Here is a 72,089-nt window from a genome sequence, read left to right on the forward strand (position 1 = left end):
AGTTTTTCAACATTAAGTTGTTACACCCCACCTCAAGAGCAAGAGCAGAAGAAAGGATAGAATTGGAATGGATTCTTGCCTTGGCATAGCCAAGTGGTTGTAACATAAGAAATAGGAAGAGTCGTGAGGAGAAGTAAAGTTGGCCCTCCCTTTCAAAAGGTGCTATGTATAAAAGCTAGAAAGTTGACTTTTGGTCTTCAGTTGTAAATGTGCAAGTTTGAGGAATAGAAGACTTCCTTCTTTTCAAGTGGTGTTGTCTATGTTTTTGATGCTCTTGCCTTTGTGAATGCCTCTCACCCCCTTCCCCCTTCTCTCTCCATACATTCCTAAATCAGAGATGCCTGACAGCTTTTATTCACGAGGCCATCCGACATAGAGATCGTATCATTAGATCAAGTAGATAGGAGAAGGGGACTGGGACCATGCCCGACCCCCATCCCACAGTACGATCACATATTTCTTCCAGGAAGAGCAGGTTGCTATCCCAGCCATGGTCAGTAGGAGAGAAAGAGACCCTGAGACCGAGACAAGGCACACCTGGCAGAGGACAAACACAGATATCACTCACTGACATCTCCTCCATTTTCAGACCTGGGGTACAGCCGACTAGGGTCACAGTGGCGCTCGTCAGACGTCGATAGCAGCCACAAGGGCATGGCAAGTTACTCATCCAATTAGCAGACAGTGATCCATTACACTACCTAGTCCACCGTTGGGTATATCTTGATGTTCTATATGCCTATTGTATTGTATTGGATCAAACTGTGTCTCCACATGAGGAGGGTGATTCCAGAATGGCTGTATATGATTTTGGTGGACATGTACTATGATGTCGCTGACTATGTCTACATAGTTTTTTAACATGGGTTAGGATGCTCGCTTAGTAGCTCCACCCTTTTGCTCATTGTATCAGGTTTTTCTTCAGTCTCATAGACCCATCGGTCTTTAGCAGACTTTAATAAACTTCTGTCTTTCTCCCTCACGTCTTCCCTTTCTTCCTTTCTCACTCTCTCTCCCTTCCCTCTCGAGGATCCACATTGTTGCAACTCCGGAAGCTATTGATGTGACACTATGGACCGCATGGATTGCATTGCTCCCACAAGGAGTAGTAGGAAGTGGAGAGTTCCCTCAGCATTCCTCCATCCCCACGACACGTGAGTCAGCTAGATGAATAATGAGGGCCAAAGACTGCCCTTTATAGGCTATTAGGTCATCTTAGATGATCTGGTCAATGCCAACCATTGACCCAGGTCAATTGACCCTGGTCAGCAGGTCAATGCCAACCGTTGACAAGGTCAGTCAAAAAGTCCACATGTTCTGTGTTTTTTTATCCTGCGATGACATGGTGTTGACCACTTGTTGACTGTGCAACGCTGCCTCAGTGGCTATACGGATGCCGGTGTGGCAGTTGACCTGGTTGCCTACGTGGCAACCTGTGTTGACTAAAGAATGTCCATGGCATAAGAATGCCCGTGACACATACTATGGTAAGAATCCAACCATCTCAAGTTTTAGGCATTTTAGATTTCGTACATGTGCACAAGGACAATAGAACAAAGCTGGATTCTAGGACCAGGAAGTGTATTTTCGTCGGGTAGGGTAAAGAGTCCAAGGAATACCGTCTCTTCGATCTAGCACAACAAAGAATTTCCTCATTAGCATGGGCATGGTCTTTGAGGAGCAGAGTCTCAATCATAGGAGGAGATTCAGGAAATTCCTGTGGCACCCTCATTAGCATCTAGATTTAACATCATAGAGGTGGAGAAAGCTAAAGAGTCTGAGAAGAGGCAGAGAAGGATGCACAACAAGCACCTCCGAAGACACCATCTATAGAGAAGAAGCTATCCCAATGGTACCTATGGACCTTGCAAGATTCTCGGGTGACAGACATACCTGAGACCTCCAAGCCACGAAGATCCCAACACATCCCAAGGACTCCTACCGTGAACTCCGCATTGGTAGCTCAAATCGACGAGCCTATATCCTTCGATGAGGCAAAGGATATTCTAGAGTGGCAGGCTACCATGAAGGCAAAGGTGGATGCTATTCTGAAGAATGACATCTGGGACTTGGTGGACAAACCTTTCAAGCGGAAGGTTATTGGTATGAAGTCAAGTTCAAGTCTGATGGTAGCTTGGACAAGTACAAAGCCAGGCTGGTGGTAAAAGGGTACGCTCAGTTGGAGGGTATCCACTTCGATCAGACATTTTCCCTGATAGCTCATATGGTGACTATTTGGACTGTTATAGCCTTGGCTGCCCATCATGGATGGCCGATATTCCAGATAGATGTAAAATCAACATTCTTGTACGGGACCCTGGAGGAGGAGGTATACGTGAGCAGCCACCACCTGGCTTTCAAGGTCCACTTCCAAGGTATGCAAATTGAAGAAGGCATTGTATAGATTGAAGAGCAAAGCCTCAAAGCTTGCAAAGGTGAAGGAGGCTAGAAAGGAAGGAAAATGGGCTATCTACTGAGATGGCAAGGCATTGATTAAAGACTTCAAAGCAAAACCAATAGACCCTTAGTCTATAACTGATGTATGATCTTCATTTGCTCTCCCTTTTTCTATTTTGGTTTCTCAGATGTACTGGTGGAACTAGTTGTAATTGGAACTTTATGTGATTATCAGTCATAATATAAAAAACAACTACTTTTTTTGCCCAAAAAAAGAAACACGCCCCCAGAGCATGGTACCGGCTGATCGACATATTCTTCTTGAAGATTGGGTTGGCTTGAAGTCCTTCAGATGCCAATCATTATCTCTTTTCAGAGGGGGAAAGAGGCTGGTATTGATCCTGTACGTGGCTGATAGGAGACCACACGAAGAAGATCTCTATTGTCAAGAAGCTTCTGATGGAGGAGTTTGACATAGTAGATTTGGAATCCCTCCATTATTTTCTTGGGATTGAGGTCAAGCAAAGTAAGGGCAGCATATTCATCTCGCAAGAGAAATACTACCGGGAGTTACTCAAGTGGTTCTAGATGGAGGACTGCACGGTGGCCCTGACCCCCATGGATTTTGACCTGAAACTGAGTATATATGATTCATCTCAACTGGTGAATGCTAGAAGGTATCGGAGGATGGTGGGTAGCTTGCTCTACCAAATATTTCCTACGCTATAGGGCTTCTCTATCAATTCTTTGCCAACCTAGGGAGAATCATTGGAGTGCAGGTCTATGGGTGCTGCAATACTTGAAGGGCACATGCAACTATGGCACCACATATACCATAGGGATAAGTTGGGCGGTTTTTGTGATTCTGATTGGGCACGTGACACGGATAACAGGCAATCAACCATGGCCTATTGTTTTGTCCTTGCATCGAAGTCCATCTCATGGCTTAGCAAAAAACAACCCTCAATCGCCCTTTTCATCTACAGAGGCGAGATACAAAGCTACATGCACACGAGTGTGTGAGACATCTACCTTGTGGTTTCCAACACTATGTTCTTGTGGATAGTGGTAGCACCCATAGCTTTGTAAATTCCAAGTGTGTAGCTAATGGGACCTTCACCACCAGCCAAAGGATTTATCTGATCTTGTGATTAAAGATTAATCCTGCATGGTTGATTTATTTGCGTTGGATTTGGGCCCCATTGGCATCATACTTGGTTGTGACTAGCTCCAAACTTTGGATGATTCCACCATGAATTTACAGAATGTAACTATGACCGCCCATGATAAAGGTAAGGAAGTTAGTTTACTTGGTATTCATTCTCATAAATTGCAGGTGGTAACACCCAAACAATTCAGAAGGCTCCTCAAGAAAGATGTTAGTGTGCTTGCTTTAAGGCTTGAGGCTGGAGACGAAAATCAAGAAAAGGCTTCAAGGTGGAGGACGTTGATATGCTAGGCTTGCCCCACCTGGCCTTGCCTCATAAAAAGGATCATTCCATTTATTTGGAGGAAGGATCAAAGCCCATCAAGAAGGCTACAAGTTATCAAAGGCAGAGAAAGATGAGGTCACCAAGCAAATTCGGGAGTTTTTGGACAAAGGCTTCATCACTCATCTTTACTTCACCTGTTTTGTTGGTGGAAAAGAAGGATGGCACCTACATATTATGCATTGACTATAGAGAGTTGAATAAGATAACTATTAAAAACAAATTTTCAATCCCTAGGGTGAATGCTTTTGTAGAGATATCTACAATGATATGGTGTTGTAGGCCATAATTCAACTATATGGTTCACCAGTACTTGGGTACTATATACACCAAGTACTTGTATTGTTTCATTTGAACATTTCAGTTGGAGTTCACTTGTGTTCACTTCTTCTTCTTTTTTTCAAAAAGATTACTTCATTAAGTATGAATGAAAGCCGCAAGAGCAAACTCAAATGCGGTAGTACATCATGTCAAGCATGAGAGAAAAAACAGCTCAAAATGAGCTACAAAACTCCAAGGTTGGAGCCTGGCCCTCCAAATATGCCAAGCTGTAATGCTAGCCAAAATCTCCGAAGATGTGTCTACCGAGGCATGAGCAGCTCTGAAAGGAGTGAAAGGAATAATGAAGGATGAGTCTAAGTCATGTCCCTCAAAAAACACCTGAGGGTCAGTAAGAGATAACCATGCCACTGATCCCCAGGTCATGAAGAAGGGTGTTCTATGAGATATGCAAAGAATCATGGCAACACCCTTCCAAATTGTCCTCGCCTGTCTGCACTCCCAAAGGCAATGCTAAATTGACTCAACTGCTTGCGTGGCATCAAGGATAAGTAGGGTCAGCCCGCCGAACCTGGATCTCCACAAGTTCACTGCAATCCCTCCATGACTAGAAAGCCAAAAGAAGAGAGTGATCTTTCTATTTCTGAGGGATTTCCAGAGCCTCCTCCAAAATTCTTTCTGCACCTCTGCAGAAATATGGAGTGCCTCCAACCTCTATTGCTAAGCTGAAGTCTCCTAGCATTTCTAACTGTGTAACGAAAGAAGGGGATCCTCTTCTCTCGGTGCCCTTCATCAATCCATTCCCACTCTCCTGGGTCTCCCTACAAGAACCTGATGGGAGAACCACCATATAACCAAAGTTTCCAAGACCCAAGTGCGAGAAGAACATGATCAGGATCAAGATACCACTGTGAGTCCATGCCCCACTCCATGTAACCTGCAATCCTAACAGGCTGGAAGGCAACCTCTAAAAGAATATCATCTAAAGATCTGAGAAGTCTGCCTCCCGATTGAACATCAAAGACAAGGGTCTCCTCATGTGCATCTCGCAAGACAATGGCATGTAAGAGTACACCCGTCCCTGTGAAAGATCCCAACGACTCTGTGATCGGCATGTCATCTGTATCTATCCACTCTACTGGTATGGTTGCCTCTATCTGCCGCATGCTGACTACACTCCTTCTGAGGTGGCCAACTGATAAGGGTCTCACATCCTTTTGAAGCTATCTAAAAGCCTTCCAGGCACCTATAATGGAAGTAGGTCCCCTCTCCCATTTAGACCACTGCATATAATGTGACACTCCTAGTGATCTGCCATGCTCATCCAATATAGATTCATTCCACATGACTGGTTGCCTGTCTATTTCTTCGCGAGAGGAGGGCATAACTCTCCGAAGAGTGTCTCTGAAGCTGCCCCAAGCTTTTAGAATGGAACCCATGAGAGGGGAAGAGGGAGATCTAAGATGGGCTGAAGTAAAAATCCATCTCGAGCTGTCCATCCAATCTCCCCCATGAGAAGGTGTACAAGACTGAATGCTGCGTAGGAAAAAATCTTTCCAAGGCTCCTGTCCAGGCATCAATACTCTCACTACAAACTTGCAGAGCAAGGCCATACACTGTAAGTTCGGATCAATAATATTGAGACCTCCTTCTCCTATGGGGAGAATGAGGGTCTCCCAAGCCACCCTGGCTACAACATCTAAGGTGCCATCTAACCCACTCCAAAGAAAGTTCCTGATAGGTCTCATGAGCTGAGATATACAACCTCTAAATATGCACCAACAAGAGCAAACCAACCAGGCAATAGCTAATAATACCTGGTTCACAACCACTACATATCTGGCATGCCATGACTCCGCATTCTGCATTGTAGTAGTGAGAGTGCGCATTGAAAGTACAAGATCAGATCTTTTTTCATAAATGTCAAGCTGAAAAAGACCCGATACAAAGTGCCAGATAATATCAAAGCATAGTCATTCTCTTTGTCTCAGACTACACACTTAGCATCATCAAAAATGACCTGAAATCCTCCTTCTATAAGTGTTGGAAGTTCTCAAAATGCATCAACTTTTTGCGAAGCCTTCTAAGCGTTCCTTTATGGTGCAAAAAGGTGGAGTACCTAGGCCACATTATTGCTCCTAAGGGTATTTCAGTGGATCCTTCTAAGGTACAAGTGATTAAGCAGTCGCCAATCCCATCAACACTCACTCAATTAAGAGGATTTAAGAGGCTTTTATGTGGGGCTCTTCTACTCAATCAGCTTTTGAATACCTCAAGAGGCCCTCATAGCTCCAACTTTGGTCTTCCCTGGGGCATTTCTAATAGAAGTGGAAGCAAGTGGTAAAGGTATAGGAGTTGTTCTCAAATAGGGTCATGGAGTAATTGCTTATGAGAGCAGGATATTGAATGATAAGGAAAATATCTTTCCAACCCATGACAAGGAGATGCTTCTATCATACATGGTATAAAGAAATGGCATCATTACTTGTATGGAAGCCACTTTAAGGTGAGGACACCCTAAAGTATTCTCACTCCTAGGCAGAGATGGTGGTTGGAATTTGTACAAGGATATGATTTTGAGATCGAATATAAACTAGGGAGGGAAAATGTAGTAGCTGACGTTTTGTCTAGACTGTGGTCTTGTTCGGCAACTTTCCATATTTAGCAAGATTGGATTCATGACATCCAAGAGGAGTATTTAGAACATCCTGATACTGCTGCTATCTGAGGAGTTCATTGAGCAACAGAAGCTTGCTCTCGAGAAATATCTGTGTAGATTGTCCAGCCATCCCATTGTTAGAATGAGTGATGAATTGTGGTTGTTTTATGGCCCTTCAGGACCCACATTTCATGGACTACCCACAGTATGCCTTGAGGAATGGTCGTCTATGGTACTTAAACATAGTTTATTTGGTACGTCATTCCTCCTTTAAGAATCTGATCTTGACATAGATGCATGGTTCTCCCATAGCAGGTCACATTGGTTTGGGGAAGACTTATGATAGAGTAAAACAGAGTTTCTATTAGGAGGGGTTGTGGAAATATGTGCTGAATTATGTAAAGAGTTGTGTGTTGTGTTAGCAAAACAGAACTGATAATGCTCACCCAGCAGGTCTGTTACATCCCTACCCATTCCAGAGGGCAAGTGGACTCATATTGGCATGGATTTTATCACTGGTTTGCCTACTACAGCAACAGGGAGGAACAGTATCATGGTTCTTGTGGTTAGGCTGACCAAAACAGCCCATTTTGGGCCAACTAAAGCCACTTATACCTCCTCTCAGATAGCTAGTGAATTCATAGAACATATATTTAGGCTACATGGGCTCCCTCAAGAGATAGTGAGTGATAGAGATACTAAATTCATGATTTTGTTTTGGAAAGAGTTGTTCTCTTAAACGGGTACCAAATCGGCCCTGAGTACAGCTTGCCATCCCCAAAATGATGGTCAAAGTGAGAATGTCCACGAGTGGTTGGAAGAATATTTGAGACATTTCTGTTTTGACACACAGAAGTCCTGGGATAAGTGGTTATGTTTGGCAGAATTCTGTCATAACTCTACTAAGCACACTTCCATTGCAATTTCCCCATTTGAAGCTTTATATGGATGCCAGGTCAAGCTACCTTCTACACTCAGAAGTCCTGGGATAAGTGGTTATGTTTGGCAGAATTCTGTCCCCAAAGATCAGAATTTTCTCAATCAACATGGTCAGGAGGATTTGGAGAGAATGCACACAATCCTATAGTTGGCCAAGGATAATTTACGCAGGGCACAGTCTAGGATGAAAGAATATGCACATCTGAAGAGAAGAGATGTGGAGTTTCAGGAAGGGGATTGGGTGTATCTTCTTAAGAGAGTGGGTGACCTAGCCATATCAATTGGACCTGCCTCCCTCCACTAAGATCCATAATGTATTCCATGTGTCCTCTTACTTTAAAAACATGCGGAAGCAGATATTCCAGTTATTGCAGAATTGCTTCCCATGGATGAATCAGGACAAATAGAGTCCATACCAGAAAAGATATTGGGTAACATGCTCAGAAATAAGGTTTTGACAAAATACTACATTAAATGAAAGGGGTTACCAGAGAATGATTCATCATGGCAGCCTGAGAGCATTGTGCAGGATGCAGGAGTTCCTATCTGCTGAGCCCAATTGGAGCCCTTTCAGCCCACATCTGGAGGCAATACCTATGCTACTTTCTTTCATTCAGTTGTATCATTTGTGTCAATTTTGAGGACAAAATTTTATAAGTAGAAGGGGATTGTGACATTAGTGAGTTTTAATTTAGCCAGTTAGGTAATGGGCCCTGTTAGTCAAGGGTCTCATTCATTGTAAACACTAATCTTCTCTTGTACATTTAGTAGTGTTATTAGGCTGATTGAAAGCTTTCCACGTGGCACCCCTGCTGTATTATCCCATACAGACTTGTGTGCTGGCCCACTTTCCATGGCCTATAAAAAGGGACCCAGCTGTACTTGCAATTCATTCATGATCAATATAATTCAGATTTCACATCTATGACTGTTTACGGTCAAGCATCAGCCTACTGGCTGTACATGCAAGAAGGGAAAAATCTAGCACCAAGCTAGCCAGCCTTGTGGAAGCTGTCCTATCCCATGCCCTCTTTTGGTAAAAATGACTTTTTCCTTTCCTTTTCTGCAATTCCTGCTGTCTTGGTCTTTCCCTAAACTAGTTACTGCTAGCCGAGTTTAGTAGAAGCCCTGTTTCATCCTTTGGTCTTTTGTAGGCATTCACAAGGCAGGGAATCCCATGAGCCCGAAAAACTCTAGGACCATTATGATTGGGCATCTCATGTCCAAGGTTTATGCATCATTAACAAACAGGTTAGCCAGTTTGCAACGCACCAAGCACTTAAGGACAAGGGACAGGCAGGATTTTGTGCCATCATGCGACTCTAGATCACATACTCACACTCAAAGGTGTCATTGAGAGGGCCAAAGCATGAAGACAAGGGGGTTTATTGCTGCTTTGGGATTTCCGCAAAGCCTTAGACACAGTGCCGAGAGCTCGCCTCATCAAACATTTGTAGGATCTAGGGTATGGTCAGGAGATCATTTGGCTAGTCATGGCACACTATGAGAGGGTCTTAGGTACAGTTCAGATGGGTACAAGGTGGATATAGGAGATCATGAGCATATCTGGGTCCAACAGAGTTGTCCGTTATCACCAAACCCATTTGGCCTATACATTGACAAGCTTGAGACTTTCATCAAGACACTAGGGGGGGCAGGCTGCTCTCTCGCCAACTCCCTGATCCAAATCCTCCTCTATGAAAAAGATGTGGTCTTACTCTCATCTTCACTGGAGGGCCTCCAGTGACACTTGGATGCACTCCCTACCTCCTGCAACACACACTATTTGAAGGTCAACCTTGGTAAACCAAGGTCATAATTGTCAACACATCCCGAGCAGCCATGCACAGAGAACAATTCATGCTAGATGGATTACTGATGAAGGTTGCCGCATCTTATACATATTTGGGGTTTCTTGTCTCGAGCTCAATTTTCACAATGAGACCAGTGATGCATGCCCCACTGAGTAGGGGATACGCCGCACTTGCTAGCTCGAGCGGTAGTGCTTCCACTCTCATTTTCAAAGATCCCCGGACCAAGTCTCTCCTTTTCGACTCCTTAGTCCACCGTGCAGGCATGTATGGCATTCCTAGCCGTGGGTCTAATGTATCAGAGGTATATTGGGCCCGAGTGGAGAGCCTCCAGGTTCTCTTTATCATGACGATCTGCAATAAGCTAGCAATCCCACATCAGATTGTTCTGAATGACTTTATGGTACCTCCACTACAACTTGATGCGCCATTCCAAGTGATCACATACCTCTATCAAGTCAAGGACTATATTTCCTCACCTCTATCAAGTCAAGGATTATATTTCCTCAACCTCAAGCCAACGCAGGCTACCATGGCTGGCCTTATCATCATCATGATTTTACCATCAAAAGGTGGTAGTACTCATGTACACGTTGTGGTTTGAGACTCTAGGGCTCCATATGGATAGATTACCTCCCTTTTAGTATAGCCTTGATACCATTTCTATTTTGCTCACTTACCACGAGGCTAACCCTTTCTCTTACAACTAGACACATTTGGGACATGGTAAGCCTCAAGCAAGCTTTCTATAAAGCTCATCTTCTACCTAGACCACTAATGAATATCAGAGACCGGTATAAATAGATCCCACCCCTCCCCCAAAAAAAGAAAATATTTACCATTGTCTATTGAGGGATGGATTTAGACCTCTTTTTAGCCTCCTGTCGTACCTAGATCATATATATTTGGTGACTTTTATTCATTGAGGACGTACAACATAGAGACCATCTACTCAAAACACATAGACGAGATCAAGGTAAATTCAACTCCAAGTTTGATCAGTGGCTAGATAACATGGAGCACCTATCCTCAAGGAGATGGTGTAGAGCCGAGGCCTGGGATGAGAGACACGTCAGCTGGTCGATACACAAATCAAGCTCAACGATCTTCCCTCCATGTGCCGACGGGTATGACAATGGCACTTGTCGGACCCAAGGCCACAGCTAGGAGACCACAACGGACTACACACCAACGCTCTATCATAGGTTTCATGCTGCCACAACCTTGTACATCACCGGGGCCTCTTGTGGGCTTGATCACCCCACCAACATTTAAAGGACCACCACAATGATGCCACAGATCAGCTCCTACACAAAGACGCACAGGCAACGAGATTTGGGATAGGCTGGTTTTAGGAGACAACATTCAACTCTGGATCATATCTTCACTTTGTGGGCAGTCATTGAGGAGGTGAGATCAAGATCCTAGAGAGTCTACACTTGCTTTGTAGATTTTTTGAAGGCCTTTGACACACTTCCACCAGCTCGCATGATCAAATGACTATGGGAGATGCGAATTCAACGACGAGGAGGGACGCAGCCAGAGACACAAGAGCCACACATGATATAGCGATGGACCAAAGCACGCACGATGGAGGTCTAGCCCATCACACCTCTACCCTGTGGAGACTATCCAACCAAAGGCATCACTATCAATGTGGCCTACAAAATATAGAGATCTCCGAGACCATGCCCCCACCACAGCGTGAGACGACCAGACCGACATAGATACGAGACATTTTCATAGCACATAGGAGAGCTACCGTGGCACCTGACTATGTCTTCTAACTCTGATTTTGAGTCTAAGCCTAGCTATTTGTCCCGAGTTTTGGACTTTGAGTTTGTGTTTTGTATTTTTTAGTTTAGTTTAGTATACTACTCAGCAAAGGATCTTACTGAGCCCTTTTCCTTAGCCCATAACGGCTTGTATGAGCATGTGTCACTCTAATATTCTACTTTGTCTCATAGGCCCCCAAGGCCTCCTGACGACGTTAATACATCTCTCTCTCTCTCTCTCTCTCATAGGTCCCCACCAAGACCCAACTCTACTATGACCATTTCTTGAGAGTATCAGAGGATGGCCTCATCATCAGACCCCAGTATCTTGAGGACATAGGAGTCTCACATGCACTGAGGATTGCCATTGGACAGATGCAAGTCTCCTCCCATCAATTGAGGATTGAGGCAGGGAGAGCTGCAGGCATACCCAGAGAGCAACAGACTTGTATGCTATGCACGATGGGTCAGGTCGAGACCAAGGAGCATTTTCTTTGTATATGTCCCACCTACTATGAGATCCGAGGACGCTACCATTGCCTTTTTCAGGAGGTACACGGGTTTGGCCGACTCTCACGACTAATCGACTTCCATGATCAGGTCTGTATTGGGCTCTACCTAATGGAGATGCAGAGACACAGAGAGACACTATTGCGATGGATCAAAGAGCAGTAGGATGCGACCACCACGTCACAGGACATTGAGGCGGACCGAGCACAAAGGCAGGTCACCGACTTCTATGCATTTGAGTCAGCTCTAGGGCACTCAGGAGTAGATGAGGAGGAGCTAGCTGACATGAGAGATAGATGGGTCAGTAGACGGAGTCGACACGACACCACTACTGGACGAGGGTCATGGGGGTCTCACATACGACAGGAGACCAGAGCACACACGATTGAGGTTCAACCTATCTCAACTCTTCTCAGAGGCGACCGACACAGACGTGCATTACACTTGACATAGCCCATTGGATCCAAAGATCGAGAAGACCACGCCCCCCACCACACCACCAGACAGCTCAACAGATGCAGATACATGAGCTCTTTGTGACGGAGCCTGGATACATGGAGCCAGATCATGTTCTTGGAGCATTAGCCTTGAGCACCTGACATGCCCCACTCATGTTACACACTATTTGGCTTTTCTGGCCTGACTTGGTATGATGTACTACATTAGTATTTCAGTTTATGTGTTTTCTAGTAGTCAGCGAGGGCCTTAGTGAGCCCTTCACTCCAGCCCACTATGGCTTGTATGAGTTTACTTTGTTTCCGCACTTTTGTCCCATAGGCCCGCGAGGCCTCCCGCAGACGTTAATACATCTTTCTTTCTTTCTCTCTCTCTCTCTCTCTCTCTCTCTCTCTCATGTTTACTTAATTATATTTACTCATGACTGAGTAGGTGAGAGGTGATTTGCCATTACTACTATCCCAATCATGTTCAGTCTACCCTCGTGGTGGCAAGTTCTTAAGGAGAATCCCTCTACACCCATGATATGAATCGAGTTATGTGAAGCGTTCACAGAAGAGTTCCTCCTCTAGCACCCCCTCTATCAATGTAAGGTGCCTTAAAAGTCCTAAAAATATGAAAAAACGTCTTTCATTTCGTGGGAAATACCCATGTAAAACTGTAATAAAGTAAAGTTCTCCACAATGGGTGGGAGTCTTCATATGCCTACAACATCCATATGCACAAGCTGTAGCTGCCGAACATCTTGAAAAGGCATATGATGAAAGTTTCCTAGCTTTATAAGAGCCTAACCTCACAATGGAAGCACACTTGCAAGACTAAATCTACACTGAACACTATCTACACTCAGCACTCACTCATGAAGATTCGTGCACAAGAACAATTCAACCATAAAAACTCAGATCTAGAGAGATATGAACAGCATGTAGAACAGTTAAAAGTACCAACTATACTGCACCAACATTGAGGTCAATCTCATACAAAAGCAACACCAACTAATGAGCAAAGGCAATGTGATGCAGTGTTTGGCTCAAGATGTGATCTATTGTGCTGCTCAAAAACTGCTTCTCCATCCTCAGATTGCTTATGCTCTTTGGAAAGATTCAGTAGCTTTTTGTGACTGAGAAGGCTAGGCCTTTTGGTCCCTACTTATAAGTGAGGGGCTGGATGCCCCCCCACCCTTCATGCATATAAGTGGAGAAAGTGACCGACGCTTCGCAAAATGCATTGAGAACCTTTTTTTTAAGACAATGAAAGTTCTTATACGCCAAGTGCTATCTGCCACATGGGTTTCGACTTCGAAAGAGTCAGCTCAGAGGCAGAACTTTACAGGCAAAAGATGCAATCCTTGACACAAACATAGAGAAATTGCTCCACTCCAATATTGGCTACTGTGATTTTACATGCCTGCGCACATCTACCGATTATAAGCAACGCTTGCAGAAAAATTTGTTTGCGATGCTACGTCAACTTGGCCCACCCACATTCTTTGTCACTTTGTCGGCCGCAGAACGATTATGGATGCCACTCCTAGAATGCCTTGCTGAATTGCAACTGCTCGAGCTTCAGAATCTAAACAAGAATGGGATACTCCGGATGATACGAAACGACCCCATTACTAGAGCTAGCTACTATGTCCACAAATTCAAGGCCTTCAAGAATTGCCTTAAGAAAGACCCATCAATTGTAGGTGCAGTTGTTGACTTTTTTTTCGTAACAGAATTCCAAAACAGAGGTAGTTAGCACAACCACGGTCTTCTATGGTGTGACGGTGCCCCTACATACGGCATTGCACCAAATGAGGAGGTCATAGGTACATTGACAAATAAATTACAATAGATCTCTCGCTGTTTGATCTGCCGGGGAGAAAGAAATCCAAATACACATGCACAAAAAGACATGCAAACGTCGAGGCAAGGCATGCAGGTTCGGCTTCTCTAGGGCACCAACGATTGAAACTATGATTCTTCTTCCTTTGTCGGAGGATAGCGACATGAGGACACCCACAAAAAACATGAAGAAAATCAGCAACCTAATGCTGAAAGAATCAATTTCGAGATGTTCCTGCATAAAATGGGATTATCTTACAATGAATACATCTCCGCACTAAGGAGCAAAGTATGCCAGCCAACTGTACTTCTCAAGCGGCAACCAAAGGATATGTACACAAACAATTTTAACCCCACGATATCCAAGCTGTGGTATGCAAATACTGATATTCAATTTGTCCTAAACCCCCATTCTGCGGCATCATATTGCACATCATACATGACGAAAATAGACAAGGAGACCATGGAGGCAGTAAAAAGTGCAATCACAACAAGCACGTCAACCGAGACACCTGCAAACGAACGCATAAGAAAAGTGGGGAATGCAATACTAAACACACAGCACATAAGCTCGCAGCAAGCGGCGTACCTCTGCTTGTCTCTACCTTTGACAAGTGCAAGCAGAGAATTCTACTACATTAACACGAGCCCAACCGAGGAAAGAACACTACTTCTTAAGAGGCGCGCCCAGTTACAAGCAATGGACCCTTCAGCACGGATATTTTCTTCGATGATGTTATCAAAAAGTACACAAGGCGCGCCCCGAGATACATGGACATTTGCCTCACTACTTTTGCAAGCAAGCACACAATACCAATGACACAAAAAAAACCAAGATAGAGAGGGAAGATAATAAGGTTCAACAGATACAGCAAGACAAAAGATCCAAATAATCATTACAGAGAGTATGCTTGCTATACCTTCCATTCCTTCACATTGAGCACACATTGACAGATGACATTCCAACATGGCACAACATGTACCAAGCAAATGTTGATCTGATTGACATCAATCGCTCGGAGTTTGATCAAAGCAAAAAAAACGAGGGATTCAACGACAGGGCTGAACCATCAATCTCTACGACAAGCAGCATCACTACAAGCGATCAAACAACTAGCACATAAAAATTTGACCTCAGTTTGGAAATGAATATGCATAACATGAAGGCAACGCGACAAGACCAACGTCACGTAAGACAAGCAACCATGCTGAACAGTCAGTACTACACGCTTCTAAGAAGGCTTAACATCAAGCCGCAATCAATCATCAACCACATCATGCTCAAGAAAATTAGCAATCCTGAAAAGCAGTTCCACCTTCTGCTCTTCGGAGAGGTAGGTACAGGGAAAACTTTCATGCTGATGCTACTGGTGCAAAGACTGCTCCGCTTCTACACACACAAGGAAACATTTGATATTGACTTGCCCAGAGCAATCTTGCTTGCCTATACTGGAAGAGCTGCTCACGCAATTGGTGGTATGACTATACATGAAGCTATACACCTCCCACTACGACCTACACATCGCTTTCAGCAGAAAATTTGCAAGAGCTATCCGAAGCCTTCAAAGAGGTGCAGCTACTGGTTATTGATGAGATATCCCTAGTAGGACTCAACACCTTCGCGGCAGCAGACTCCCGCATGAGAGAAATCAAACAAAACCACGACGAGTCTTTCGAAGGAGTAGATGTTCTGCTTTGTGGTGACATGTACCAAGCGAGTCCAATAAAGGATTCATGGATTTTCCATGATAGAACAACGTTGTCTACAATGTTGGATCCTTTTGGAAAAGCATGCTTTTTTACTACGAGCTTCAAGAGCCCATGAGGCAAAAAGACGAGGAATTCCTCGCACAACTTAACAGAATAAGGATAGGATGGGATTTAGTATATGGCAGTTGTCAATGGTCACCAATGCTTGGATCCAATTGGTGGCATTGCTTTGTGTATCACCCGCTAAGGCATGCTGTCGCAGGGGGGCTGATTTGGTTGAGATCGTTGTTGAAGAGGTTTCATCCAACAATCTAGGCACAATTGGTTTGATTGCTCCTGTCCCCACATTGACTCTTACTGCGGTGTTGCGATTTTGGATTGTCAATCTATCAGTTCCCCAATCATGGAGGACTGATGCCTCATGCAACCAAGGACGTCCAAGAAAGATTTTATAAGATTTCTTGAGGAGATCCGAATTGTGAATTGAAGAGTAAAGCAGACTCCAACGACTTTTGTGGACACTCCATTCACTATTCCCAAGGGCTTTGCACTTGAATCATCTGCAAGCCTTTGTCATTGGTGGGAGACCCCATTCATCATAGAGATCCTTGGATAGGACGTTCACACCTACTCCACCATCCACTATGGCTTGGACTTCATCATATGCTTTATGGATCAAAGGAAAGATGATGTTGCATATGTCATCTCTCTCACCCATCCGCACAGGGATATCTTCTATGTCTTCCATAGGTGGAGGGGGATTTGCTAGTTAAATCCATCCTTTGAAACTCTCCTAGAGATTGGGACAATTTTGTAAGAGGATTCCGATGGAAATGGACACCGGGCAACTTAGAATGCTAGAGAGTGCGGCACCTTGAAGTTGGCATAGTGGAACATTGTTGTAGATCTTGTTGCCAGAACAGAGATCCCATTCATCATAGAGATCCTTGGATAGGACATTCACACCTGCTCCACCATCCACTATGGCTTGGACTTCATCATATGCTTTATGGATCAAAGACATGGTGATGTTGCATATGTCATCTCTCTCACCCATCCACACGGAGATATCTTCTATGTCTTTCATAGGTGGAAAGGGATTTGCTAGTTAAATCCATCCTTTGAAACTCTCCCAGAAATTGGGACAATTTTGTAAGAGGATTCCGATGGGAATGGACACCGGGCAACTTAGAATGCTAGAGAGTGTGGCACCTTTAAGTTGGCATAGTGAAACATTGGTGTAGATCTTGTTGCCAGAACAGAGGCTCGAGGACAGTGTCAATACTTGGTAGGGCCAAGTCAGGGATGGGATCTTGTGCTTGCTACTTAGCCTCGAATTGAGCTTGTTCGTTTTGCACCAATTGTTGAAGTGACTGAAATAGAGCCTTTTCCACTTCTGCATTAGTTATGAGCTTGGCTGCTCATTGCTTGGTGTAGGTATAGGCACTTGTGCTTTCTTTTGAAGAGGTCTTCTTGATTAAATTGGAATATTAGGGCCCTTGGGGGCCTCTTTTTGTTGGCGTGTAATTACATTCACAGGTTGTGATAACATGCTTGTTGGCCCTAGACTTTGATGGTCCATCCTAATATTGCCGACTGGGACGTCAGGCTTAGCCTCATTTTATTGTGGAACCTTATTTTTCATTGGACAATCCATATAGGCATGGCCAATGCCACAATCAGTGTAGAGTGGTTGGAAAGTAGCGGGGCTACCACGATGAGGGCTCTCTATGATCCAGTGATTCTCTCCACAACCGTAGCACTTGATTGGCGCTCAATATGTGTCAGGTCAAACTTGATTCACATACATAGGGATACATAGGTATTAAATCTTCTGCTCCTTCCATATAGTACACTGGGTACTCAGCTTCATACTCAAATTGTAAATCCACTTCCTTGGCTTGAAGTTGTTATATTGGAATTACCAGAGGAGCTGGACTTGGCACTCTTGGATATGGTTGTGGATTTGGATTCTTGAGTAATTGCGGGACTTGGGTCCGGACTAGAACAAGATTCAGCCTCAAAGCTGGGGGTACTTGTGAAAGTGCCAGTTGCCTATACATTGGAATAGGTGCTGGTTGGTATTATTGAGGGCGGGGTGGGTTGTTACACATATTGAAGATGCAACTATTTTTGTCATGCCCACCGACGATGCAGATGTGTGGCACAACAAACTTGGCAGTGGATTGGTTTGTACAGTGATCCTGGCTATAAGGATGGGACATTCATTTGCTGTGTGATTGGCCATGCAATGTGGACACCCTACATTTTCTCACCGTGGATAACATGTGAAGATTTTGTTCCATGGATTGCATCATTTCTTCTCTGAGCTTCATGGTCATGGCCTCTAGGCGATCTTCATGAGACGTTTCTACAATGAACTTGGATTTTTCCATTGTAGAGCTCTTATCTCGTGCGCTGGCTCTTCCATCATCACTGCTGGTGTCAGAGCAGGTCATGCCATCCTCGATGTCAATGGCTGCCGCATGAGCAGCACTAAATGTTTCATAACTGCTAATTTTTTTCATGTCTTTAGTCAAAATGCTGGAAGAATCTTGCAGGATCGCCCCAACCATTGTATTTGGAAAGTTCGAGTTTGCGTAGGGGACGCTTGCCTTGATTGTTATTGTTGCGGCCCAAATTGTTGTGAGGGTTGAAGAAATTGTTTCCATCCGCTTCGAGTTCAAGGTCACCATCATTGCGGCGGCGATCTGCCATGTCGTGTCATGGAGGAGTCAAAGGGATTGGCTGAATGTCAAAGGGGGAATTTAGAGAAGAGGGTTGTCGGAGGTGCTGGCCGGAGCATAGTTGCATGCAGATTTGTCCAGAGGTGGAATAGGTGCCTCTTCCGCAAGTGCTGGTGTTGATGTACGTGTGTTAGGGGGGCTAGAGATGCGTTAGTGTAGTAGGGACCATCGTGTTAATAATGTGCCTAGTATTGTTCCACGTGTAGTAGGGACTGTTAAGCAACTAGCAATCCCCAATTTCTGGGGCAAACATACCAGTCTGCAAGCCAGCCAAAAGGTCAGCCTGGCCGACCAGAACTGGCCGACCAGCAGCCAGCAGGGCTCTGGCCGACCAGCTGGCCGACCAGCTAGGTCAGGCCTATAAAGGCACTAGCCCCCACACTCTCAGTGATAGGACAGGACCTGCAGCTGCTCCTCATCTCCTCCATCCTTTGCTGCAGCCCCGCCTGCTCCAGTTCTGCTTTCTGCCATCTTCTCCAACCACAGGACAAGACCTGTAGCTGCTCCTCATCTCCTCCATCCTTTGCTGCAGCCCCGCCTGCTCCAGTTCTGCTTTCTGCCATCTTCTCCTACCATAGGATAGGACCTGCAGCTGCTCCTCATCTCCTCCATCCTTTGCTGCAGTCCCTTCTGCTCCCTGCCCCCCTTGCTCCAAATCTGTCTCTTCTGCTCCTCTGCTCCAGATCTGTCCCCTCCTGCTCCAGATCTGTCTCTTCAGTCCCTTCTGCTCCAGATCTTCCCCCTTTGCTCCAGATTTGTCTCTACTGCTCCTCTGCTCCAGATCTGTCCCCTCCTGCTCTAGATCTGTCTCTTTTGTCCCTTCTGCTCCAGATCTGCCCCCCTTGCTCCAGATCTGTCTCTTCTGCTCCTCTGCTTCAGATCTGCCCCTTCTGCCCCAGATCTGCTCCTTATCTTCATCATCATCGAGCTACACGGAGGACTGCGTTACGCTCCCTCTGCTGCTATCTTTTCTACAGTTTCTCTACATGGAATCATCTTTCTGATTCACCTCAGCCACGGTCCTTGAGACACGACGGCTTGAGGTTCTTGTATTCAGTTTTTCATATTACCGACAGGCACTATGTTTTCTGATTTCCGTTCTTCAGTTGTGTCTGAGTATTGTCTATTTTTTTATCGCTCCACTGCAAACCCTATCGTTTCTCTATATGGTATCAGAGCCATGGTGATCTAAAGACCCCAGATCTCCGGTGATCGAAAGATCCTGCTTCTTCAAGGAGGCCATAGGTACGGGGAGCATCACTCCTATGAACATATCAGTTTCCTCTTCATTCCGCTGCGCACTAAGGGAGAGAACTCCATCCCTCCCTCCCTTTCAGAACTCCATCTTCTACTCCCATCCCTCCCTCCCTTTCTTACCTCCATCTTCTACACCCATCCCTCCCTCCCTTTTCGGTTTCAGGCTTGACACTCCCCATTCCTTCGAACATGGAGGTCACGATCCTTCATCTTTACCAAATCTCCATCGACATCGACTTCCAGGATCTACAAGTTCTCCCTAAGCGGGACCCTTTCTGTTCATATGTGTCTTGATGTTTCTGTTCAAATCTTCTACATGCATGGAGGCGGGGATATAGACTCCTCTCTCCCAAGGTCCAAGATCGGGCACACATTGGATCACTGTTCAGCTCCGACCTCTTCCTTTGGTGCAATCCTACCATCTCTGGATTATCAGTGTTGCTACAACATATTTGTTCTTTACCTTTGCTTTTCCCTCCACCTTTCGACGGTGAGAGGGGGTGGCTTATTCTCTCGAGCTTCACAGTGTTCTTATTTCTTCTGATCATACGTGTAACTCAGGCACTTGAGGAAGTGAACAATTCCCTTGCAAGGGCACTCCTCTTGTGATCATCTCTTGAGCATTTCACAGGGATAGCCACCACCACCGTCGACATCCCTACACGAAGCTCCAAGCACACAATGTCTGCCCCTCCAAATTGGCAATTGAGAGGGGGTGTTAAGCAACTAGCAATCCCCAATTTCTGGGGCAAACATACCAGTCTGCAGGCCAGCCAAAAGGTAAGCCAGCAGGGGTCTGGCCGACCAGCTAGGTCAGGCCTATAAAGGCACTAGCCCCCACACTCTCAGTGACAAGACAGGACCTGCAGCTGCTCCTCATCTCCTCCATCCTTTGCTGCAGCCCCGCCTGCTCCAGTTCTGCTTTCTGCCATCTTCTCCAACCACAGGACAGGACCTGCAGCTGCTTCTCATCTCCTCCATCCTTCATTGCAGCCCCGCCTGCTCCAGTTCTGCTTTCTGCCATTTTCTCCTACCACAGGACAGGACCTGCAGCTGCTCCTCATCTCCTCCATCCTTTGCTGCAGTCCCTTCTGCTCCAGATCTGCCCCCCTTGCTCCAGATCTGTCTCTTCTGCTCCTCTGCTCCAGATCTGTCCCCTCCTGCTCCAGATCTGTCTCTTCAGACCCTTCTGCTCCAGATCTGCCCCCTTTGCTCCAGATCTGTCTCTTCTGCTCCTCTGCTCCAGATCTGTCCCCTCCTGCTCCAGATCTGTCTCTTCTGTCCCTTCTGCTCCAGATCTGCCCCCCTTGCTCCAGATCTGTCTCTTCTGCTCCTCTGCTTCAGATCTGCCCCTTCTACCCCAGATCTGCTCCTTATCTTCATCATCATCGAGCTACACGGAGGACTGCGTTACGCTCCCTCTGCTGCTATCTTTTCTACAGTTTCTCTACATGGAATCATCTTTCTGATTCACCTCAGCCACGGTCCTTGAGACACGACGGCTTGAGGTTCTTGTATTCAGTTTTTCATATTACCGATAGGCACTATGTTTTCTAAGTTCCGTTCTTCAGTTGTGTCTGAGTATTGTCTATTTTTTGATCGCTCCACTGCAAACCCTATCGTTTCTCTATAGGGACAACATCACTGCCACCACTTGTAGGTGTCCTCAGGAACAACGGCATCGGCGTAGCAACTTTCTACAAACATGATCTGCACCTCATCCATGAAAATCACACCGGGGATGACAACAACCAAATCCAACTCACAGTGTTCGAGAACAATAAAAAAGAAACAATTGGAATAATTAACACATACGGATCGCCCAAAACAAAAATAGAATATCTACTCCAAATGATCCACAACCTCATACAACTCATTACACCATCTGCAACAACATACGCACTCGGTGATTTCAACATTAACATGACGCAAACTTCAACAAAAATGGAATGACTTCAAGATTTCATGGCTCACCATAGGATGCAACTATTAAAGGCCAACAACAATCTACGGGTCAGCGATTGACCACATCTGGTGCGATAATCCTATATTTGAAAGTGTAACAGGACAAATGTTCGCATATTGGTCTAACCGCATGATACTCCATACATGTACAACAATTTAAACAACCGATTCCTTGCATACGTTCAAAAGGGCAGGCCCATTGATGAAATTCACCTTGTTTGAAAATTGAACATGGCTATTTTCTATTTGTTGTGAATTGTCTTCACTTAGTCCTTCCTTTTGGCAGGCCAAAAAGCTAGTTTTGCAGCAGGCAACATGGAGCATGTAACTACTAAGTCGAAATTGCATCTGGCACTTGGAATGGAAACTTTAGCATCGAAGTTGTATGGGTTTCCTGGAAGTAGAAAGCGAGCTTGATGTAGCTTCTAGGCAACACGCTTATTCTGACACTTGATATGCCTAGCATCATATTGGAATTTGAAATTCAGCAAGCTCTATCGGATGATGATGATGATGATATATAAGAGCAGACTCTTGAGCATCTTTGGATGGACCGGAACTTGGATCATTCGATAATGGCCAGAGTGACTAGGCAAAGCTCAAATATGTCTATATCTCGCCGCAATACATTCAAAATTGCATGTATCTTGTATCATTACCATTTTGTAGATTTTATCCCTACATCAATCAACTTTCAATCCATCCAGGTTGTGGCCTCCTCTTGCATAGCCTATACACAATCATATCATGGAAAATCAATCACTATGGAGATTGACTAACTAAGGCCAATAGCTTTCGAATACGGTTCTCCCTTCAAAAAAATTGTCATCCTTAACGTGCCATCTACGTCGTAAAGCCTTACCCACTTATACACAAAACGTTGCCTCTGCCTATTTCTATTGTCACTACTGCGCCCAATTCCAAAGAGGACTTACCCAGTCACCATTGGTGAGTCCCCTCAAAATTGCTGACTTGAAGGTGCGGGACTTTTCTACGGATCTAATAATGTTGTGTAGTTGGCATAGCAAATCTTCCATGGAGTAGCTAGGCCGCGTTTTGTAAACACAAATGCAGATGGCAACAAAAGTATTGCACGACAAGGGAACTGTTCAACTATTGTGGTGGAGGCAGGGCAAGGGAAGGAAAAGGAGATGATCAAGGTATAGGGAGAAAGGGTGAAAGTGTAGAGGGAGACAGAAGCCTTATCATCATCATGACTTTACCAACCGAGGACGATCAAAAGGTGGTAGTACTCATGTACACGTGGTAATTTGAGACTCTAGGGCGCCATATGGATAGATTACCTCCCTTTTAGTATAGCCTTGATGCAATATCTATTTTGCTCACTTACCACGAGGCTAACCCTTTCTCTTACAACTAGACACATTTGGGACGTGGTTAGCCTCAAGCAAGCTTTCTATAAAGCTCATCTTCTACATGGACCACTAACAGATATCAGAGACAGGTATACACAGATCCACCCCTTTATTCAGCATAGAACTCAGCAAGGGTCTTAGCGTGCCCTTTGCTCTAGCCCATTGAGGCTTGAATGAGGTTTTCCTTTTGGTGTACTTTGCACTTTGTCCCATAGGGACGTGAGGCCTCCCGCGGATGTTAATACATCTCTCTCTCTCTCCCTCTCTCTCTATAGATGCACCACAGGTGAAAGAGTATGGACGACATCTACTTGAGCTAGGGGCTGTCCATGATTTGATCATTTACAATGATCTACAGAGATGGCCATCATCTGGTGGTCTCACTTGTTTCCCACATGGCGGAGGGACAAGCACAGTGGACTACCTATTGGGTCCCTTGGCCTTTACCTCGCGGATATATGACTTTATTGTGCCCCCTCCCCCACTTGGTGCTGATCACTCGTACTTAGCCTTTTGTATCTCTACCTCTATGCCAGTCACAAGGAGGGTCCCCCCCACGCCCACTTGTGTACAAGTTCACTTTGATCGTGCCATGGACCCCATCTATGTGAGCAACCTGGCGCAGGGGCTTCCAACCCTACTAGTTGGAGATAATGTAGACCTCGCCCACGCCTCAAAACACCCTTGCCATAGTGGTCATGGACGCAGCCATCAGGTCTTTCCCCACGACTCGATCTGCACGTGCCTCACTAGGGAAGATACCATGAATCCTTGGTATGATGATGAGTGCAGAGAGATGAGAGCTCACCTCACACGTGAGCAAGCCCTTGGCCACTTGACATCACCTGAGGCACAACGGATCTCATGGCGACTGACACGCCGTAAGCGGCCGACCTTCCTCACCCAGAAGAATGGAAGAGGTGATCAGCTCATATCGAGGGGGGGATCCTACCATTGGCTAGGGGCTTCTATCGAAGGGGAAGCCACCTATCCCGTCACAGACCCAAGTATTTGGCACCCTTATGCATGCTCTCTTTATGATGTTCCGATGCAGGCACCAACTGATATGTCCACTATGCCTAGGCCCACCACTTGCCACTTGTTCACTGCACAAAATGTGCAGGCTGCACTCAATTGGCTTCATAACAGGAGAGCACACGACAATAAGGGGCTACGAACGGAGCATTTCGATCATGGGCACAAGATTTTGGCTCCGGTCCTAGCGCAGATGTTCAACCACGCCATGTCACAGCTTCCCACCCTCATGGAGTACCACCACCATTGTACCGATACACAAGGCAAGTGACCCCATGGATACTGGGAACTATCGAACTCTCATGATTGGCCACACGCTGGCCAAGATCTATGGATCGATATTGGAGAGGGAGATCAGCATCCATATAGAGTCAGATCCCCTTCAGGTGCCAAAGGTAGACTTGGTAGTGTACAATGGTCTTCAGTGATGGCCATTGTCTGGGGGCTTACATGTTTCCCACATGGAGGGAGCACTAGTACTGTAGACTACTTGATGGGTTCACCGACTTTTGTGACACCCGGTACAAGATTTTTCAGTTCCTCCCACCTTCATACTTGTCATGAAGTGTCATGATTACACTATCAGATATAGTACGTGATCCACCTGCCCCCATTCAGGTCTGAGTACATTTTGATCATGCCCTTGATGCAATATACATGAGCCACTTATCCCGTGGTCTAGCAACCCCCATGAGATATGATGCAAACCTCGCTCTTGCCTTAGACACACTAGTGTTAGTGATTCATGATGCCCCCACCAATCATTCCCTACAATCAGATCTATAACTCATACCTCCACTGGAAAGATGCCACAAACCCATCGAGAGATGTGATCCTACCTCATATGGGAGGAGGCTTGACGAGATCTGAGGCACAACGGATTTTCACGACCTATGACGCCGCGTCACATAGGATGGATGAGGTGATGGGATCTTTGCATCGAGGTGATCCACCTTTGTATGGGGGCTCTTACCTGAAGTGAAATAGCTATCACATGTCCATATGTTTGGCACACGTATGCGACATGCTTCTATGGCGTCCCGTCTCAAGTACCACTCGATGTGTCTACTCTCTCGAGGCCCACCACTCGCATTCTATTTACTCCACTAAATGTGAGAGCTGCATTACGCAACTCCACAAATGGAGAGCGCAATACCGTGGGGGGGTATGGGTTGGGTAATTCGCACATGGATAGGAGGTCTTGGCCCCGATCCTAGCACATATATTCAATCATGTTGTATGTCATGGCTTCCCTCCTGCTTGGAGTACCACCACCATTGTGCCGATACACAAAGCAACAGATCCCATGGATATTGGGAACTACCACACTCTCATGATTGGTTATACATTGGCCAAGGTCTATGGGTTGGCACTAGAGAGAGAGAGATCAACTCCTACACAAAGACACATAGGTAGCGAGCTTTGTGACAAGCTGGTTTTAGGAGTTTGGATCATATCTTTTCGAAGGCCTTTGACACAGTTCCACTAGCTTGCATGATCAAATGACTACAGGAGATGCAGATTCCAGATGTCATGATTTGGAGGTGGTGATGGAGTCATCTATACGACTAGCTAAGAGTGGGGTTTGCATGGCCTAGTGTGCACACATTTCAATTTGGTTTGACAGACAAGGGCATTCAAATGGATCGTCTCCTCCCCTTTCAGTACAGCTTGGATTCTGCTAATCCCTAGTCCCATGGGATAAGATCAACCGTATTATACGGTTGGACCTACTCCATCTTTATACATCACGGACTTGGGGAGGGAACCAGGAGTTTCCCACTAAGACCCGATTCTACCGCAATCATCTCTTAAGTGTGTCGGAGGATGGAGTGATCATCATACCTCAGTGTCTAGAGGCCATACAATTTCCACATGCCCTCATAATTGCCATTGGACAAATGCGGGTCTCATCCCATCTGCAGAGCATTGAGACACAGAGAGCCATGAGTACACCCACGGAGCAACAGATTTGCAAATTGTGCACTTTAGGGGAGTTAGAGACACAGAGGAGCATTTCCTATATACCTTCCAGTCTACTATGAGATCTTAGGATGCTACCACTGCCTCTTCCAAGAAGGACATGGCTTGGCCTCTCTCCCGACTAATCGACTTTCAAGACTAGGTCAATATTGGGCTTTATCTAATGGATTCAAGACGACATAGAGAGATCCTTCTACGTCAAATCACAAAATAGAAGAGGGTAGTGCCACAGGAGATAGGGGTAGAGATCAAGCCCGATGACACGTCACGTATTTCTACATATTTGCATTTCGCTCCTAGGCATGTTGGGGTAGAGGAGGAGGAGATTAATGACATGAGGGTAGCATGAGATGAGCCATGATGAGGAGGGACACAGCTAGAGACGCAAGAGCCACACATGATGTTGCGATGGACCAAAGCACGCACGATGGAGGTCTAGCCCGTCACACCTCTACTCTGTGGAGACTGTCCAACCAAAGGCATCACTATCAATGTGGCCTACAGAATATAGAGATCTCGGAGACCACGCCCCCGCCACAGCGTGAGACCACCAGATAGACATAGATACGAGATATTTTCACAAAACACAGGAGAGCTACCGTGGCACCTGACTATGTCTTCTAACTCTGATTTGGATTCTAGGCCTAGCTATTTGTCCCTAGTTTTAGACTTTGAGTTTGTGTTTTGTATTTGTTAGTTTAGTTTAGTATAGTACTCAGCAAAGGGTCTTATTGAGCCCTTTGCCTTAGCCCATAGCATTGTGTGGATAAAAATGTAAATAGTTTTTTCACTTGTTGCATGCTTGCGGGTAGGCACTTAGCCTTGCACATAGTGATCTGTGAGCACCCTTTTGTCAGAAGGATCTACTCTGATGTAAAAAACTCTTTGAGCTTATAAATGGTTTTTGCAGGGTTTCAGTGAAAAATGATGAGCCCAAGTTGTTTCTGAGTCACATGTTTATGTTGTCATGAGTGTTTCCTGTTTTTTGTGAGCCATGTGAGCCTTCCATGCGTTGGGATTGGGTTCATTATATGCATGAGGTACATGGGCTGGCTGTAGGTCCTTCTGACGAGATGGCAGAAGAAGGATGGTAATTGTGGCTAGCTCAGATCCTACTCGAAGGACGGGCTGTTTCTCTTGCTGGAAGCTTCGGGATTTGGATGGATCTCTAGTGTGCAGGGCCGGGAGGACCTTGGAGGAGAGCAGGCAATTTCGATGTTGATCTGCTCGGGTAGATGGTTTACTTGATCACTTTGTAGAAGGCCGACTATTCTGTTCATGGTTGTAAGGCATTGTAGGCATATGTATTGAAGGCTGGTTTTAGTATAGATATAGTAGAAGTAGTGGGTGACTAGAGAGGAATTTGACGTTGGATCGTGAAAGAAGCCGATTCATTGCAGAAGGAGATCAGAGCTGTGTGAGTATTGTGTGCATCTCCTAAGGCACTTGTGATCACCATTAGACATGGCCTTGGCGTGAAGACAGATGGCTTGTAGCCAGCTCATGGCGGGTAAGGGAACACATTAAGATGGTCGCAGGATAATCCCAGGAGGCGGGTGCTTTCGTGAGCAGGACAGAAGCCACAAGGCAGTATCATCACATGAAGGAGACGGGCGACGAAGGAGAGTGGGAAGAGAGCAGTTGTGGAGCGGAGTGGAGGGTGGATGAATTACGAGAAGCTCGAGATCTACATTGATTGCAATGGAGACAGCTCGATGATAGCTCAAGTGGATGCAGATGGTATCATAAAAGGAGTTTGAGAGCGGAAATCTATAGTGAATATTTGCCAACAATTATTTTGGGAGTGGAAGGTCTGGTGGACGACGACTCCACTCACCGGTTGCTTGCTAGTCATAGCTAGCACCTTGTGACTTATATGGTGTATAGTCTAAGGCATAGTTCTAAAATGAATTGTGGCAAAGATAGACGGCTCCTTTGAAGGAAGTCCCGTTGATGAGCATGTGTTGGTGTTGTCTAGATTCCATATACTCACGGTGTTCTAGTGTGGGCTTCTCTCATGAAGTATCGTTTGTTGATCACGCTAAGAAGGCAGATGGTGTCTCGCTCTTGCATTGAGCTTGTGGTAATTCTCGAAGGCAATGGTTTGCTTACAGAAGATATATGAGTCCTATGAGCAGTCGTATGTGAGTCTAGAAGGGCTCACTATTGAGATTGGCCGCATATGAGCAGTAGTCTGGTTTCAGAAAAAGAGACAGCATAGGAGCTATGGGTCACAGGAAATTTGGTGTATAGGCAACTGGTATTGGTCATGTGTGAGTCGAAGAACTCTTTGTAAGTGTTTGATGGCATTGAACAATGGTGGTGGCTTTGAGCATATGAGACAGTTGGTTCACTAGATGACAAGAAGTCCGGGGCTGTTCATGTTTGATCTTGTCATGGGAGATATGAGCATGGGACTCATAGATGAGTCAATGGCAGTTATGCAGATTTGAAATGGTCAATGTGTTGTGCATTTTGAGTTGTGTTTCTTGTGTATCTTGGTGTCTTCTCTCAGTCAATTTGTGGAAGTTTGTTTGAAGTTTTTGTGTCGTGGATACATGCTCTGGACTCTGGTGTTTCTACTCTATCTACGAGCTGCCCACACCCTGCTGATCCCACTCAAATCCTGATTTCAGTTTGTTTCTACAATTGCAGTTAAAGTGAAGGATGATGTTATCTCTTAAATTTGGGCCAGAAGTACTTGGTGTTTGGTTTGAGGGTTTTCATGTTGAGGTTATGCTTTCCCTGGTTCATGGAGATTATTGGTGTGTGATAGTGCATGTGAACGATGAGGAGTGGGCTGAAGTAGAATGGCTTCCTGAAGACATGTGGCCTGAAGATGTACTGAGTGTTGATGTGTGCAAAGATGAAGACTTTGTATGAGAGTTACTTTGCTCTGTGTTTTGTTTTCCAGTAGCATATATAGTGGATGAGAGTGGCTATAAAGGCATGATTGGCTCTATCACTTTTGTGCATCCAGCGGCTTGTATGAGCATGTGTCACTCTAATATTCTACTTTGTCTCATAGGCCCCCAAGGCCTCCTGACGATCATAATATCTCTCTCTCTCTCATGTTTACTTAATTATATTTACTAGGTGAGAGGCGATTTGTGAGGCCTTCACAGAAGAGTTCCTCCTCTACCAATGCAAGGTGCCTTAAAAGTCCTGAAAATATGAAAAAACGTCTTTCATTTCGTGGGAAACACACATTTTAAACTGTAATAAAGTAAAGTTCTCCACAATGATTGGGAGTCTTCATATGCCTACAACATCACTATGCACAAGCTGTAGCTGCCGAACATCTTGAAAAGGCATATTGTGAAAGTTTCCTATATCTGTGGGCTGCTCAACAAGTATGTATGTGCATATAAGTCAAGATGTGATTCACATGAAATGGGGCTAGCTTTATAAGAGCCTGACCTCACAATGGAAGCACACTTGCAAGACTAAATTACACTCAACACTATCTACACTCAGCACTCACTCATAAATATTTGTGCACAAGAATAATTCAACCATAAATACTCAGATCTAGAGAGATATGAACAGCATGTAGAACAGTTAAAAGTACCAACTATACTGCACCAACAATGAGGTCAATCTCATACAAAAGTATAACCAACTAATCAGCACAGACCTGCAGCAATGTGATGCAGTGTCTGGCTCAATATGTGAGCTACTGTGCTGCTCAAAAACTGCTTCTCCACCCTCAGACTGCTTATGCTCTTTGGAGAGATTCAGTAGCTTTTTGTGACTGAGAAGGCTAGGCCTTTTGGTCCCTACTTATAAGTTATAAGAGAGGGGCTGGATGATCCCCACCCTTCATGCATAGAAGTGGAGAAAGTGGGAGAGGAGTTCCACTAGGCACATTTTCAATGAGACCAACAGTGCAAAGTACAACCTACATAATATTAGGGCTAAAGCCAAATCCTAACTTTAACTTGCCGATGTGGCCTGAGAAAGTCACACCACTACATAAAGCACATATTATACCTCAGCTTGATTATCACAAATTAAAAATGACGTCATGGTGATGCCATAAAGGTCCACCCTAAATAAGGAAGAGTACATAACTATTCCATTGAAACATACAGTGACATTTTTCTCACCACACTTTTTTCTTCGTCATATGTCGATTTTTCAATGCCAGCATCTCGCCTTCCCTTAACAACTGTAGAATTGCCACACAAAAAAAATTTGTATATAAATAAAGGTGCTATTAGTAAGCATCAATGTTTGGTTATGATGCAATGGATCATGCATTAACTATGAGCATAATTCAAATTTCGTAGCTTGGATCATTTATTTTGAGAAGTTTGATGTATCCCATCCTTATGACCGCTTATGGCCCTACAAACCAACTAGGAGTTTTACTTGTGCATGATCTTAAGTCACCTATGATATCCGTAGAATTAATTATTTCACCATACTCAAAGCTCAACTCGTTCGATTGAAGGAAAAACAAAAAGTTGATCAACAAAATAAAGATCAATGTGTCATGAAATATTCATCATTGCTTGTTTGAATCAAGTTTAAGACTAGACAAACCTGAGACCCTCTTAGAGATCCATGTCGAAAAACTCTCAAAATCAACTTCTTTACTCAATTAATGCCATTGAATGCTGTTGCAGCATCATCAAGATTCCCGCCTCAAACCTCAATGGTGAACAGACTCTTTTCTACAATTGAATGCAAAAAGGGGTAAGGCTCTCTCTCTCTCTCTCTCTCTCTCTCTCTCTCTCTGACATAGAAGACTATGCATGCAAAACACCCCAAGGGTCAACCATGATCGACTATGTGATCATAATACCAGCTACAAGGGATACAATCGAATACCTCAAGATTGATAAACAGACCCTTGAGTCAGCCCACAAAGCAATATCACTAAGACTCAAAAAAACAAGGTTTGCCGCAGAAAAACAGAAACTTACAGCACCTCCCAGGCTGAGAATGAATTATAAAAAGGTGCACATCTATAAGAGGGAATTAAACAACAATATCACATTGTCAGACGCATTCTGCATGCCAAGCAATGAGTAAATGCATGACAGAAATACTGCAGAAAACAACCCATAAAAAGTACAGGGAAGAGAAAAGGCATGCCCTGCAACAACTGGTACAGCCAGGAATACAGAACAGCAAATAAGGCTTGGAAAATAGTAGACACAACCAGGAAAGAGTTTAAAGCTAGAGCATACAAACAGGTGGTAAGGAGCAAAAAGAGAAGATTTCTCAAGAACAAACAGCTCGAAAATATCAAGAAGCTTAAAAAGACCACACAAAGTTTTTCCAAAAGCCTTAGAGGTGGGATTTCCCTCAGAATGGCAGCTCAATAGGATTATACCAATACACAAAGGAGGGGACAGCAAGGTGGCAAAAAACTATATAAGAATCATGGTAAGCAGCCTACTGGTCAAACTATATGGTATCATCATTGAGCAAAAAATCAGCAGATAGATGGAGGCACAAGGAATTAGGGCATCATCCCAAGCAGGTTTCTGCCCCAAGCACTCAACAATGGATCATTTAGTATCTATAAGAGAGGAAATGAAGGTTGGAAAAAAAAAAGGGGCGGGGGGGCGCTGTCTACTGCAACTTTGTAGACTTCGAAAAAGCTTTCGACACAGTTCCACACAAACAGCTATGGGAGATATTAGAAAAGATCCAAGTCCCCCAAGCACTTAGAGAAGCCACGCTCCGACTATACAAGAGGGTGCTGGCTGAACTGATGCAGCCACTAGTAGGTGGTCATGCTCTAGAAATAAGATCATCATAAGTAGCGACATGGGGGTCAAGCAAGGTTGCCCCCTCTCAACAGCTCTCTTCGGTCTTTTCATAGATGAACTAGAAGAGGATGAGAGTAAACAGCAAAGAGGGAGTTCAAATTGCAGGTATGTCCTACTGCTGCTCATTTAAATAGATGACGTAGTCTTCTTTGCAAAGGATGAGGAACATGCAAGCACTCTTGGATTCACTAGGCAAATTGTGAAGACACTCAAGCATGCAGATCCACATCACCAAGACCAAAGTAATGGTAATCGGAACTTGAATAAACAAATGGACTTCACATTCATCTTTGGACACAATGACTTCATAAAAATATCTAGGCTTGGAATATAAAGGCAACTCCAAATGGAATGCTTACGTGGAAAGGAGAATAATGGGAGGTTCATACAAATACCTAGGGTTGGAATATAAAGACAACTACAAATCGAATCCTTGTGTGGAGAAGAGAATAATGGGAGGTTTGACAGCACTATACAGCTTCCAAAATAAGTGCAGGAAGGCACACCATGGAACTGGGAAATGAGAAAGTTCTTGTAACCCATGCTTGTGCAAATAGTGATCCTCTATGGATGCCCCCAGCTTGGGCATCTGGGCTCTCTAGAGTTTATTGGAGAAGAATCAAAACATTACATAAATGATTTCTCATAGAAGGCCAAGGTACTGACATCCTATCCCATCCTGCTGGCTGAGACTATGATACCTCTTGAAAGGGAAGCATTATGCCAAGACATGGTCTACCTCAACAAGCTTGGGAAGATGGATGCAGTCGGGATTACATGCAAAACAATGGAGGCTACACAGACCACTGGATGACACAGGGAGGAGGGGAAATAAATGAAGCTATGGGTTTTGGGACACTACAAAAAAGTCATCGGGCTAGCACAGCAGTTAGCTAAGAAAATACTTACAAAATAGCAAGTTTTATTAGAAAAAATTTGATGTAAAAGAGCCATTATTAGTTAATAGAGGTTACCAATCCCATAGATCCTAAAGGGTATCAAGTGAACTTTAATACAACCATATCAATCATATTCTCTCTCTCTCTTTCTCTCTCTCTCTCTCTCTCTCTCTCTCTCTCTCTCTCTCACACACACACACACACGCGCGCGCGCGCGCACGCATACACACACGCACGCACGCATGCATGCACATACACATGCATACGAGCATGGGATTTAGTGAGCCCTTTGCTTCATTCAGCCCACTGTGGCTTGTATGAATTACTCTCTTGATTCTGTCCTTTGGAGAGAACTCAGGTCTCTAGGTCTTGAATGTCCAGGTGTGTGACACTTGGCCCATCTATCTTGTAGGTCGGAGAGACCATGTCGATGGGGAAAGCATGCCATCGCCCAAGCTGCCATGCCCCAAGTGAACTTCCGCTCGATCCATTGCACCCTGGCCAAGTGATGCCTCATATGCACCAACCATTGCCCTATGGGTAAACCTTCATACACTGCTAACCCAAAAAAATAAGAGATCTTCCAAGCTAGTCCCTATGATACCTCCTGCAGATGAAGCTAGTGCTGCTCTTGTTAAGGGGTCCAAGTTGACACATCCAGTTGGGGTTGTTTACCAATGTAAGTGGTATAGGATTAAAAAGGCACGTCTGCTACCTACTCTAAATACCGTATCCTAGATGGCTAGAGTTACGTTGCCATTCAGATACGCGGTTCACATGTTGACAAGGTGCTATGCTTGCATTGTCCATTCATTGAGTACCACTCATGCAGCATTGTAGCAACGAGGAACATGTTGTACGAGAAGCGGCCTTTCGGGGAGTTCAATGTCAACAGCGCTAGCTTTGTCACCGCATTCGCCCCAAGCATATATTTTCTCCTTTGCCGCTTTGCTGCTTAGAACCGTCTGTACAGCGCCAACCACCCAAAAAAAACGTTGTCTTCTCCCTTCTTGTTCTGTTCCTATCTTGTAAATACAGGTCAAACGCCAGTTGACATATCGTGTTTACTTTGTAGCTTTGCTCGTTCCCCCCCACTATACAGTGCAACCCACCTAATACAGTCATTGCCTTACCCCCTACTTTTGGATTCCAAGCTTATATGTAGAAATAGAAACATGGGATGTGTAAGTTTCTTTCTGTGCTAAATGGCCAATCACTCTAATCCTCTACCAATCCATTGAGTCCCATAACCCACATCGCTTTGGGTTTGACTTCATCTAGAGTGACCAACTCTAAACCTGGGTAAGGCACAGCGTGATCCTATTATAGGAAGAAAACTCCAATAGGAACTCTTATCCTAGAGAACTGACCAAACTAGAGTGGAGGGTCTATGGCCCTTTGGATTCCTTCCTAGATGTTCCCACCATGCCTTTGGTATGGCCTTCTCGATCTCCAAAATCATGCTATTAACTCCTCTCAAGTGCGCAAGTGCTCTCAACCTCTCCTTGGGCTGTTGGGGGAGTAGACTCTAGGCTCCATAAGGAAAAGCCAGACCATTGTCCAACTATGCCCAACCAATGTGTGTGTGTCAGCCTAGCATACGACCCTCTTGATCATGGACATCTAGGTACCAAACCAAGGGCTATCCCTCAAACTCATCTCTACACTAGGGGTTCACCCAAATCAAGTTGCCTGAAAGATGTTGCCACAATCTCATCAAGCTTCTCAACAATGGCAACCCCTTCCCTGTGAGAGGGGACTCTGTGAAGATCCACTGGTGAGATTGCTGCCACTATATTTCTATGCGGAGTGTGTTCCTTAGTATTCCCTCTCATAAGCAAGTGGTTCCAAGGCTCGGAGCCTACGCTAGAACCCTGAAAATGAGGGTTAACAAAGCTCCCTACAAAGGAGAATGTAGTTGAGCTCCACTAGAGGATCTTGAGTCAAACACTTTCTGACACGGGGTAAATATGCTATTTAGTTGAAATGTCAAGTCCCACTAGACATCATAGGTATCTCACCAGCTATTGAAAGCTAAGGTGAATACCCCACACCTGGAGAGCTCCTCGGGAGACTATGTAGAAACCAGCTAGCATACTTAGCCTACATTGTAAAATAATACACCTCCAAAATACGTCAAACTCTCTACAGACTCCCACATGAACCCTCCATGAACGGAGCGGTATCATTCACGAAGTCCAAGTCAAAACAACTGATTCAACATCCTTTCTCTCCCAAAATGATTACAAATCATTTACGAAGCTCACAATGAGATATTACAAGATAAAAATGAGAAAAACTTCTCTTTCATAGCTTCAATTAGGAGCCTCTCAGAACCAAAATGATCATACAACACCCTCTACTACTTGGGAGCGAAAAAAAGCAAGTTGCATGCTCAACAAAATATGAAGAATGGGTAGTGGAGTATCTGAACACAACTCATCTCCATCCAACTTGGGGAGGCATGTGGGGGTTAGAGTACTCCACAAGAGAGATGGAGAGAGGGGGTGAATACACAATGCCTCATATATAATTTGGAAGGTGAATATACAGAGGATAATTTGGAAGGCAACACATCCATAAAAGGTGCAAGGAAGACTCATATATAATTTGGACGGCAACACATAAACAAACTCAACACCTTCCATAATCAACTTCCATGATCCATCATTCAACAAGAGTATGGGCCTCATTGGAAGGTTAAGATACCATATGTAAGTGGAGAGGACAAGAAGAGAGTATGTGAGAGAGTACACCATAGACATCTACAATGTAACTCTATTGAAAAATGAAGACCTTTTATGTGATGGATCTCAGCTCATATAAAACTATTGCATGCAGTAAGAAAAAGGGAGATCGCTATCTATTCCAAGAGCTGAGCAACTAGTGCATGAAATAGTGCATGAAATAATAGTGAAAGATATGAAAAACAGTCTCGTTTATTCATAGGCGACAGCTTTATTCATCTCCTCAGCTCAACCGAGCTTGTTGGAGTTACAACTCACACACACTTAGCTACAACGACTGATTGACAGAGGCACCGAGCCATGAACTATATGGGAGACTGTCGCCACGCTCATCACGATCGGCTTCCAAGGCATAATCAAGTGCACCAACTCCAGAGACAACTACGCCACCAGCAACCCGTGATTACAGGAGAGACTACGGCCCTTAATCTCTCTCTCAAGGTACTCCATGCAGCCAGCCATGCAAGTGACAAGTGGCTGATCCAGTCCCTCCTTTCAACCATGCTCTAATATTGACCAACCTAGAGTTTGCTTACACCAACACCCCCCTCAAGCAAAAGGGAGGGCAATGTACATTAGAGAATGCTTCCCGACACAGCAAGTCAGGGATAGCAAGAAGTTTTTTTTAATCATCCACACAGCAAGTGAACGGAAAGTAAACATCTTCTCAAAGCAAGAGAGAACTCTGATCATCATGCCTTTGGACAAGACAAACTTAGGTATTATTATTATGCAAATCAAGAATCTAATCTACGCTGTCGACTACGTATGAACACGGAATTCAGAATGCCCATTCATCTCCGTCACTTGAACTTGCAACACACAGTCCCGCGACCTCCTCTGCTACATGTGCACTTTCTCCTTTGTTCTTCTGAGCAATATCATCTCGCTTTTTGAAGCAATATTCTTCTCTATGTCCAAGATTGCCACAATATCCACATTTCTGCCCGTCCTTGTTCTTTGCTTTAGATAACTTGCTTACGAATGCTTGTTCCTGATCGATGGTCAGTACCTTGCGCCTTTCTTCATCCAATAGCATCGAAATCATTTCTGAGAAACTTGCATCATTGTTAACTCTTAGGATCTTGACAAGATCATCATAAGCTGGTATAAGACTGGAAAGAAGTACAGCCTTAGAATCATCATCTTCCATACGAACACCAAGATCAGTAAGCTGCCTAAGGATAGCGTGCATTCGATTTAGATGCTCTCCAAGCGTCTGATTTTCCATCATCTTCAAACCAAAAAATTGTTGCTTCAGTAATACCTTTGAGTTTCGAAGCCTCGATCCAAACAAAGTTTCTACTGCAGTCCAGTTCTCGCATGTCGTCTTGGAGAGATCAAGATGGTGGCTATACCTTCCACCAAGTGCTCGCCCGAGAATTCCTAGAGCCTTCTCATTCCTTTCTTCCCATCGATCCACCAATTCGCGGGAGTCATGTGCCTTTTTCCCGGTCAGTTTCTTCTCAGTACCTGAGACTATCGACCAAAAGCCCTTCTCCATCAAATACAATCGAAGTGTGAGCTGCCAAATTGGGAAGTTAGTGCCATTGTAAGTAACCAGCTTCACAGCATGTTCAGATTTATTCTCCATCTTCTCTGGTTCTGATACCACTGATGGATCTCAGCTCGTATAAAACTATTGCATGCAGCAAGAAAAAGGGAGATCGCTATCTATTCCAAGAGCTGAGCAACTAGTGCATGAAATAATAGTGAAAGATATGAAAAACAGACTCGTTTATTCATAGGCGACAGCTTTATTCATCTCCTCAGCTCAACCGAGCTTGTTGGAGTTACAACTCACACACACTTAGCTACAACAACTGACTGACAGAGGCACCGAGCCATGAACTATATGGGAGACTGTCGCCACGCTCATCACGATCAGCTTCCAAGGCATAATCAAGTGCACCAACTCCAGAGACAACTGCGCCACCAGCAACCCGTGATTACAGGAGAGACTACGGCCCTTAATCTCTCTCTCAAGGTACTCCATGCAGCCAGCCATGCAAGTGACAAGTGGCTGATCCAGTCCCTCCTTTCAACCACGCTCTAATATTGACCAACCTAGAGTTTGCTTACACCAACATTATGGTCCTCTCTAGACCTTAGTCTATAATGCAATTTACACCATTCTTAACAGTGTAGGCCGAGATAGAAGCCGAAGGCCATAGGAATGTAATGAAATTCGCAACAAAGGTGAGTCAAAGCATCTCACTTGTACTACAATGGACCTCCGATTCAGATTGACTCGGATGTTAGCAACCTTGTCCTTCTCAATGTGCACCCCCATGTGCAAGCTCTACTGTGTAGTTCTCTCAAGGTCAGATCACCTTGGATGTCAACAATCTGGTCATTATATATAACTGTCCTGGCAGCAACATGGTTGCTTGCTCAACTAGAAAAGTCACCTACTCACTCATGTGAAGTTCTCCTTGTACCATAGGTCATGTGCAATCCCTTGTACATGCTGCTTCTAATTAGGGTCTTCAAGTAATTCCTTGTAGATATGTCTTCAAGTCATGCCTTGTACATGGTCTTTTCTACTCACTCACAAGAGATCTTTAAATCATCCTTGTACAATTAACATCTCACCTGCCACTATAATTCTCCTATAATTCACCATCCCAATGAATAGGAGGGCTATTGTCATTAGGAAAAAAGGGAGCTCATTTTGGGGCCCTGTAAGAAATTCACTATTTTCTCTTTTCTCTCTCTACAAAAGCAAGAAAATATGGATACTTGCGTGAGAAATGTCAGTGTGAAAAGAAATAAATATATTCTTTCACATGCTTTACATTCAATGTTCATATAAGAGCAACACTTTTCTGTGCAGAATTTGGTGATTCTGACACCGCAGACGCGTCCGGAACAGCCCAAAACCCCAAAAACGGCACTGGAAACGCTGGAATCGGACATCCGGAGGCCCGGAAACGGCCAAAAAGGGCCGAAAAGTGGGATTTGCAGCAAAACGCGATCTGGCACCTTTTGAAAGACGAGGGTTATCTATGGACAAACAATAGAAAGAGAAAGCTTGAACTAAAAATCGGGTGAAGATACATCCACAAAGCACACATAGGCAAGGTAGGGTGTGACTGGTGTATTGTGAAATACTACACGAGAAGAATCTTCAACATAGAATAGCACATAGACAATCTTAAAAGGACCAACCCTCATGATAATCTCAAAAGGTGCCAGATCGCGTTTTGCTGCAAATCCCACTTTTCGGCCTTTTTTGGCCGTTTCCGGGCCTCCGGATGTCCGATTCCAGCGTTTCCAGTGCCGTTTTTGGGGTTTTGGGCCGTTCCGGACGCGTCTGCGGTGTCAGAATCACCAAATTCTGCACAGAAAATAAATTTTTAAAAGATTCAAATTAGATCATCTCATTAATGTGACATGCTTCTACGAACATATAGTACTATTTCTTTTTCTTATTTTCATCTTCTTTTGTTGAATTTTCAACGTTACGTTGGCCCACTCCTGATTGGTTGAGAGCCTATTTTCTCTCTCTTCTAAAAGGCCCCAAAATGAGCTCCCTTTTTTCCTAATGAATGTTGGGTTGAGGTTGGGTTGCCAAGTGAGTGATGGCTAATTATGATTGTTTGTGCCTCTTGCTTTCGTAAAATGCAATAATTGAGTTGACATGGCACCCGCACTTGGTCCCACAATTGTGTGAATCAGATTCTAATAAAAAACCAACTTTACAGAAAAGTGAAGTTTTTCATATCTACACAACTCTTTCAAATACTGAAAAGTAAATACTGCAGATTTATCCTTTGATATGGGGACATTGAGCCTTTCTCTATGGATGTCCAGGACTAACCAGGGAATACTGAAGGGAGTGCAGGCATTGCACAAAATGTTTCTTATGGAAGAGCTAGGGTTCAAGCATGCTACCTTTGCAAGGTTTGCTGAAATGAGGTCACATAGGCTCCCATGTAAAGCAATGGAAGCAACCACAAACACAAGGGATGTACAATGCAGGGGTCGATTGGATGGGACTTTGGGGGATGGTTCTTCCTGTCTGTGACAGACACCAACCAAGACCTTGCGATGAAGAAAATGTCAGATTAGCTATGGCATGAGCGAGGAGGGCATGAGCCAAGAGAGAGGATGGCTCTCTACAAGAAAAAGATCAAGCGCATGAAATAACACCTAAAAATGTTAGATGAGCTATGGCATGGGCCCACAGATCTAAGGTTGCTTTGTACAAAAAAAAAAAGATCAACCCCATGATATATGGGTACAAGGCTACTTCAAAGAGAGAAATGCCAGGATTCAAACAATGCCTCACATGCAAGATAAGGACCAGCTCACAAAGACCTTGAAGTAGAATCAAGTAGGTGGCAGAAGCTCCCTAGAGAAGAAAGGTTTGTAAATTATGTCCAACAGGTGAAGTACAGAATGAAGCTCACACAGTTCTTCAATGCCAAGCCTTTCAACACATCAGAGAGGGAGGGACCTGCTCAACCACTTCACCCAGCCACCCAGCAAACTTGGATCATACAAGATAATAGACTATCTAAAGGTGGTCTTCGTAATGGCACATACCCTGGTCAGATCAGCCTAGAGCTTCTGTCTGGCCTCATGCTGTGACTTTGATGCAATCAAGAGCAGTTAATCTTAGTGCTCCAGTTGTAACTCAGACTTAACATTCTTGCTGTCTCATAGATCCACATTCATACATTCTTGGTGTCCCATAGATTCACATTCATGTAGTCATTTCACACCTCTCTCTCTCTCTCTCTCTCTTTCATTCTCATTCTCGTATACCCCCCTGCCAAGCACTACGTCCAAATACATGGCTTCATAGAATAGGAGGCTCAGGGTTTCCTGGGATTAACTATATTTGTTATGAGACACAGAAACTAGCAAAACTGTACCAGTACAACCACTTTCAAGAAGGTATTGAAACATTGGATGACTATCACCTAGTTATGAAAAATAGACGAATTTGCAATCCAGGAAAATTTGTCTCAGATATTTACCGGAATTCATGATGAAACTAATGCACTTAGAGTGGACAGAGCCCTCTCAAAAAAACTGAGGTATAGACATGAATCTTCATGATGCTCCAACTGCAAACATTGACTGGGAGGCGCTAATACTGCAGCAAGTTGAAAGGTTCACTTTCAACATTTGAGCAGCTCTTAGTGATGATCCGCTTTAATCAAGTCTCACTACCACAATTGCTGTCGACAATTCATATAATCACCTGAAATTTGATATAAAGCTTAAATTATTTACATAACATCAAAATTGACAATCCTCTTGAAAACCCATAAACAATATCACCAAATCCCTCGTAAGAAGATATAGCCATAGCTGGGAACAATGTTTGTTTGTAATATGAAATTAGTTAGACCTGGCAAAGAAAGTGTATCCACCGACCCCATGTAATGAAATTAAATTTGGTGCGAATGAAGAACCAGGAGAGAGCCACTTTGAGTATTGTCCAACTGACATACATAAAGGCTTCTCCAATGGATCTGATATGGTGCGAATGAAGAACCAGGAGAGAGCCACTTTGAGTATTGTCCAACTGACATACATAAAGGCTTCTCCAATGGATCTGATATATATATATAGTACCCTCTCTATCAATCAAAATCAACCGTACAAAAAGGCACATCTTTAAAATGCTTACTTGAAGATAGATAGCCAAGAAAGTATCCTTTACTATCAAAAATCAATAGTGCACAAGGTTGATATTAAGAAAAGGTCACCCATTACATGAAGTAAGTCCGTAGGTCCATATAAAGTGCTAGTATCGTATCCAGTAATTAAATCTTCATGTTTATAGATCCATCACTGCAAGTCGCAGCTAACATGATGGCAAATGCAACATGTTTCTCATGTCCTTGAGGTGCTGCATATAATTAGTTGAGTGCTTCAACGTCATGCAGATTCGAATAAGTCTTCGTTTTACCTTCTCTGGCATGAGCGAGGATCACATACCTCGGACTCAGCTTCAGTTACAGGGCACATGGGAATGGTAGGAAAACCTGGCATATTTGAAAGACGCTGATTGCGTACAGGGCTAGCTAGGAGGCCATGTTTGGAAGTTTCCACGGTTTGAGCATGCACGTTCAAGATTAGCAACGATTAAGATATTGTTAAGCGTACATTCCATTGGCCTAAAGGCAGTGGTTACTGTCTCAATTGACCTATAATCATAAAAGGTTGCGCCACTTTCCTGCGTGGGGTTTGCAAGTGTAAATGTAAGGTAAGCAAAACTTTGTGCTCTGCGTTAAGACAACTCGTCTTCTCTTCCCACCTCTTACACATATTTAATACAAACATAGCTTTTACAAATGTTAAAGCATAACACAATCATCAATGAAATCTCACTTCCCATTGGTTCTTCAAAGAAATAGCCGATAACTATCAAAGTCTTAAGCATGCTCGAATTAGCAAAATGAAAAATCCAAAGAATCCCCATTTCTTTCTACTTTTTATGAGCCTCCAAATTCAATCGCAAATAAGGAGGCTTAGCGTCTTTAGAACCCTCATCAATTCCAACAGGTTCTATGCAACAACAACAGAATGATAGAAGGACCATCATTTAAGTAAATCTAAGTCTAAACCTGGTGAACTAAAACATTCCAGGCCCGTAGAGTTACGACGGTGTCCGAATCACACACACCGAAACTTGGCGTTTCCGTTCTTATGAATTTGATTTCCTCGCACGCACTCACCGTCGTGTCGACGTCTATACATATAGAATGTGGGATCGCGCTGACCAAATTTAACAAGAACCACGTAGACTTTGAAGAGGGGCAAGCCAACAAACCGACAACACGCGGAATACTGCATTACTGAAGTTTTACGTGCAGGAATAATACAACGTACGAATTCACAGCAGACAAGACGACAGGTTACCTCCGACCCTCCTGAACAAGTGGCGTTACTAGAGTTTACGTGCAGGAGTAGAGTTTATTGGAGTCTACATGCAAAAGATATTGATTGCAAGGTAGGATGCGATAAGATTTTTCAATAGGCTACATCTGAACCTCGGACGAGTCGACAGCAATGAGAAATCACCTATCGAGGCATAAATTGTAATTTTATGATGTTTCTGAACGCTCTGCAGTGATTTCCGGTCAGAACGCGCCACCATTCAAACATCGAAGGAAATGAGACACGAAAGCAAGAACAAGAACAAATCGATCACAAGCAAGAAAAGCCTGTATTTCCGAGCCTGCTTGGCAATTTAGAAGTGGCTGAGGGAAAGACGTTCGAAAAATGAACGGGATAGACTTTTAAGTTGTCTCACCTTGCTTCATCCCTCCCTCTCTCTCTCTCTGTCTCCCCGTTTCCTTTTTTATACCCATCGCTGCTTTTGCGCTTCCTCTGTCTCTTTTTCATCCCCATAGTTCCCCTTTCGCTAAGCATGCGGCGTGCCGCTTCTCAGAGAGATTTGATCGACTGATACTTGCATAAATCGACGTAGACACGTTTCTCACAACTAAGCATCCACGTAAGATACAAGAACAGTGCGATCGAGATTCCTCTTATTGATCATGACAAATTTGAGATGGTAGACTGACCCGTCACTGCAGCTTCAGCTCCGTTTAAAACAGGTGCTCTTGAGGTAGGAGATTCAGAAAACGCGACCGACAGGGCAAGGATGGACGTCCGCCTCGGCAAAGCCAGTTGAGAAGCCACCAGCTCGCAACGGCGTGGTAGTAAATTCGTGACTCGTGACTAAGACGGAAGTTCTCCCAGCAGAGCATCAGAGATCGACAATCGGGATAGTAAAAGAAGTCCAGACTCTACTTACGTCGCCCTCAAGAAGAAGTCGGGTACTCATCCCAAGGCAGAAACGCATTTTGCCAGAAAAACATGGAACTTGTCAGCAAGCGTTGAATCTTTCCCGCTTTCCAATGGCGCGCATGCGAGGCAGAGTGGGAACTTGGAAGCTCCGGAGTCCGAGCTCCTCTAGAACGCTGTTTAAGGCACGGAACGGATCAAGCGTCGTACTGTTCCAGAATCCCAGCTCCAGTGTGTTTTTGTCTCTCGCCATAGTCAAGGTCGAGGACTCAAGCACATTGCTTTGCAGCAGTGCCAGTGATCAATGCCAAAGCCTGAATTTCCATAGAAACGTCCAACTTTTTATAGCCTTCTATTTCTCTCTATGTGAGAGTGTGGTTTCGAAGGGGCGTGTGTGTGTGTGTGTGCAGCAGCAGCGTGCACTGAAAGCTAGGATTACTAGAAAGCAGAGAATCAGATGTTCGAAAGCGGAGATGTCGATGACGCTGGAGAGGAAACGAGCAAGCAGCCTGAGAGCTGGTTCAAGCTATGGCGATGGACGTAGGTAACGTGATTGACTTTGGAGAGCACATTGCGAGAGTCAGAACAAAGATCTGTGCGATGCTTTTACCTTGCGTTAGGTTCTGTGAGAGTGCTTTGGTACAGGAGAGTTCTTGTCGATCATATTCTCGTCGCCTGACGATCAGAAGACGCCATAGCCAAAGCCCTTGAATGCTGTTGCAGGCTGCAGCAGCAGCAGCAGCCGCGTATTGCTTCTCCTGAGAGTCCGGACTCGAGCTTACTTCTTTGTTTGTTTGGACTCATCAGTGGAGGTGATCTGCGCACGTTCTGCAGCAAACTCGGTGCCGTGCGCATTTGCCTCGTAATCATTAGACCCGAGTCCTGCTGCTGCTTCATCTGTTGCAGCCTTTTGCCGTTTGCCTCGCTTGCAGCAGCAGCTCCCATCTTTTCGTTCTGCAATCGCATCCTCCTCCACGATACCACAATTGCTCGGGCCGCGGGTTTGCCTGCAGTTCTCCTTTATCACTTGTCTCTTCTCTCTCTCTCTCTCTCTCTCTCTCTCTCTCTCTGTCTCTTCTATCTCGGGCCTCCGCCATTCTTTTCACCTTTCGCTTTCGTTTTCGTCCCCTCTCCTCGTGCTAAAAGCTTTCCCAATGCCCTGCCCTTTCCAATCGCTGCAGCGGCCCTACATACTCAGGGGGAGCGTGCTTGCCATAGCCGATACTGTTCATCGCCATCGCCATGACGTCCAGGCGTGTGTCATGACTTCGAAGCTTTTTACGAATGAAAATGTAAAAAAGAAGAGTTCTAATAAGCGGGGTCCGGGATCTGCACAGCCCTGCACAGGGCCATAGCGCCAAGGCTCGGAGCTGATGAGACGAGAAAGGAATGAAAAGGATGGGAAGAGCTGCCGTAAAAAAGGCCTGTTGGAAGAGTGTAGTTCTCCATGGGCCTGTCAAGAAAAGCTTATTAGAGCCCTAATCTCCATAGCAAGAAAAGTTCCAGGGAAAGAAGACGACTGACGTGGCATCCACGTGTCGGTCTCTTGACTCTCCGCGCTCAGCCCTGCCACGTGGCAGCCCCCACTCGGCAACGCATTTGCCACGTTATTTCCTGTTCTGATGACGTGCTTGGTTGCGCACCTCTATTTTCTTACAATGCAACCCTTCAAAAAAAAAAAACTAGTTTTGCAGTAGGCAGCCTTTCCGTCGTGGAGCAGGTAACTACTAAGTCGAAATTGCATCTAGCACTTGCAATGGAAACTACAGCATCGAAGTTGTATGGGTTGCCGAGCTTTCTTCTTTTTACAAGAAGTAGCGAGCTTGATGCAGCTTCTGGGCGACACTTATGTTGACGCTTGATATGCTTGGCAATTTGAAATTCAGCAATCGGATGATGATGATGATGATATATAAGAGCAGACTATTGAGTGGACCGGAACTTGCATCGTTGGATAATGGCCAGAGCGACTAGGCAAAGCTGAAATCTGTCCAGATCTCTCCACAATACATTCAACAGTTGTATGTATCTTGTATCATTACCATTTTGTAGACTCTTATCCCTGCATCAATCAGCTTTCAATCCATCCAGGTTGTTGCCTCCTCTTGCATAGCCTATACACAATCGTATCACGAACATTCAATCACCGTGGAGATCGACTAACTAAGGCCAATAGCTTTCAACTACGGCTCTCCCTTTAAAAATATCGTCATCCTTAATGCGCCATCTACGTCGTAAAGCCTTACCCACTTGTACACAAAGTTGCCTCTGCCTATTTCTATTGTCACTGCTGCGCCCAATTCATAGATTCTACCAGTTTCAATACGCCATCGTCTCACATGCTGGTGCCAATGGAAACCCAAAGAGGACTTACCCAATCACCATTGGTGAGTCCCCTCAGAATTGCGAACTTGAAGGTGCGGGACTTTTCTACAGATCTGATAATGTTGTGTAGTTGGCATAGCAGATCTTCCATGGAGTAGCTAGGCCGCATTTTGTAAACACAAATGCAAACGGCAACAAAAGTATCGCACAACAAGGGAACTGTTCAACTATTGTGGTGGAGGCAGGGCAGGGGAAGGAAAAGGAGATGATCAAGGTATAGGGAGAAAGGGTGGAAGTATACAAGGGTCAAAAATTCCTTACATATAAAGGACTGCAGCACCTTGAGAACGAGATGGCTCCGAAAATTAAAAAACGACACCACAGAAACCTCAAAACCATAACGAGACAACTACAAAAACTAACGCTCGTAGATTGGCCTAAAATCTTACCTCGCAAACTCTTCAAGGTTGGTTGAAGACACTGCAAGTAGCAGACCTCTCCACCGTTCGTTCAAAACAGAGAAAATATTGTTTATGAGAAAAACACTTCTATGCTTTTCTCCCATATTGTGAAAAGCTTCTCATGTACTTTTAGTGAAAAGCTTAGCTACTACTTTTGCACTTGCATCTTAAAATAAAGTTAAAATAAAATCACACCATTAAGTTTGTGTAAAATCAACGTTCATGATTGTGATAAGTGGCTCAAGGAGAGATTTAAAAACCCAAACTTCTCCCTAGGCCACCTGCCATAAAAATGGTACATAATTCCAAATTTCATAATATTAATAATCTATGCAACTGAGAAGGGCTCCTACAACCGCAAGGACCAGTTCCAACCATTTGGAGAGGCTCTGATTTTAAGTCCATGTGCGGAATAAGTTTTACACGTGCTTTCATTTTATGCTGAAAGGACGAGGCTTTGGTAGCAAGTCAAGCCATGGAATTGTTTCCAATTTTGTACCTGTCTATTTCTCTTCTATACTTTTTCTTTTTCTTTTAATACATTATAACTTTTCTCTATTAAAAAAAAAAAGAACATCATCTGCATGAGCTTAGAGTCATGGCCCAAAATTCGCAAATGCAGCAAAACACTTCGTGAAAAGGCAAGAAATGTATTGTTTGACAGAGGCACTCATAAGTACAATGCCTCCTTTTAAGGAGAGGCTCTGTTGGAGAACCATTTTCTCTATGTGTTAAATGTTCCTACAACCAATAGAGCTTTTTTACTCTACACCACAAACATGGCACTAGGAGAAATCTATTGCCTACGTGGTATGAACATGATACTTAAAAGTAGTTCAGCAAAGTAGGAACCATGCGTGATCGAGCACATAGTGCTCAAAGTGTTCTCTCATTCACCGCCAAGAGAGCATATACATTACAATACACCAAGTTTTCTAAAGGTTGGGGTGGTTCTCTATAGAAGCCCTAACTATCAAGGGGCTTCATCTTAACGCTCAACTACCTCGTTGGAGACAACAAAAAGGACTAGCCACTCTAGCATTTCAAGGCTAGATTTGCTTGTTGACATGATAGTGCCCATTCAAAGTTGGTTCATACCCTTACATCAATGTCTGATTTTCCTTGGATTACGATCAGTTGCTCGACGGCTGAGGTTCGCGGAAACAAAATCTCAACTGTGCAATCAAGGATGTTTCCAATTTAGACTTAGGGTAAAATTACCACTGAAAAAGTGAAAAACTTCACACACTTAAAATGGACAACTTCACACACTTAAAATGGACACTTCGACATCATGTAACAAATTCAAAAACAACGACTCACACAATTTCCTTTCATCAAATGGAAAATTCACCACAACACTCAATAGTAAATGCTCATTACATCTCAAATGAATGGCGGTGCCGTAAAAGATAGACTATATTGGGAGCACCAACAAAGTAGGAAGTCACAAGAAAAGCGATTCGTGGCCTTCTAGCCGCTTACCGCATTCCTACGGTTTCCCTCCTGAGAAAGTGCTCTTGAACCACCTTCCTACCAACCTTGAAGGCTTGTTAGTTTGTCAGTGAGATCCAGTGAAGGTGGTGCTAGGCATTGAGGAAGAACGGTTCAGATACAACTTAGGCCTAATTGGGCAATGATGCTCTCATTGGTCTACAAAGGGCCAATAAGAAGCACCTTCAACACTATCACTATGCAAAAAAGAAGCTACCCCATCACGATTTTTAATTCTTCTTAGTTGAAGCATAATTTGGTAGTAATCTCAACGGTGGACTATTAATCTAAATCTTTAAAGAAAAAAGTTCCCATTACTTAGTACTCGGACTCAAACCTAATCTACACTCCATGGGCGTATGACCTAGTTTTTTATGCTCATAATAAAAAATTGCACACATAATATATACAATTCAAATGTGTTAACATCTTTCAAATATCACATTAAGCAAAATCTTCACCTTCTTGCAGTTTGCATGTGGCTACTGCCACCAGCAGTCTTGTATTGGTGCATCGAACCTCCTTCACCCATGTGTCATTATCCCACTGGTATGCATTCAGAGTCAAGAAACTCTTAAGCTCTAGCAAATGCTCTACTTGGTCTCTTAGAGGGTGATCTCCACAAGGGAATGAGCCTGCGAATGATTTGCAATCTGGGAAGGTAACACAAGAGGCTATGTGAAGTGAGCGTGAAGTTCACGAAGAATCAAAATTGTTGTGCAAGAGTTCTCCAACCTTCAAACTTCTTGCCATAAGGACTCTATTTGAAACAGCCCAAAGAGGGTGACGCATTTGCAAAGGTTCAAAGGCCCGGGTTACGTCACATTGTTTTGCACTCAAAGCACTATGGCTTTTGTTATTTAACTAGATATGCAAATTTCAAATTTCAAGTTGTGCTTGAAGAGGGTCATGAAGTAATGCAGTGGCAATTGGATCAAAGCTAGGCACAAGCACACTTGTGTATTAGAAAATCTCCTTAAAGACGACATGACTTTGTTACTCCACACAAGATTCCCTAGGGGACAAAGCTAGCATGTTCAACTACTTCCATGAGATGAAAGTATATAAAATCAAGGAAGTGCAATGACAAACTGAACACAAAGAATATGAATTGAAACATGTTTAGGGCGGACTATGTAAGGGGACTTCATGAAGGAGGGAAAATGCACATGGGTAGCTAGTTGAGCCCCATCCACGAACAACAAGGTGTAAAAGCAAGAAGCCCCATGTTGTTGGAAGCCAAATATGCAGCTCATAGAGGTGCATAATGCCTTCAAAATATTACAATGGGAAAAAACACAAAATAAGAAAGTATTGCAACATGTGGCACACCTTTCAAGGCCTTTTAATTTTGCAATATGCTTGTATGTGTGTCATTTTCCCCTCTCTATTCCCACAAAAGGGGCAAGAAGTCTTAGAGGTGAGAGTGGTGGGTTATGGGACATGAAATTATATAGGTCTAATCTTAGCTTGTATACCTTAATGAAGTTGAAATTTTTTAAGAGAAGAAGATCTATGTTGTTCTGTGACATGTCATCGTTGTCCCTCACAAACACAAATTTTGAGAAAACTACACCAAACACAATGATACCTTATGCTATTGACTTTGAAAATTTGGGTAATTGGGATCACACAATAATACTTAACCGCATTGCATGCAACTTTTGTTGCATGCAATAATACTTAACTGCATTGCATGAAACTTTTGTTGTGCTCATGCTATTTGGAAAATTACAAGGGAAAGTCATTAATTCTTTGTCTTTTTCATAAGGTATTGTTAGAGGCAATAACCTCACCCCTCGTGTAGTTCAAATAAGGCCTTGTAAATAGGCCAGAAATAGGCTTAATATGAAGGAAGGGTGGCATGCATTAGCCACGTGGCTTTGTAGTCTTATGGAGTAATCCCCCATACATATGGATATCTTACAACCATTAGTATATAATGATTGAAGACCCTCTTTCTTCACATCTCTATAGGGACCCTTGACCTCTCTAGATCCCTATAATGATTGAAGACCCTCTCTCTCCCATCCCTATAGGGACCCTTTTAGAGAAGAGGAAGCCACACGGTTAGGCCCAAGGATTACGTTCACATTTTCACGTTTGCGTTAATGGGTTATTAACGTTCGTTAATTACTCTTCCAAGTAGCGTGAAAACAACGTGATCACGTACGTTAACAAAAAAAATCACCAGTAAATCGGATAAATGTACCTCCAGTACACAAGACACTATTGACGGTAGCACTCATATTCCCGACAGTAATATTAATTATCTCGACGGTGTATACCGGTGGTAATATACATAGCCGAGATAATTAATATTACCATCGGGAATATGAGTGCTACCGCCGGTAGTGTCTTGTGTATCAGCGGTGCTATGGGGTGCAGATTCCCAATTTCCTATGCGCCCTGAGCCTATATATCAGTGTAAATGGCGATAGAGGCTCGTCATTCAATCCAGTTGTGGTTCATATCCCGATAAGTTGGGAAAGAAAGTGAACCACGATTTGGATCTGAATAGTTGTAAGGATAAATGGGTTAGAGTGAGTCAGCATTCATTATCCCGATGGGTGTGGTTTGCTCCTCCGATTCCTTGCATCTTGGGGAATTTGTAGACCACGAACACGAGGGCTAGTGGATGCGAGTGTTTGTTGTGTGTTCTTGAGGGTGGTCTATACTCTGACTCCTTGCGTTTTGGGGAACTTGCGGACCATGATCATGAGTGCCAATGAATGCAATTGTTAGTGAGCAATCTTGACTCTTAAGCTAAGTGCCTTAGGTATGGAGAGAAGGGGAAGACGAGATGGCAATGACTTGAGCAGAAATAGGGCATGTGTTGCGACTACGAATGCACAATCAAAAATGCCTAAAATTAGAAATTCTCGTTCACAATCTTCAAGACGAGTTGTGACTAGGCAAACTGTGGATGCATCAAGTCATGCCCATGCCAGTATTGATATGCCGGAAAATGTTCCGGAGGTTGAAGGAGTAGTTGCAGAAGAGGATCTCATTGCCGAAATGGGCACTACCCCAGCGCTTGATCCACCCTGTGAGGTTGTTAACCAAGATATGGGGAGAGGATTTATGTGGGTTCACAATCCTCTCAAAGAGTTGTTCCACGTGCACAAGGGAAAAAACATAAGACATGGTCCAGAGTGGGACTTTGTTATTAATATTCATGACTACATTGAGTGGAAATGCAAGTATTGTGAAATATGAAAATCTGGGAGACCACCTTGCATAAGGGGCCACTTGCTTGGTGACTCAAGAAAGAGTATTCAACGTTGTGCGGCCCCATGAGCTGCTGCAGTAACTCGCACCTTGACAGAGAAGATGCAAGCTTCTGGAAAAATACGAAGAAGATCAATTTGGGAAAGTCAAGGTATAAATGGAGTAGAGTTTGTCAGCATACACGGTGATGGAAGTACTAGTGTTGCACGCTCCAATGCCAGAACTCCTTGTGTGGACACTAGCATGCAAGATAGATCGCCACCTATGGCTCGAGAAGCTAGATCGGCAACTGCTACTCCTAACTTGAGGCAACCCACGAGAGTTGAGACATCCAGGTTCAAGACTTGGAGAATGCACAGTATGTACTTGGTAGATCAATCTTGCGATTAGGATATCCACTGAGTATGGTCGATAACGATGATATGAGAGCTGCATGGAATTGCATTGCTAACTATGGGCCAGGCTTCAAGCCACCTTCTTACCACACATTGCGTACGTCATTGTTAGATAAGGCATATGCAGAAGAGAAAGAGCACATAAATCGTAGCATTTTTTAGTAACTGCATAACACCAGATGCACAATTGTCTTAAACAGGCGGACAAGCATAAAACACCATGCTTTATTGAATGTGATGTTATATCGCCACGTGGGGAGGCCTTCCACACATCGATTAATGCCTCACATGTAAAGAACTGGGGACTTATATGGCTGCTGTGTTATCCAAGTTTATAAGAGAGTCAGGCCTTGAAAAGGTTGTTCAGGTTGTCATAGATAATGCCAAGAGTTGTAAAAAGGCGGGAAGAATATTGCAAAGGGAGTATACCAATTTATATGCATTTGCGTGTTGTACAGATACTTAAAATCTTGCATTGAAAGATTGGTATAAACAAGTGCCATGGTTCAAAGAGATTGTTTGTGAGGCTTGAGACATCGTCAAGTTAGTACGATCGAAGCAACATCTCGAAGCAATCTTTATGTCTCGTTATGGTTCTACCATATTGCAATTGCCAGCAACACGAGATTTGCCACATACTTCTACACTTTGCAATCTGTGGTGAAAAATAGGAGTTTTCTTATAGAGACATTTCATTGTGATACATTTGAACGATGGATGTCAGAGTTGACTGATAGTACAAAGGAGAAAATGCATGACCTGAAAGAAACATTGGGATCCCCTGCATTATGGAAATGGTTTGAGGACGCCGCTAATGCTATGAAACCTATTTTATATGTGCTTAGGGCATTGGACTTAAAGTCTCCAACAATCAAAAAAGCATGGATGCACTTTTGGAGTGTTGAGCAAGCTCTTATTGCGAGGAATACCCCTGCTTACTCGAGCCAAGAGAATGAGAGAAGACCATTTAATGCTACAAAATGCAAGGAATTGTGGCAATTGTTTAGGCCACGATGGGAGCAAGCTCATAATCCATTGCATAGTGTTGGGTACCTTTTAGACCTAATCATAAAATCCTAGAAACATTAGGAGATGTGGAATATGAGGTGAAAGTTCCAAAATGGACCTACGATATCCCGCTAGATGCTATACAACCTGAAGCCTTCCGGGAGCAGTCCCATCATTGCAGATTCCAGAACCCCAAGAAGAGGATGAAATTAGGACTGATGGTGCAACATCCGAGGAAGATAGGGATGAGGGGGATGAATCTAATGAAGATGAAGGAAATAATATTCGCCTTCCACATGGCTCTAAACATGAGGACATTGATGACGAACATGATGAGGTTAGTGACTCGTGAATTGTGGCAATGATGGCAATATGGTTTTGAACATCTCATTGTATTCTGAATGTGTTCTTGTTTTTTGATTGCAGGTTGCGGTTTAGGGTTGGATAAGAATTCTCTTTTGTTGCAGTTTAGGGTTGGATAAGAATTGTCTTGTTGTGCATTGTAAATATCTTGTGTTAAGGGTTTGGGCTCTCATTCTTCCTTGTCGCCATCGCATAGGCTTCTGGGTTGTAATGCCAATTTTTGTGCTCTTGACCAAGTTAAATTGATCAAGAGAATAGCAATTGGCATACCACTCTATCTCATATGCAATAGAATCCTATGCGAGGATGTGAGGAAGAAGCATGTGCAAGTTTAATTTCTTGTCTTTGGTAACACTTATGTTTAATGACTTTAAAGATAAGTTTTAATTGTGTGTGAGAGAGAGAGAGACATGACTTTAGGATTGCATGTGATGGAGGCATGTGACTTAAGCTTGCGGTTTAGGATTGGATGAGAATTGTCTTGTTGTGCATTGTAAATGTCTTGTGTTTAGGGTTTGGGCTTTGCTTCTTCCGTGTCGCCATCACATAGGCTTTTGGGTGGTTATGCCAATTTTTGTGCTCTTGACCAAGTTCAATTGATCAAGAGCATGGCTACCGGCATACCACTCTGTCTCATATGCAATAGAATCCACTCTGTCTCCGGCATACCACTCTGTCTCCAAAGACTGCTTCTTCATATGCTTGAATGCCTTTCAACTCTCCACGGCTATCCCCCAATCTATGATGCCTACTCGGCATATAGACTTTCCAACAAAATCCAATAAGATGTTCCCTGGGTGCAAGTCTGTGTGCATCCACCTTCCTGCATGCAGCCTTGCCAAACCATCCACAAGTGCATGGATGGTATGGAGGAGATTCTCACAAAAGACATTGATCCGAGCAATATCTTCCTTCTCCAATGTAGATGGGAGTTCCTTGCTTGCTGTGGCCATCAGATCCGCTCCTCCTCTTAGAACATGGTGGAAGTAGCGTGTGAACCTGCCCTGGTCCATTGGCAGAATTTGAAGAAATTGCAATAAGCTACCGCCATTAAAGTATGGTGCGATGGTCCACAGTGGCTCTTCTCGGGTTGCTGCGATCACACGTACAAGGACTGGGTGTAAAATCTACATGAGTTGTTCTCTCCTTGCTTCTCGTGTATGCATCCCAATATTGCCCTTGTACTTCTTTCCGGCATATTCCACGTGATATGGCAACCCTACAACTCCTACCAACCGCACTTCAAAAACAGTGCCATAGGATCCTGAGCCAATTTTCTCACCTACTTGGATCTCTCTTTGTGTGACATAGGCCAAGAATGACACTCTGTCTATGTTACTAGCCAGTTGTTGTGCCCTTTGAACCTCATCACCTCTCAGTGGTTGAGAGGGTGTAGAGGCTGGCTGGTCTTCACGTCTGCAGCAAATGACGTAAAGCTGCTGCAGCCTTCTTTTCCCAGCTCTTAGCCATTATGACACGTCGATCTGATGCAACGACCTTACTCTTGTGCTTGGCCCATACACTCGTCCATTGTGTCAATTTGAAGACATCAAACTCTTGTGCAAGAGTAAGGTCTGCATTGCATGCTATGTTGAAGCGGGTCTCCCAGTGCACCAAGGTCATCCTGACCTTCAGACTACAAATTGGTCTCAGCATCACCAAGAATCCTCCTCTTCATAGTGCTAACTCCCTCTAAACTAGATATGGTTGATTCCATCTCACTCTCCTCCATGTTGCCAAAAAGCAAGCCAATTGTGCAATGCTTAAGGTGATTGGGGGTGATCCACCAAGCTGAGGCATTAAAGAAAGAGGTAACACAACTATTTGAGGCTCTTCTATTGATGATTCAGAATGGATATCTCTTGTAGTTCTCACACCAAAGAAAGGAAATAAGTGGCGAGTTTGTGTGGACTTTCATCCTTTGAATGCATGCACTAAGAGGGATCATTTTCCTTTGCCATTCCAAGATGAAATACTAGACCAAGTAGCAGGGCATGAGATGTGTTCTGTATGTGATGGGTATTCTGGGTACTTTCAAATTCACATTAGGGAGGAAGATCAAAAGAAGACATCATTTGTCACACCTTGGGGAGTATTTGCTTATAGAGTGATGCCTTTTGGGTTGACCAATGCACCAGCTATATTTCAAAGGTTCATGAGTCAAGTGCTTGAGCCTTACTTGGGAAAGTTCAAAAGGGTTTTTTTGGATGATTTTTGCATTTATTCTCGCTGCATAGATTGCATGGAGAAGTTAAGATGGCCTTAGCTAGGATTGAGGAAGCAAAAGGGTAACTAAATCCTAGCAAGTGTCATTTGGCTCAAACAAATGTAGTCTTGTTGGGGCATATTATGTCTGAAGAAGGCTTGCAAATGGATCCTAACAAGGTTCAAGCAATTATGTCATTGCCAATTCCTGACAGTGTGACTGGTGTTCGCAGAATTCTAGGAAAGAGCAAGTATTATCAACGCTTTTGTGATGATTTCATAGAGATAGTGCATCCCATGAACTTGTTGACAAGAAAAGGAGTTTCTTTCCAATGGGGTGTGGAGCAACAAGAGTCTTTTCAGCAACTTAAGGAGGCCATGAGTAAGGGCCCAATATTGAAGCCCCCTGATTGATTACAAGACTTTTATGTAAATCCAAGTTCATCTTTGCATTTAGTTGGTGCTATATTGCTACAGAAAGGAGAGGCACGTAGAGTGCAACCCATCTATTATTCCAGCAGATAGCTTATAGAGGTGGAAACAAGGTATGAAGAAATGGAGCAACAAGCTCTCTCTTTGGTGTTTTCAGTCTCAGAAAGTTTCACTCCTATTTATTACCTTGACCATTTTTCCTCCTTACCTCTCAGTCTGTATTAGCATATCTAGTTCACAAGCCTAATCTTGGGGGGACATTTGCAAAATGGTTGTCAGAGCTTCAAGAGTTCTCTTTCTCTTTCGTCTCACTGAAAATACCACTAGGTCCACTATGGCAGATTTGCTTATAGGACGGGAGGATCTAGGAGAAGAAAAGAAATGTAAGGGCCAAAATTGCAAGATGTTCAGCAATATGTGGAAGAAGGCATGTTTCCTCAAGGGTTAACTCCACAATAGAAGCAAAGATTGGTAAGGAAGGCTTGTCCCTATACTATTGTTATTGATGACATTCTTTATAAATTGGGAAAAGATAAGGTGCTCCGTCGAGTGGTCCATCCATTAAAGACTAGGAGAATCCTAGAGATGTGTCATAAATGCTCTGGTCATTTTACTTCAGCAAGCACAGCTAGGAGAATTCTTAATGCAGGTTACTTTTGGCCACGTCTCCATAAGGATGTATATGAATGGTGTCGAAGTTGTACAGTATGCCAAAGATTTGGAAGGCGATAGTTGAATCTTAGGTCCTTGAAGCCTATTCCAGCATATGGACATTTTGAGAGGTGGGGGTTAGACTTTGTGGGACCACTCCCTCACTCATCTCAGGGCAAGCATTATTTATTGGTGGCCACCACAAATTATGCGATTCGGTGGGCAGAGGCCAAGGCCATAGTCAATGGCAAGGCAAGCACAGTTTGCAAAATTTCTGTTTAATCAAATTTGTCCATGCTTTGGTTGTCCTTTGGAAATTCTCACTGATGGAGGAACCTCTTTTAGAAATGAATTAATTGAAGATGTGGTGCATAAGCTAGAGAAAAATCATAGCATGTCGATTGATGGAGAAAGGAATCTAGAGGCTGCAATTGTAAATGGGTGAAGGAGGTGACAAAATCTCTATAAAAGGAGCCCTCCTCTCCCTTGTTCAACATCTCTTCCACCATTGAGCCTCATGCTACTGTAGCTCTAGTCTCCTCAAGCCTCTTCCATGAGCTCTCTCTCCCTCTCTCTCTCTCTTGTAGATATCCTCTTATGTAGACTCTTGAGTCCATATCTCTCTAGTTTATTCTCTTTCTATATATGTATGACACCTCTTTTTCTCCCTTGCATGTAACGCATATGGAGTTGCATTTGAGTAAAGTATCACTCTATTGGAAATGAAGGTCACTTTAGATTACCTCCCTTGAGTCTTCTCTCCTTCCATTGTTCTTTTCTTTCTTTCAAAGTCTTCAAAGTGCTTCTTACTCGGCCGCTCATTGTGCGCACATGGTCCACCTGTTTCTTGAGCCACAAAGGGAATTCTTTCCTCTCTCCTAGGCAACCTCTATGGGCTTTAGATCGTTGATAAAGTCTAAGCATGGAGGGATTACTCTCCCAAGTCAGCACCAATAGAAGAAGTGTGTGGTTTTCATGACTGTTTAACCCCCTGTCAGTGTCTTGCTCATAACTTTTCGCTCGGTGGTCCAATTTTGATGAAACTTATATCAGTGCAAAGATCTCTTTAATCCGCATTGCATTCTATGATTATATCTTGTGTTTGATAAAATCCAAATTTTTATGAGTCTCTGTGTCAAACGGTCTGTGTTTATGATAGTTTTTACCCTCGTCCCGTAAACTATCCATATCTTTCCGATCGCTTCTCTAATTCTTATAAACTTATATCAATGCGAAGCACATTTCAAGGTGCATCTCTATTTATCTTTTAATCTTTGATATCATGTCTTTGCTAAAAATTATAGGCCTTTGTGTCTAATAATAGTTTGGAGAGTGTTTTGAGCTACTTGTAGAGGTATCTATGAAGGAGGTACAATGTTTCCCTAGAACCTACCCATCCGACCCAATCAGCCCCTTCAAACTCCTCGATATATATCAGTTCATGTCATGTTGAGCCGCAAGATCTTCTTTCAACAATGTTTCACTCTTCTCTTTGGTGCAGACCAGTCGCTGAAAGCTTTGTTTTATTTCCCCTTTCCTAGTGATAAATATCCCTATCACTTAATTCAAAAGTAGTAGGAAGTGAAGAGGTGTGTGAAGTTTATTACCCCCAACTTCATGTCACAGTGCCAATCTCCACACCCCACTACCATTGGTGCCATTCTCCACAACCGAGCCACAACCTCACATGAGGTACACGACCTCACATGAGGTTGTGGAGGATGGTAGCAGTGCCATTCTACTTGTGGGATTGTAATGATTGGCACCACTACCAATTAACACAACCCCACAGGGAGAATGGAACTGGGGTTGTGTATGGCATCAGTGCCATTCTCCACAATGACATATCATATAAGAGGTTGTGGAGATTGGCACCAATGCCATTCTCCCCACCATGTCATATCACATATGACGTTGTGGAGATTGGCACTAGTGACATTCTCCACGTAGAGTTATGGATATGCAATTCTCCCCCACATGGAGGCTCCACAATCCCATGGGGAGAATGGAATTGGAGTCATTATTACCATTTTCCCAGTTATGGAGATTGGCACACCAACACCATTCTTCATGTTGGGTTATTGAGATGGATATTAGCAAGAAGCTCTAGAACTCCATAAGAGAATGGCACTGGTGCCATCTCCACAACCTCATATGACTTCCCACAAGTTTATTGACTCCCTTTCCTAGTTGCAAATGCTATATGACGTCCCCCCTAGACTCTCGTACTACTTTTAGATGTTGGGTTAGGGACTTAGTTGACTACAAATTCCATCTCTATTATTTGAACTGAAGTGGGCATTATCTTCATTGAGGCACTTGCTCAACTTTGTATCCACCCTCCCCCTTCTCCTTTAGGGGGACCTTCCCCTACAAGAATAGTGTATCCTTAATTTTGCATCCACTCTCCTCCTTCTCCTCTAGGGGGACCTTCCCCTACAAGAATAGAATATCCTTAACTTTTCTTAATGACACAACCCTTGATCAGGTTGCCATGGTGGAGAGATAGTGGCAAAGTATAAGGTTTCCTATGACACACCTTGTAGAAGAGGGCATACAACTAGATATTTCTCTCATTGTGGTAGTATGCACTTAGAAAATAGTTTTTTCAAGCTTTGCAAATTATTATCATCCAACTAGAAAACATCTCAAAGAGGAACTTTAAAAAATGAAATTTCTATGAAGCTAGGCTAAACAATTTATAAGTTGAGAAGGAATATTCTTTAGTCAAAAGCCTTATTCTAAAGCTAAAATAGGTGTTCTCAAGCTAAAAAATGTCTTGAGAAGTTAAAGAAATTATAATACGATATGAAGCTAAAATTGTTGATTTGTTATTTATGAGAAATCTAAAGATTGTGACCCTATGTATTTTGCATTTAATAGTACATCGAGGGATTTTTACATATTGAGTGTCTTTGATATATTGATAGCAAATTATTGGTAATAAAGGTCAAGAAAATCCTCCTCATTAAAATCTTTGATATAGTTGGAAATTTGCGTCGTGTTGAAATTTTTACGTACACCTTAAGTATGTTAGGAATTAACATGTTGAAGGATTGTATGCTATAATGAAGCTTTGAATGCATTAAATATAGCAAGGATATTCTCCTCTATAGTCCAAGAGCTTCTCACTCGATCTTTCCTTCCCCTCTGCATAGTGCGAGAGCTTCTCACACAATCTTCCCTCCCCCAATCTTGAAATCATGATGTCTGAGATCTCCTCACACAATCTTTCCTCCCCTAATCTTGAAATCGTGATATATGAGAGCTCCTCACATGGTCTTCAAAATTCCAATTTGGATTCTCTTGCCAACTTCACCAAGTTGATAGATGAAGTGAACGTGAAGGATGGATACATTGTCTGACAAAGTCAAAAGATTAACATCAATGAAAGCATGATGAAGGAGAACATCTACACCCTCAGAATGAGGTAAGAAGGAATCAAGAAATAGCTTACTGATGTAAAGGGTTAGACTGTGGTATGGATAGGTACAATAGTTAAATCAGATGACTATCCTATTGATATGTGGTAGGGTCATACATGCAAGCTCTACTGTGGGCACATCATGGATGAGTCCATGATCTTATGGCCCTAGTGTAGCCACCCTTTGCATCTGTTTTGCTTTGAGGTGTTTATGGATGCAACCTCAAGAGGCAGAGATTGTAGCTCGATTGTAATATGCCACTACCCAAGTAGCGGATACATCAATAATAACTACCTGGCTGTTGCAACTATGCGCAACAAGAGAAAGTAGGTGCTGCAAGAGCATTTGCCATTTGGTCCTACAACACAAAAAGAAAGGAGCCTAAAAGGAAGAAGCCCATGCTCGATCCTCAGGAAGAAGGACCGATCCTCCCATCAGGGAGTGGATGGAGCCCAAAGATTACAAAGTGGTTCTGATGAAAGGAGCTCAAAGCGAAAAGTAAAGTGTGGAATTGACAAAATATGAAGAGGGGAGAAGAGAAGAGTGGAGATGAGAAGAGAGGGCATAGCTAGAAAGCACACCAAAATGACTAATTGTAGTTGAAAACATAGAATATATACAAATCCATTTAGGGTTAGGGTTAGGGGATCTAACCCTTTCCTTTATAGCACTCTATAAGGTTAGTGCTATGCACATATGATCACACGATGGTGCTATGTACACGTGATCACATCATGTTGAGCATGAACTCTCAACACCTTCCCTCAAGATCAACTTCATGAAGTAGGCCTTCCCTCAAGATGATGATTCTCGGGAATCGAAGAAGGACTGAGCATTACATTCCATCACACCCCTTTAATGGGAATGTCCTTCCTCTGCATCAAACCAAGAGCTAGTCGATGTTTCTCGAATAGCTCTTTACCGAGTGGTTTGGTAAAGATGTCTGCAACCTTTTCTTTGCTATCACAATGCTGCAGTGTGATGTCCCCAAGTAACTCTCTTTCTCTGATGAAGTGCTCTTTGACATCAATGTGCTTTGTCCTGGAGTGATATACTGGATTCTTGGCCAATGCTTGAGCCGATTGATTATCACAGTATATTGTTGTTGGCTTTGACTCATCAAAGTAATCTGTTTTTTACAATAGTCTTCTGAGCCATATAGCCTCACATGCACCTGTAGTGAGTGCTCTCTTTTCTGAATCTTTAGTAAGTTTCAAACTCTGTTCCATGGGAGTGGCTGCAATCTTGCAATCTGCCATATGAAACTTCTTAAGGAGACTGTCAACATACTTGAGTTGACTCATGAATGTGCTATCTGAATCTCTCCATAACTCAATTCCAAGACAATAGTGCATAAGTCCAAGATCTTTCATGTCGAACTCTGCAGATAAGTCTTGTTTTAGTTTTCTGATGAAGCCATCCTTGCTTCCTGTCACAATCAGATCATTTACATACAAAAGTGCAATAGTAATGTCTTCCCCTTGAACTTTGTAGTAGAGAGTATGATCTATATTGGATTTCATGTATCCCAGATTAGCAAAATACTTATCAATTTTGCTATACCAACTTCTGGGTGCTTGCTTTAAGCCATAGAGACTTTTCTTGAGATGGCAAACCTTATTCTCCTTTCTTGGTTCAACATAACCTGTTGGTTGTTGCATGGAGACTTCCTTGTCTAGATAACCATTGAGAAATGCATTCTTAACATCAAGCTAATACACATTCCATTTGTTGAGTGTCACTAGTGATATCAAGAACCATATGGAATCCATCTTTGCTACTCGAGCATAAGTCTCATCATAATCTTGACCATATTGCTGTGCAAATCCTTTTGCAACTAGTCTGGCTTTGTATCTTTGAATATTGCCATCTGGATTGTACTTCACTTTGTATACCCATTTGTTTGCTATGGCCTTCTTTCCTAGTGGAAGGTCACATAATTCCCAAGTATTATTCTTATACAAAGCATCCATTTCTTCATTCATAGCAGTTTGCCATTCCGGCTTGTCTACTACATCTTCGAAGTACACTGGCTTTTCTGTAGCCATGATGGTAGTCATAAGAGCATAGTTGGTGGTTTCCACTTGAATTGCTTTGCCTTTCTGAGCATATGTCAATCCTGGCTGGAGGTTTGCTTTCCCTAGTAGACCGTCTGAGCTATTGTGGCTCTGGTTGGGGTGTTGCTGGCAATTCTTGCTCTTCTTCTCATCAACCTGTTCTATAGATGACTTTAAAGTCGATGCTTCTATCTTTTGTATAGGTGAGGTTTTCCATTCTGATTCCTCATCAAAGATTACCTCTCTGGAGATAATGACTTTGCGATTGATGGGATCATACAATTTGTATGCTTTGCTTTCTTCACTGTAGCCAACCATGATGCATTTGCATGACTTCGCATCCAATTTCCTGCGATGATCATCATGTATGTGGGCATATGCTATGCAACCAAAAATGCAGAGATGCCCAATGTGTGGCTTGTGTCCACTGAATGCTTCACAAGGAGTCATACCCTGTATCGGTTCAGTAGGAAGCTGATTAAGCAAGTAGTTTGCTGTAGTTATTTTAAGATTGCACGCCAACACGATGGTAGTTTTATGATCGCATACTAGCACGGTGGTAGTACAGGATAAGTGGTCTCATAAGTTTCCTTTATACAAGCTATTTTAGGATTGCAACCAGCACCATGGTTGGTTGCACATGATATACGGGCCCTTGAGGGGTCCCCTTTAGAGAAAAAGGGTTGCTTGCACATGATATATGGGCCCTCAAGGGATCCCCTCACTAGGTCCCCTTTAGGGGCAAGGGCCATATCAACAACTACATTTATACAAGCATGGTGGTTGTTTTAGGATCGCATACCAGCATGATGTTAGTTTTAGGATTGCATACTAGCACGGTGCTAGTTTTAGGATCGCATACAAGTTGTTTTAGGATCATAACCAGCTACGATGTCCCTCACTCTACTAAAGCCTCCATTATTCCATTTATTTGCCACTCATTTAACTATTTCATCATTTCCAACTCTCTTCACTGTTACCTCTTAAGCCTTCTCCATTTGCACTCTTCCGGCAAATTCTATCCCCTCTCATAATGGATCCCCCTGGGCACACTAAGCTCCCAAATGTGTCATCCTTCTCCATCTCTGCATAGTCCAAACAACTTCTCACTCAATCTCTCCTCCCCTTTTCATAGTGCAAGAGCTTCTCACACAATCTTCCCTCCCCTAGTCTTGAAATCATGACGTCCAAGATCTCCTCACATAATATTTCCTCCCCTAATCTTGAAATCATGATATGTGAGAGCTCCTCACATGGTCTTCACAAGACCAATTTGGATTCTCTTGCCAACTTCACTAAGTTGATAGATGAAGTGAATGTGAAGGATGGATACATTGTCTGACAAAGTCAAAAGATTAACATCAATGAAAGCATGATTAAAAAGGTGCTAGGCATTTTTGGAGGTGATATTGCAAGCACAATTCTTAGAGAAGTCATGGAAGAGAAAGGATAATTTAGCTTTATACCCCAATGCATAGATTAGTGCAGATGAAATGAATGTGAAGGATGGATACATTGTCTAATAAAGTCAAAAGATTAACATCAATGAAAGCATGATTAAACATAGGCATTTTTGGAGGTGATATTGCAAGCACAATTCTTAGAGAAGTCATGGAAGAGAAAGGATAATTCAGCTTTATACCCCAATGCACAGATTAGTGCAGATGGTGGAGTCAAGGTTTTGAGCATGCCAACAGATGTTCAAGATGTGTTGAAATGGACAAGGCAGTACTTTCCTAATACGAGAGGAATAGTGAAGTTCTCGCATGTTTTTGGTACACTATAACACAAAGTATGGGTCATCTTCATCATTCTCCCTAGAGTTAGCAACAATTGCAAAGTTATACCCCTCTTCTAGACAGTCAGTGAGGTCATCAAAATACTCCCCAAACTATGGCGAGTCATCGTTTGTCTCTCCATTGTTTGTCATTACATCTTCACATAGAGGGAAAACTTGAACTAGCTCCCATCTCTCCTTAGTTACAATGTCCTCACAATTGTCATGATCCCCTATGATGCACGCATTGTAGAAACAAGAAAGATTCTTATTTTGAGCATGTGGTTGTTTGAAAAGCCCCATATGCTGTGCAAACTACGAGTTTCTTTAATGAACTCACAATCATGTCTACTTCTCCTTTGCACTTCATTCACTTTCACTTCATTGAACACTCTACACACTACATTATTCTTGAGGCTTTGTTTACTATATGTTGATTGCACCCCTGTGGAAAGGCTATAAGCCATGTTACAACATCATGGGCATCATTGATCCTTTCTTAGAGGCATGCTAATTAGTGTCTAAACAAGCTTGCTTAATAATAGCACCACATCTATCATGTTCCTCCTTGCTATGGCTAGACCTAAAGAAATTCCACGTCATGTTTAGACCGGTTTAGGGTTTAGGGTGACAATCACATTCTTGACATCTTCCTGATCAACATCGATAGATATACTTACCCCTATATTTTCATCTTTGTTAGAGTCAAGGGGAAGCCAACAACCACCAATTTTCTTCCATCACCCATATGGGAAATCTAAGTACAACATTTGGCATTATATGTGGTACCTAACAACCACATTGTCCTTATATCATGACATTGAAACACATCACCCTTTTGTTCACCCAACTCATTCATCAATTCACCCCATGTAAACCTTCAAGAGCATTTTCACCTACATGCTTACATAACCACATAGATTTTATTCTATGCATCTGTTTTTTTTAATCCATGGTTTGCAATTATCTCTTGATGGTACAATTTATATTGTTCTCAACATCTCCTCTTAAATTACATTGGATAAATAGATAATTTTACAAAAAATAAGAAGGCAATTTACGAAATGTACTTTTAGATTTTTTGAAAATAAAATGCTATGTTGCAAGAAATGACTATTGGTTCTTGATTCCAAGAATGTGGCTCCTATTTTAATCCATAAAGAGATTTTTTGAAATTCAGACAACATACCCTTTAGATTCTATCATGTTGATGTCTTCATGTAGGTACCAATTTAAAAATATAGTCTTGACATCCAGTTGAAGGATATGATAATTAAAAAGAGAAGTAAAGGAAATTATTGTTCTACCAACGAGATCATGTCTAAAATTGCTACAAATCTCTCTTCATTATTTGTTTCATATTTTTGAGCATATAACTCAACAATCAATCTGGCTTTGTTAATTTCTACTTTTGAGTTAACCTTGATAGCATCCTAGGGTATTTTTATCGCTAGTAAATTTTCTAAAGTCCATGTTTGATTTTTTTATAAGAGTGTTCTATACTCTTCGGTCATTACATGTTGCCATTTTGGAACTTACACTCCTTCCTTGAATGATGTTTGTTCTTTCATTTCCATGAATGCAAATTTACTTTCATATGTCCATATTTGTGGCTCTTTCTTTTCTCTAGACAATATTCTCAATTGAATATTGGAAGATTCTGAATGTCATTACTCACAAATATTATTTGTAGTATCCACAATTTTTTACCTTTGTTTGGCCATCGTGGATTGAAAAATCTTTAGATGTTCACATAAAATGTTTTTTTTAATAGCTAGTATTGATGAGTATGGAGCTTTCAAAACTATGAACTCGGAGCCTATTTCATCAATGAACACACTTCTAGAAATAATGAACTTTTTAAAAACTAGATCTCATAACTCGTATGCCTTGGGGATTCATCATTGTATGTAAAATTATTAATGTACTTCATATCTAGTTTATTGTAGATTCCTTCTAAAATTTGAGCATAGGAAAGAGACCGAGGCACTTTCAAATGGTTAATTGATGGATTTACACATATGAAAGGCTCTTCTAAAGTGATGGTCTACAAGATTGTAGTTGGACACTGGTTCATCAAATAATTGATGTTTGCATGCTTCTACCTAATATGGATGGGAAATTTCCTTCTCATCCATCATGCATCTACTTGATTTTTATGTGACTTTGTTCTTTCTTTATGCAACTTGATTATTTAAAGAAGTATATTTGCAAGTAAATAATTTCTTGCTACCATGATGTTTAAAAACCGGTTGAACTCATCTACCTTGTACTCTCCTCTACTGTCACATAGAAGGACCTTAATATACTTTTGATTTACTTTTCCATTAAATCTTTTAAACTCTTTGAATGCATTGATTCCATTTAAAACCAATCTTTGACATTGATGTGACCAAACCTCTTATGCCATATTGTGCTCAAATATGCATCATGTTTCCAATGAGAAGATCTCAAGTCTCTCTATATATGCATTGATGAAGAAAGTTGCAGCATTTTGCCACTTGTTATGCTTTTCCAATGACTTTTTAAAGATTTAAAGATGAAGCCAGACTTGTTGAAACTTTGATCTAATGATGCCCTAACTTGTTGAAAACTAGTTCCATGTCTCTTATAGTCATTTGGTTAGCTAAATAAGAGAGCATGTCAAGAACATGTGACATTTTTAGAATAAATAAAACATCTCCTACATTTTATGATTTGCATTTATCAGTTTGAATAGGAATGTTACCAATTCTATGAAGAAAATACTACTACTTACTTCAATCTTATGTGGCACATTACTAGGCATAAAGAGGGGAATGTTGATCATATTGGTTAATAAAAGAACCATTTTGACATAAGGACATTCTTGTGGATCTCATAAAGATAATGGAGTAGCATGTATAGGAGATTATTCCTTGGATCTAAATAGGCCCAAGTAGATTGGAAAAAGAGAGAAGAGAGAGAGTAGAAGAAAGCAAAAAGGGTTGGCCCTCCCTTCATAAGATGAGATGTATATAAGACCAAAAGTTTGACTTTGGTCTTCACTTGTTGTTTGCATAAGATGGAATATGAGCTCTCTTTTATCTCAATTAGTTGTTTGGATTTTTCTCTTGCTTCCTTGTAGTGCCTTTATGATCCTTCCTCTTCTCTTCCCCCTCTTCTCCCCATCTTTCCATCCCCTATCTTCTTTGTGGAGTCACATTGCAATGGTCTAGAAGCTGTTAGAGTGACACTAGTGGTTGACAAGCACTTTCATTATTCCCAACTAGGAGTAGAGTCGAGTAGAGCTCGCTGGCGTATCGACAACATCTCCACATGTGAGTCACCGTCAAGACTACACACTTGTTTGAACTAAACACATTGAAAATCAATTGGCATGAATAGGTCAAGAAATAAGGAATAAATATGAGCTCAAATTGTATTGAATAGTCTCAATAAATTATGAGTGATTTTCAATAAACATGGTCACTAGAGATGCTCCCCCAAACTTTGAAATCATATAACATTCTTATGCAAGAGAAGATGCATAGATTTTCCACTACACGTTCAAAGAATTATGAGCCAACGTTCTAGATTAGAGACAAAATTCTACAAAGAGGAAGAGGAAGAAGTCCATACTATGCTACAAGAAATAATGCTTGTGGAAAAACTAAAACATTTCACATAGCCACAGTAGCCACTCCAATGATTGCCAAGTATCATCATATTAGCACATGACCCTCATCATTCTTCTAATCATAGTGAGACATGGAATCCAAAAGGTAAAGGTAGCTTTAGTAGAGGAAGTTGCCAATCCAATACTTTGAAAATAACTATAGCTAGCTACAATGATTATGGCATTCCAAGCCATTTGGGACCTAGATTCATGAACAAGCAAAATGATAGTACTAAAAGACAACGCAACAGAGATAGAAATCAATAGTAGTACCTTCATTAAAATCAAATACAATCTACCAACTTTGCCAATGAGCAAAATCAAAGTCAACTACAAGACAAAAATGTGCAACCTCATGTCCTTATTTCTCAATATTAAAATGCAAAAAGTCTAAGTATTTGGATAATGATGAAGATATTTGATAGTTTGACTCAAGAGGAAGGAATCTTATGTCGTGTGAGCAATAACATTTTTTAAAAATCTTTCTAAACAAGAATACAAATCTTTTATGTAAAGTTTATACTCTATTCCAATATGTCCTAGAGAGTTCAGGAGCCCATGCTGGACACCCATAAAGTATCACTGTTTTGTACAAGCATGGTGTATAGAAACTTCCTCATTTCTCAATTCCACAGGTTTTCTTTCCTACACTTATTTTGGAAGCTGTACAAAGCTTTTGAATATCCCAAGATTCTTGTTTCTACACATGCATTCCACTTGTAGTTATCACTAAATTCCAGCCCTATATATTTATGAGTTGACTATTTTCGAAGGTTCCCCTTCGAAAGTGATATCAATTTGTTTATTGCGAGTTCCAATCACCATGAACATTGTTTTGGCTATGTTGACCTGCATTCTTGAGTGTCTATAGAAGCTTCCTAGATTATGCTGGCTCTTTGTGAAGAAGACCACATCCCTCTTTTACAATTTGAACTCCTTCTCTGCTATGTGTCCTCATTCATTCTTTTAAGTCATCAATAAAAATACCAAAAAGAGTTGGTGAGAGGGAGCATCCCTATTTTACCCCTATGTTACTGCTTATGAGCACAATCCATCCACAGTGGTTTTGCTAGCTCAGCTAATACTTTCTCATATAGACGATCGCAGTCTCTCTATGTGTGTGGAGAACTTTGAGTTTTTCCCATCTTTCCCATAATTTCTTGCATGGGACCGTGTTAAAGGTTTTCTTGAAATCTACAACGGAGCAAAATATAGCCTCTCTTTTTTAATACTTAGCTCCGTCCGATGCAGCCCTTACGGTGACCAAACGGTCTATTGTCAAATGCTTGGGGTAGAATTTGGCATGGGATGGTGCTCGTACTTCCTGTGTCTCTACCCATTTATTGATTTTTTGCTCAAGAATAGCACCAAATACCTTGGCCATTAGGCGCTCACCATGATCATGTGGTGGATTTTTGCCATATTGTTGTCCCATCTCTTGTGGATTGGTACAATTCTATTGAGTTTCCATTCAGGGGGAAATGCTTCCCCTAGGGCCATATTCAAAATCCTATTAAGCATTTTCTTTGCCTTCTACCCCCATGTGAGCAACTTTGCTACTACGAGCCCTTATGCGTTTGGAGCTTTCCCATTTGCTAGCTTTTTAAGCTACTTCCCTATGTCTTCTTTCGTGATGATGTCTGTTTGTTGCTTTGATGGAAAAATCATGATTTAATTTTTCTTCTCCCTCCCTTTTGTAGATGTTTTCCCATGTCACCTTCCTCTCTGGAGGTTTGTCACCATGCAATTTTTGAAAAGACTTCTTGAGGTTTTGTTTTAGCAACTCAAAACTTTCCAGCTGCTTGCTTTTAAGAAATAATCTTTTGTTATTTCTCACCACTTGTTTGTATGCGCGAGCGAGCTTTTGCCCTCTTTCTCGTCTTGATTTGCTATGTTCCAGGACTTAATTGCATTTTTGCATTCTTGGTCATAGTAGTGATTGCATGGCATTCCAATGCTCCGTCCCTTGATGTTACCAAAGCATTTGATGGATGTTCCTAGAAACAAATCTATGATGCATTTGTTCATCTCATGGCAAGTACATGGTATTTGACCTCATGATAGTGCTACCTCAATGTCCCTCATAAATATGGGCCTTTTTTTACTCCATTCTCAGCCTTGGTTGTGCATCAGTTCTAAGTTTTTTGGTAGCATTCCTTGTACCTATGATGCCTAGCGACATTGCTTTATGGTCAGACTCAAGAGACTCCCTTTTGATCTTGACGTATACAAGTATGTGCCTTGTGTGCCGGCTCATGATCACATATTCAATTACACTTGATCCTTGGGGGGTTTTGCATGTGTATATTCAGAGACCACGTTCAACATCACGTGATTACATGTGCATAGCACTAAGACATATAGAGTGCTATAAAGGAAAGGGTTAGATGCCCTAACCCTAACCCTAAATGGGTTTGTATATATTCTATATTTTCAACTAAATCTAGTGTATAGTTAGTCATTTGTGGTGTGCTCTCTAGTTGTTCCCTCTCTCCTCATCTCCACTCTTCTCCTCTCCCCTCTTCATATTTCGTCATGGTATCAGAGCATGGTTCTACCTTCCGCTAAGGTGCCATCCTTCTTGTGAGAGTGTGAGAGAGTTTGAGAGTTCTCTTGAGTGATCGTGAGTTCCTTCCCTTCACTTCTGTAGAGAGAATTCCATCCATCTTAAGAAGATTTCCATTCATTGTTTTGAGAAATTTCCATCCGCACTTTGTGAGAGGTTCATGAGTGATTTCTTTGTCAGGTTTTATTGAGAGAGAGACTTAAAATCTTGAGAATTCATTAAGAGACTTGAGAGAGTATTCTAGTTTTCAAGGAGGTAGGCATTACATGAATTGGTTTAAGAGCTTTTAAATGTCTACATCTAAGTGGTTGGACCTTAACGTGAAGATTATTCTTCAATCTTATTAATGCAGATGCAAATAGACCATATCTCCCTCTTTAAAGGTGATAGGTTTCCTATGCTTATTAGTTTGGTGTTTGTACATTGTCTGAGTTTGTTCCAAAGTATGATTCACAAGGTGATGAAGATCTTGGAGATGCTTGGATTCCAAGTGTCAACATACTTGATTTTGAGATCAAACTTGGTGAAGATGGTGGCTCCCTTAAGTTGATCTAGTATGTCATCAATCTAAGGAACTGGATATATATTATTGAGAGTGGTCTTGTTCAAGGCCCAGTAATCAATATATAATCTATAAGACCCATCAAATTTAGGAACCAGGATGATAGGGCATGCATGGGGAGATCAGGAGGGCTTGATGCACTAGGTTTGATCATTCTTGGAGTTGCCTCTTGATTTCCCTATTCTCTAGGGGACTACTCTTCTATAGAGCATGTTGGGGAGGGAAGAGACGAGAACTAGGTCTATGGAATGTTCATTAAACATCTCATATGGGAGACCTTGAGGAGGTTGCCAAACAAAAATGACTTTCTACATGAGGGCAAGCTTCGAATGAAAAGTGTGGGTCTAATTGATCATTATTTAGTATACATTAATAGTTTGGGGAGGTGGGGGGAGTGGAGAACAGAGCTCGCCTATGAGTGGGAGTCTGTGCTGAAACCTGAGACCTCTAGGAGTTCACTGCGGGTTTAGATGGGGAGTAATTTGTGTCAGTACGGCATCACACCAAGGGCATAACTAGCTCGATGCCTACCTTGGTGGCCCATTGCCTCAGAAATGAGGAATCAACCCCTAATTTGTCTATGTAAAGATGTAGAGTCCAATACGTGGCTTGCTTCAGTTGAACCTCGGGTCCTAGGTGAGAAGCACACAGACTGCAACACCCAACTCCCAACAGTCAACTCACAAGCCAAGTTGAAAAGTGGCGGTGTGACCACGTGTGACCCACATCTCCCTCCCCTGTGGGCCAAGCCACTCCTCCATCATGTCAAACATATGTTGCTGCATCATAAGGTGAAATAGTGTGGGAGTCCACTGCTCCTCTCCAAACCCCGTGAAGAGAAACCCCCAAAAAGGGCACAACTACGAGCCAAACACTCCTATAGAGCCTCCTTGGGACTGTAAAATCAAGACAGAAACCCCTAGAGCCATCCAGTATTTGTCACGGATCTCAAAATAGTTCCACGATCCCAGCCGCCAGAACTCTCTAGGTAGAGGTTGTCTTGGACGAGGCTTGGGACCTAGAAGCTACGAAAACGGACCACCTCTACTGCATGGAGGAGGATGCATCCGGACTAGGCTGTGCTTGGGAAGAGGGGCCCGAGGCCTACTGCAAGGGAGAGGACTCTGGCACCCCATTGCCTGAAGGCACGGGTCTGGAGAGAGAAGGGGGATGAGTAATGGAGGGGGCGGAGGGGGTTGTAGTCTTGGAGGCAAGGAAGGGAGGCGGGCAAGAAGAGGGGGGGATGGGTGGTACAAGTGACTACAGGTTCAAGGGGAGGGGGCAAGGGGATTGAGGGGGGGGTCAGGAGGGGGGCAGCCCCGATGGAGGGTCTACCGACACCAACTCATCGGTCGCTCCAGGCTCCTCGTGCAAAGGGACGTGGACGCTCTGCTCTATTGGTGCCTATGGCTCATCAATTGGGACGTGGACGTTCTGCTCTATTGGTGCCTGTGGCTCATCAAAGAAGGTCTCCTCCTCCTGCTCCATAGGGGCAACCTCTGCTAGCTTCTCATGAGGCTGGGGATCTCATCGATCAAGAAGATTCGAAGTTGTCTACGACCTTCAAAGAGAAATCAGCCCGAATCAACAAAGCAAAGGCTCTCCAAAGCCGTCTACTAAGAGCTTTTGCAAGACCTATGATCGGCTCTAGCGGCTGTGCGACCACAATAGCTAAGGCACAAAATCTCAAAAGGCTACTCAGTTGAGCACCATCCTGATGCTGAGGGTAGTCAACAACAGCCACTCCCACACGATGACCAACAAACTACCTTCTACGACTATCCGCAACAAACTCTCTCTTGCCAATGCAAATGCTTTCCTAGTCGCCTCCAAAGAGTGCAAGCAGTGAACGTGCCACAGTAGCTGCCCTCATCTCTTCTTTTTGCAAGAGGGACAACCTCTCATGCAATGGGATCTACAGCCTCTCATGCAACGGTCTTTGGCCCATAGTCTCACTGAACTCACAAACCCTTGCTCCATCAACCTCGTACTGCAATACCGAGATGGCTCCTCTACAACAAATGAGCTCCTATGACTCTGCCAACTACTGCACAGCCAGTCTCACGGGGTCGACCTA

The 72,089-nt window shown here is 43.1% G+C and overlaps 1 long non-coding RNA gene across 2 annotated transcripts; it reads right to left on the bottom strand.

Annotated features, from left to right (window-relative positions):
- Positions 1–30,740: 30,740 nt before the first annotated feature.
- On the bottom strand, positions 30,741–44,549 carry LOC147884881 (uncharacterized). 2 transcript variants are annotated; one of them, XR_015543583.1, is made up of 3 exons: positions 44,034–44,549; positions 40,639–40,865; positions 30,741–30,897 (listed from the first exon to the last, which is right to left on the bottom strand). It is a non-coding gene; the product is annotated as an uncharacterized LOC147884881 (long non-coding RNA). The 2 variants fall into 2 exon arrangements; XR_015543584.1 differs by lacking the exon at positions 44,034–44,549 and adding an exon at positions 43,201–43,583.
- Positions 44,550–72,089: the final 27,540 nt, after the last annotated feature.

This window comes from Dipteris shenzhenensis, chromosome 26 (assembly GCF_047967505.1).
Source record: "Dipteris shenzhenensis isolate YYH24624 ecotype China chromosome 26, Dip_SZ_1.0, whole genome shotgun sequence".
NCBI classification, from domain to species: Eukaryota; Viridiplantae; Streptophyta; class Polypodiopsida; order Gleicheniales; family Dipteridaceae; genus Dipteris; species Dipteris shenzhenensis.